This window comes from Zea mays, chromosome 3 (assembly GCF_902167145.1).
Source record: "Zea mays cultivar B73 chromosome 3, Zm-B73-REFERENCE-NAM-5.0, whole genome shotgun sequence".
Lineage (NCBI taxonomy): Eukaryota > Viridiplantae > Streptophyta > Magnoliopsida > Poales > Poaceae > Zea > Zea mays.
In genome coordinates, this window is record NC_050098.1 from 178032805 (window position 1) to 178104279 (window position 71475).

A 71475-nucleotide genomic window follows, 5' to 3' on the forward strand; every position below is an offset into this window, starting at 1 on the left:
CCTGGAGTTACTTCATATGGACCTCTTCGGACCCGTCACCTATCTAAGCATAGGAGGAAGTAAGTATGGTCTTGTTATAGTTGATGATTTTTCCCGCTTCACTTGGGTATTCTTTTTGCAGGATAAATCTGAAACCCAAGGGACCCTCAAGCGCTTCCTAAGGAGAGCCCAAAACGAGTTTGAGCTCAAGGTGAAGAAGATAAGGAGCGACAATGGGTCCGAGTTCAAGAACCTTCAAGTGGAGGAGTATCTTGAGGAGGAAGGAATCAAGCACGAGTTCTCCGCTCCCTACACAACATAGCAAAATGGTGTGGTAGAGAGGAAGAACAGGACGCTACTAGACATGGCAAGGACGATGCTTGGTGAATTCAAGACGCCTGAACGATTTTGGACGGAAGTCGTGAGCACGGCTTGCCACGCCATAAACCGGGTCTATCTTCATCACCTCCTCAAGAAGACTTCATATGAGCTTCTAACCGGTAACAAACCCAATGTGTCTTACTTTCGTGTATTTGGGAGCAAATGTTATATTCTAGTGAAGAAAGGTAGAAATTCTAAGTTTGCTCCCAAAGCTGTAGAAGGGTTTTTGTTAGGTTATGACTCAAATACAAAGGCGTATAGGGTCTTCAACAAATCATCGGGTTTGGTTGAAGTCTCTAGCGACGTTGTATTTGATGAGACTAATGGCTCTCCAAGAGAGCAAGTTGTTGATCTTGATGATGTAGATGAAGAAGACGTTCCAACGGCCGCAATGCGCACCATGGCGATTGGAGATGTGAGGCCAATGGAACAAAAGGAGCAAGATCAACCTTCTTCCTCAACAATGGTGCATCCCCCAACTCAAGATGATGAACAAGTTCATCAAGAAGAGGCGTGTGATCAAGGGGGAGCACAAGATGATCATGTAATGGAGGAAGAAACACAACCGACACCTCCAACCCAAGTTCGAGCGACGATTCAAAGGAATCATCCCGTTGACCAAATATTGGGTGACATAAGCAAGGGAGTAACTACTCGTTCTAGATTAGTTAATTTTTGTGAGCATTACTCCTTTGTCTCTCCTATTGAGACTTTCAGGGTAGAAGAGGCCTTGCTAGATCCGGACTGGGTGTTGGCCATGCAAGAGGAGCTCAACAACTTCAAAAGAAATGAAGTTTGGACACTGGTGCCTCGTCCCAAGCAAAACGTTGTGGGAACCAAGTGGGTGTTCCGCAACAAACAAGACGAGCACGGGGTGGTGACAAGGAACAAGGCACGACTTGTGGCAAAAGGTTATGCCCAAGTCGCAGGTTTGGACTTTGAGGAGACTTTTGCTCCTGTGGCTAGGCTAGAGTCAATTCGCATATTGTTGGCCTATGCTACTCACCATTCTTTCAGGTTGTTCCAAATGGATGTGAAGAGCGCTTTCCTCAACGGGCCAATGAAGGAGGAGGTGTACGTGGAGCAACCCCTGGCTTCGAGGATGAACGGTATCCCGACCACGTGTGTAAGCTCTCTAAGGCGCTCTATGGACTTAAGCAAGCCCCAAGAGCATGGTATGAATGCCTTAGAGACTTTTTAATTGCTAATGCTTTCAAGGTTGGGAAAGCCGATCCAACTCTTTTTACTAAGACTTGTGATGGTGATCTTTTTGTGTGCCAAATTTATGTCGATGACATAATATTTGGTTCTACTAACCAAAAGTCTTGTGAAGAGTTTAGCAGGGTGATGACTCAGAAATTCGAGATGTCGATGATGGGCAAGTTAAGCTATTTCCTTGGGTTCCAAGTGAAGCAACTCAAGGATGGGACCTTCATCTCCCAAACGAAGTACAAGCAAGACTTGATCAAGCGGTTTGGGATGAAGGACGCCAAGCCCGCAAAGACTCCAATGGGAACCGATGGACACACCGACCTCAACAAAGGAGGTCTATGATAGGGTCTTTACTTTATTTATGTGCTAGTAGACCGGATATTATGCTTAGTGTATGCATGTGTGCTAGATTCCAATCTGATCCAAGGGAGTGTCACTTAGTGGCAGTGAAGCGAATTCTTAGATATTTAGTCGCTACGCCTTGCTTCGGGATCTGGTATCCAAAGGGGTCTACCTTTGACTTAATTGGATATTCAGACTCCGACTATGCTGGATGTAAGGTCGATAGGAAGAGTACATCGAGGACGTGCCAATTCTTAGGAAGGTCCCTGGTGTCATCGAGCTCTAAGAAACAAACTTCTGTTGCCCTATCCACCGCTGAGGCCGAGTATGTTGCCGCAGGACAGTGTTGCGCGCAACTACTTTGGATGAGGCAAACCCTCCAGGACTTTGGCTACAATCTGAGCAAAGTCCCACTCCTATGTGATAATGAGAGTGCTATCCGCATGGCGGATAATCCTGTTGAACACAGCCGCACAAAGCACATAGACATCCGGCATCACTTTTTGAGAGACCACCAGCAAAAGGGAGATATCGAAGTGTTTTATGTTAGCACCGAGAACCAGCTAGCCGATATCTTTACCAAGCCTCTAGATGAGTCGACCTTTTGCAAGCTGCGTAGTGAGCTAAATGTCTTAGATTCGCGGAACCTGGATTGACTTATAACATACATGTGTTTTACGCCTTGATCATGTTCCTTAATGCATTTCGTTGTTTATTTATGGTGCTCAAGTTGTACAAGCACTCCCTGGACCTCACAAGTCCATTTGCAAGTGATGCACATATTTAGGGGGAGATGTGCTACAACTTGACCCTTTGAGACTAACTGTGTGCTTGAGTTTCCTTAATTTAGTCTCAAAGGAGGTTTGAAAGGGAAAAGGTGGACTTGGACCATGCAAGACTTCCACTGCACTCCGATGAGAGAGTAACTCACTCCAAGTTCATCTATGTACTCTTATTGCCTTTTTACTCTTAGTTGAAGATTTTGGTGAGGCAATGGGGTTAAAAGGCCAAAATTGATCCCGTTTTGGTGCTTGATGCCAAAGGGGGAGAAAATAGGGCCAAAGCAACAAATGGATCAGCTACCACTTGAGAAATTTGAAAATAGTAGAGTTAGGACTTTTTGATTTGTCAAACTTCTAAATGTCTCTTTTTGTCAAAAGTTGATCTCTTGTGGGAAGAATATTTGATTATGGGAAATAGGGGGAGTTTTTGAAATCTTTGAATCAATTTGTCTTTGAACAATTCTCTTTATGCCTCAACAAGTGTGTTTGACTTAGAGATAGGGAATTGAGTTTGATTTGCAAAAACAAAACCAAGTGGTGGCAAAGGATGATCCAAATATGCCAAATTTGAGACAAAACAAATTTGTGTTTTCATTTGCATTGATGTTGCACTTCTTTTAGTTGCTTTTTGTTGTGTTGGCATAAATCACCAAAAAGGGGGAGATTGAAAGGGAAACGTGCCCTTGGGCCATTTCTAAGTATTTTGGTGATCTAGTGTCCAACACAAGTGCTTAAGTGTTAAACTATACCAAATGGTGGGCAAAGTGCAAATCAAGTGTAAAGGTATGTTTCTAAGACTTAGTACATTGTTTTGGGACTAATGTATTGTGTCTAAGTGCTAGAAACAGGAAAAGACAAATTTGGAAAAGACTTGGCTAGGCAGCCAAGACTCTGCGCAGTCTGGGTGCACCGGACAGTGTCCGGTGTGCCAGGCCGACGACTGTCAACTGGCTGCTCTCGGGAAGCAATTAACGGCGTACGGCTATAAATCACCGGACTGTCCGGTGGTGCACCGGACTGTCCGGTGAACCAACAGTCAGCCGGGCCAACGGTCGGCCGCGGAATCCGCGCGCGACGCGTGGCAGAGCCAACGGTCAGAAGGGGGCACCGAACTGTCCGGTGTGCACCGGACAGTGTCCGGTGCGCCAACGGCTCCAAAGCGCCAATGGTCGGCTTCGCCAAAGAAGGAAAGAAATCCGCACCGGACAGTGTCCGGTGGTGCACCGGACTGTCCGGTGCGCCAGGCGACAGAAGGCAAGAATTACCTTCTTGAAATGCTCTCAACGGCTCCTAGCTGCCTTGGGGCTAAAAACAGACCCCTAGGCACATGGAGGAGCACACCAAGCATTCCTTGAGCATTGTTGATCACTCACACTTCATCCTTGCGCACTTGTTCGACATTCTTAGCGATTTGAGCTCTGTTCTAGTGAGAACCTTGAGATATTGTCTTGAGCTCAAGTATTGATCTTGTGTGTGCGTATTTGCTGTGGTTTTGAGTGTGTTGCTTCCCTCTCTTACTCTAGTGCTTTATTGAGATTCTTATTGTAAGGGCGAGAGACTCCAAGTTGTGGAGATTCCTCGCAAACGGGAAAAGAGTAAAGTAAAGAAGAACACCGTGGTATTCAAGTTGATCTTTGGATCACTTGATAGGAGTTGAGTGCAACTCTCGTCCGTTGGGACGCCACAACGTGGAGTAGGCAAGTTTTGTACTTGGCCGAACCACGGGATAAACCACTGTGCCATCTCTGTGTTGATCTTCTTGTGGTTATCGTGTCTTGCAAGAACTTCTCTCTAGCCACTTGGCTTTATTGTGCTAACTCCTAATCAAGTTTTGTGGCATTAAGTTTCAGTTTTTACAGGATCACCTATTCACCCCCCCTCTAGGTGCTCTCAGTTAGATGATGCCTCATTTTATCACTCCACATACAATAATCTTCACCGTCAAAAACCGGTGGTTTGCCTAATGGGACGGAAAGTAAAGAAGTGTGTTTGGAAATGCGGGGATAGCATAAGGGGATCTTACTAAACTTCTTGCGCTCACGGCGCTTAGAAGTGACGGACGGTGCGTCGGAGCCGGAGGTGGAGGGCGACGAAGAATCGGTCTCGTAGTAGACCACTTTCTTCATTTTCTTCTTCTTGTCGCCACTCCGGTGCGACTTGACGTGGGGAGGTGAGTCCTCCCTTCCTATGGCGCCGGACTCCCTTGATGGAGCATTCCCGCGGCTTGTGTCCGTTTCCATCTCCCTCTTGGCGGATCCTCCCGACATCACTTTGAGTGGTTAGACTCTAATGAAGTACCGGCCTCCGATACCAATTGAAAGTCACCTAGAGGGGGGGTGGATAGGCGAAAACTGAAATTTATAAACTTAAAGCACAACTACAAGCTGGGGTTAGCGTTAGAAATAAATCCGAGTCCGAAAGAGAGGGGAAAACAAATCAACCAAAGAAATATAGTGGATGACACGGTGATTTGTTTTACCGAGGTTTGGTTCCAAAGAACCTAATCCCCGTTGAGGTGGTCACAAAGACCGGGTCTCTTTCAACCCTTTCCCTCTCTCAAACGGTCACCTAGACCGAGTGAGCTTTCTCCTTAATCAAACGGGTCACTTAGACCCCACAAGGACCACCACACAATTGGTGTCTCTTGCTTCGATTACAAGTGCTTGAAGAACAAGAACGAGGAAGAAGAAAGCGATCCAAGAACAAGAGCTCAAAGAACACGGCAAAACTCTCTCTCTAGCCACTAGAAGTTTGGAGTGAATTGGGACTTGGAGAGGCTTTGATTCTTTTGAATTGTGTCTTGTATTGATTGCACTAGCTCTTGTATTGATTGGGATGTCTGAAAAACTTGGATGCTTGGGGTGGTGGTGGTTGGGGGGTATTTATAGCCCCAACCACCAAACCAACCGTTGGGGAGGTTGTCTGTCGATGGGCGCACCGGACAGTCCGGTGCGCCACCGGACACTGTTCGGTGTGCCAGCCACATCACCCAACCATTAGGGTTCTGACGATTTTGACTGTTGGAGCTCTGACAACTTGGGGCACCGGACAGTCACTGTCCAGTGCGCCTTCTGGCGCTGCTTTGACTCTGCGCGAACTGTCCGCACACTGTTCACGTTTGCAGGCGACCATTGGAGTTGACCATTGTGCTCGATAGTCGTTGCTCCGCTAGCACACCGGACAGTCCGGTGGCACACCGAACAGTCCAGTGAATTATAGCGGAGCGGCTCTCCAGAAACCTGAAGGTGAAGAGTTGGAGTCGATCGCCCCTGGTGCACCGGACACAGTCCGGTGGTGCATCGGACACTGTCTGGTGGCACACCGGACAGTCCGGTGCGCCAGACCAGGTTTCTCTTCGGTTTCTTTTGCTCCTTTCTTTTGAACCCTAACTCGGATCTTTTTATTGGTTTGTGTTGAACCTTTAGCACCTGTAGAATATATAATCTAGAGCAAACTAGTTAGTCCAATTATTTGTGTTGGGTATTTCAGCCACCAAAAACATTTAGGAAAAGGTTTGACCCTATTTCCCTTTCACCTTAGCTGTACCTTTGCCTTGAGCCTTTGCATTTTTCTTTTCCTCTTCCAATGTTGAGCAATTGTTCATCCTTTCTAGTCATCACCATTCTCCTCATGGTTTCCCACCTTGCTCAATCTTTAGATGTGGACTATAATCTATCTCACTCACAATACCTTGAGTAGAGGTTAGTCCACTAGTTCTCTCAATTACCAAAACCATAAATGGAGCTTTAACAAGGTACATAATATAAATGTACAAGCTTAAGTGTGGTAAAGAAACAAAGTCCCATTGGTTCTAGCTTGGCCACTGCCAAGGAGAGATATAACTATTGCACCCTTAATAGGCAACTCTATGTATCGATGTACCATTCAACAAATTCATAGTTAGACCATTGTGTCAAGGTTTGATGACTCTCAACGACTATAATATTAGTATTGTGTCGGCACTAGCTGTTGCCAACCACTGCGACCATTCATTGTGGCGTATATTCCAACGCCTACCATTGGTCTTGTCCAACACCCCATTTCCTTCTCTAGAACCTCTTTGTCCATCGTCATGTTCTATCACGATAGTCTAACTATATCTTGTAGGAATGGCTCAAAGGTCTTCCTAAGTGTGAATAGTGTAACTGTATGGTCTAACATTTTATCTAATATGAGTCTGACACCAATGTCTGATGCTCCTGCTCTTTTACCTGTAGGGTTAGCTACAGACGACTGACACTCCCCTAGGATGGTTTGATGCCCTAGTTTGATGCCTTATGAAACCCTTCTTATTTTTATTTGTTCACGCTATTTGTGTTTGGCTTGGTTCAATCCTGTGTCTTGGACTCTTGAATGTTATTTTAGATTCTTTAGTAGGTCTTCTAATATGTTGATTTCTTGAGGTGTTGATCATTTGGATCACCACTTTTCCTCTGTCCATGTCCAATTTGCATCCTTTGAACTATAACCAAAGACACTAGCAAATAATATTAGTCCAAATGGTTATTGTTGATCATCAAACACCAAAACCTTACTATAAATAGGCATTGATTCATTTTCCTTACATTATTGATAGAGATATTACATATTTCCAACTTGTCCCTAGGTAATTAGAGCCAAACAATTTAACCCCGCAGATGTTATGGTCTCACAACTTTGCTTTGCACCGATGCAAGCTTCATGATGATGCCACTGCCACCTACAGTTCTCGCTAGAACTCCACCCAAGTTTTGAGGTACAAAGCTAGATGTTGTCAACTCATGGTTTTGATGCTCAAACAATTAAATCAATCATGGGTAGGGTACTCCATATGCTCTCCCCACAATCTTGAAATGTGTCACCTCAAGTCCTTGACCGCCAAATCACTAAGTCCTCTAGCGCTTCAATTTTACTTGATCAACCGCCATCTTGATTCGATCAACATAATGTACTTCTCCATGTCCTCTTGCACTCATCGATGACCCTAGGTGTCAGCCACTCATGATTGGTCCTCTAGCTTTTCTGGACTCTTAGTTATAGCCTGATGTTCGTCCTTCACTACTCTGAGTCCACCGACACAAACTCGCATGACCTTCATCTTTGTCGTTGACCATCACCTATGTGCTCTACATATGCAGACCATAAGCCAAGATAAATGTTGCATAACACCACACTAAGGCCATAGTTAATCCACAAAGTAAACCAAAGTCGATCATCTTCATGACAATTACTCAGCATACTTAACATTGTGATCACATATCAAACATGTGTTTGTAAGAACTCACAAAAAATACTTGATTTAGACTTATCTAAAAGGAAAAGTCCAAATTACACCCCTCACCTATGGACAATGTTCACATAACCCCCTAAAGTATTTTTAGTTTATTTTCCCCTCCACTCCTTTGAGTTGGTTCAATTTATCCTTAACAAAATTTATCATGTTAATTTCTTTATGTGCAAATTGAGTTTTTAGTTCAAAATTTGTTGGTTAGTAGCTAGTAGCATAATTCAGCTTAGAAAAATATATTATGATTTTGTATGATTATTTTGATAGGTTAGGGATTAAATAAGATAAAAACTTTAATGGTACAAAACTAAATATGAAATAACAAATAACGATGAAAAATTCTTAAACTATTTTTTCTAACATAGATTATGATGTCTTTAGTCACTTCAAAAAATATGAACTTGAAATTTAACTTGTACATAGAGAAACGAAAAAGACAAAGCTTCTCCTAATAATATTTGTGTTTTTCATTTCTCCATGTACATGTTGAATTTCAAGTTCATATTTTTTGAGTTGATTGAGAACATCATAACTTACTATAGGAAAATATGTTATAATTTTTTGTCATTATTTTATATTTAGTTTTGTATCATTAAAGTTATTATCTTAGGTGATATCTAATCTATCAAAATAATTACAAAATCATAATATATTTTAGGCAAAGTTATACTATTATGTACTAACCAACAAAATTTGAATTAAATACTCATTTTGTACGTAAGGAAATAAAAAAAAGAGAAATTTTGTTATGGGGTAAATTGAATCAACTCAAAGGAGCGGAGGGTAAAATGAATCAAAAAAATTATTTTAGGGCATTATGTGAATATTATTCATAAGTGAGGGGAGTAACAATCAAGAGATAGTAATAAAAAACAAGAGACAATAAATACGACAATAGCTCCTTAGGACATGTATAGTGGAGAGATATCAAAATGGTTCTTTAATCATAAGAGACAACTAAGAGACCTATTACACAATGGAGAGTGACTATAAATGTAGTCTATTAATAAATGCATAAGACAATGCGCCTGTTGAGCATCAGATCAATATAACAGACTACATATTTGTACAAGGGAAGTGAAGACGTCTGTTACTATTTGGGTTACGAGCCAGAGACAACAATACAATTTTTTTTATAAATAGGAACAAATAAAGAGTCTATATATTAAGAGGACATATCCGGTGCACATGAAAGCTTTGTGCACATGGTGCACATATTAAATCATCACTATCTATTTTAGATCTAACGTCTCTGATTGATCATTGTAATTTACAAATAACACCTTCCACCACTACAGCCCACCACGTCAGAGGGTGTCTTTAGCAAATATACCAAACAACTACAGACGTTAGATCTAAGATGAGTGATGATGATTTAATATGTGCATCATGTGCCCTAAAATTCCATGTGCACTAGATATATTCTCATATATTAAACATCATTGTACATGTCTTAATAAGTCATGACCAAACTTTAGCCAATAGCTAGAGTAAAGGCGCATCGGGAGAAGATAGTTATTACTAATCAGACAAATGAAAATATTTGAAAAAAGATTGAATAAGAAAATATAAATACTATAATTAATAAACTAGTTATCCGTGTTATTTGCTTGGACTAGTTTGCTAGTTTTTTCAAGATAGCAGCGAGGTTTATTTTATTTATTCTTTAGAGGGTTTGATAGGACATATTATTTCATAATTTTTGAAGCGAAACATGTTATTTCATAATTGTCATATAAACACAAAAGATTAGTGAAGTTACACTGTTGTTAACACACATTGAATGAATAATCAATATTTATGACCCCCGAATAATATTTCTCCTATTTCTACAAGTTTTTGTGGGTACATTTAACGGCACAGCTAAATTTTGGACCTAGTTAGGGTCTGTTTGAATCCATGTGACAAACAATTTATCTGTTTATATTAGCACCTTGACCTCCAAACAAGTTGATTAATAAATTGGCTAATTGTTAGCTAGAGGGTTGGCAAACTGTTTGCCCATTAACTATTTAATCTTGCTAACATGTGCTAATAGACCGTATAGAGAGAAAAAAAGACATTTATTTAGCTAAGACTTCAAACATACTATAACTTGTGGCTAGCTAATTATCTGCTGGCTAATTATTAGCCACCGACGAACAATTAGCCATTAAAATCCAAACATGGCCTTAATAATTATGAACGATAGATATGGCCTAATTGTCTTAAGTTTCCTTTAGAAAAGGAGTGTTACCTGCTTTGGGCTTTTGGGCAGGCATAATTGCGGTTATAATTACAGCCATGACTCACTTGAGAGAGCAGCAGACTTTGTCGTTTCATCCATGTGGCTGCTAGCTGGGTGCAGGTGAGCAAATCTTAAGGCTCCACTCGGCATCGTGCACCTTCTCATAGCCAAAAAGAGAAACGGCGCATCATTTAGATGCATTGTATACACGCTGATCGTCTCATGCGTTTTATATTATATATTAATAAAAAAAGAAGCAGCAGTGGTTTTGCATCGGATACTGGCAACACACAGATGTCATCTTGGCTAGCAATTGAGCGCACAGCTGCCTCGTTACTCGTTGGAGTATCAAATGTAAAAAATTATAGAACAAATACAAACCGTATATTCTGCTGTTTGGATCACACTGGCACAGACAACTCAATCTCCCCTGATTTTAAAATGCAAGCTTCTAGAGTCTAGACACAAGACACTGATCGCATGTTAGCGTTGCCATAGTTTTCTATTAGATCACGGTTTATCAGGCCGTTTGCCCTATGAGCACATCTCCATCATTCAAAAAGGTGGTTTGTTTATGGGAGGAGCGTGCTTTTGTTTATTTCGCTGAACGCCAAGGAAGAAGAGCGTCACATTCCCGAGATCCCACAGGCAGATCATCCATAGCGCCCTAACTTCCACACCAAATGAAATCTCCTGCTTTGCCCAGATTTATCCACCATGTGGTGGCCTGGTGGGTGATTAGCAGATTACATGTGTCTGTCTGTTTGCTCGCTGATATGAATGATAAGGCCACCGTTCTTATTTGTTTAACAAACTAGCATATAGTCCGTACTAGCATACAGAACAAAACTCGACTCCAAAGGGAATATTGAAAGACATAAAGCACGACTTGTGGCAAAAGGCTTTACACAAAGAGAAGGGATTGATTACAATGAGACATTTTCTCCAGTCTCATGTAAGGACTCCTTCAGAATTATAATGGCATTAGTGGCACACTATGATTTAGAGTTACATCAGATGGATGTAAAGACAGCATTCCTCAATGGGGATTTGGAAGAAATTGTTTACATGGCACAACCGAAAGGTTTTGTTGTGAAAGAAAAAGAAGGCATGGGATGCCGCCTAAAGAAATCAATTTATGGTTTAAAACAAGCTTCAAGACAGTGGTACTTGAAGTTTGATAGAACAATAAAGGATTTTGGGTTTAAAGAGAATGTTGAGGACAACTGTGTATATGCAAAGTTTAAGAATGGAAAGTACATCTTCCTAATCCTATATGTGGATGATATCTTACTTGCTAGTAGTGATGTCAGTCTACTGCTGGAGACAAAGAAGTTTTTGTCCTCAAAATTTGACATGAAAGATCTTGGTGAAGCGTCTTTTGTTTTGGGCATAGAGATTCACCGAGATAGAACAAAAGGGGTATTGGGACTGTCCCAAAAGTTATACATAGAAAAGATTTTAAAGAGATTCAATATGCACAAATGTAGTGCATCACCTGCACCAATAGTCAAGGGCGACAAATATGGGGATTTTCAATGCCCTAGGAACCAGTACGAGCTCGACCAAATGAAAGTGGTTCCATATGCTTCTGCTGTCGGAAGCCTGCAGTATGCTCAAGTGTGTACGCGCCCTGACTTAGCTTTTGTTACCGGGTTGCTTGGCAGATTTCAATGTAATCCAGGGATTGAGCACTGGAAATTGGTAAAGAAAGTCTTGCGGTATTTGCAAGGCACGAAAGGCCTCATGATGACGTATAGAAGAACAGATTCACTCCAAATAGTGGGGTACACAGATTCTGATTATGCGGGAGATGATAGAAAATCCACATCGGGATATGTGTTCACTCTCGCAGGTGGAGCTATTTCATGGAAAAGCTCGAAACAAACCGTCACTACATCGTCCACAGAGTATGCCGAGTTTGTAGCGTGTTTTGAGGCTTCGGGGCAGGTGAACTGGTTAAAGAAGTTCATACCCGGTTTAAAGGTGGTCGACAGCATACATAAACCACTAAAGTTATACTGCGATAATGCTCCAGCAGTACAGTATGCTCACAACAATAGGTCAAGTGGTGCTGCCAAACACATTGACATAAAGTACTACGTTGTGAAGGATAAAGTCCGGGATCAAATAATAAGTCTTGAGCATATAAGAAGTGAAAAGATGCTCGCGGATCCGCTTACAAAAGGCTTACCACCCAAAGTGTTCAAAGAACATGTAGCCGGCATGGGTTTAAGGGAAAGCCTATGATTCCTGGACTATAAATAGGGCCTAAAGTTAAAGTAACTGTTTCAGATCAGAGATGTGTATTGTAGCTGTCAAATCTATCGACGATTGATCGTGACGATGAAACATGCTCTATGCACTTATCTGTGATGGAACGAGTAAAGTGAAAAGTGTTGAAGTTAAAGTTTAAAGTTTAAAGTGAACGATGAGATCAAGGGGGAGAATGTTGGATTGATCTCCACCAAGATGGGCCCAACGGACATCTTGGGCCTTTGATTGCGCCCTGATCGGGGGCGCCCAACCCGATATGGTTGGTGGGCCCCTGTCACACTGCGCTATAAATAAAAGGGTGGGGGCCGGCGGCTCGGATGACGTGTTTCACTAGAGCCGTACTCCCCACCGACAAAACCCTAACACCGATCTGAGAGGGTGCGCAGCCAGTGACGGGAAGACACCGCCGTTCATCGCCGTCGACAACCTCGCTGCATCAACCTTCATCAACGAACCTGATGGCGGACGGATCTACATCCTCCAACACGCCTGCACTTCCCAATGACGGTAACAATCTAACTACTGTTCTGTTCTACAAATTAGGAACCCGAAATTACTCAATAGAATATAGATTACCCCACTGATCTACTCCTAGAGATCCTGTAAATCTTAACATTGGTACCGGAGCCATAATCTAGGTGTTGATCTAGTTGGGAAAAGTTTTAATCGATGAAAATGAAAAGAGGTCGAATCTGTTTGGATTCATAGATAAAACAACAGAAAAGAAAGCCAAATGGCGACTGGATTTACCCCTGCAAAACGGAAAAAGAAACAGCCGTCACGTCAAATCAAAAAAAAAAAATAGCAATAGAAGCACTCACGTGCAGGTGCAGGGGCGAAGGCTCCTTTCTTTGCCGTTCGGCTGTCTGCTGGCCGCCGTTCGGCTGTCTGGTGGCCGTGCGCAGGCAGCGCCGCTGGGTGCAGACCGCCGCGTGATTTTTTGTTTCCTCCCAGCGCTGGACAGAGGATGGCGGCGCTCTTGGACCCGGCGTCCATGCGTCTGCTGTCGAGGGCGTGTGAGCTGGAGCTCCGGGCGCACAAGGCCATGGCGGCATGCGCGAAGATAGGGCCGAACGAGGCCTGCGTGTTCGGAGCCGCCAGCTGCGCCAAGAAAAACGCTAACAGAAAGAAGTGTGGCGGCTGGGAGAGGGAAAAGGAAGACAATACGTATATGTACTAGTGCAAACCCTAATCTGAGCGTGATGGCTTTATTGGGCCGATTTCAGCCCAATTAAAGGAAAGAAACAGTAAACGTTTTTTTTTCAGAAGCTATTATTTAATTATTGATGTTCTATCTCTATTTAAATTTGAACCAACGAGATAATTTGATTAGAGAATAGAAAAGAATTTATTTTATGCTTCTGAATAAAAGTGTTATTAATGTTTCCGCTGCGTATTTAAAGTTATTATTTTTATTATTAAATTCGAACCAACGGGAGAATTTAATTTTGAAAAATAGAAATGATTTTCATATTATTATAGTATTGTTATTATTCTGACCAACGTTGATTAATAGCAATATTATAATATTATAGTGCCTTTTGTTTTATATTAATTCTATTTCTGCCCAACGGTGATGTAGAATTGATATAAACTGGATAAATTGTATGCTTAAATTTTATTGGAACTGAAGCGTGCAATTAATGTAATTTGTTCTCACTTTACATGAATTGTAATTTCAGGAGGATACTCCTTGATGGGGTTTATTAAAGATATTCCACCCCTAAAAGGAGATAATTATACAGAATGGAAGAAAAAGATTGACCTAGCCTTCGTTTTGGCTGAGGTGGACTGGGTAGTCACCACACCGTGTCCCACTGAGCCTGTGGCACCAGTGAGAGAGACAGATGAGGCTGAGTCTGCTTGGCAGAACAGACAGAGGGACCATGCTCCCAAACAGATGGCTTATGACCTTGAACATAGAAAGTGGGTTATTGCCAACAAAAAGTGCATGGCAGTGCTAAAGAATACAGTTGAGCCTTCTATTGCGGGCTCAATTCCAGAGTGTGACACTGTCACAGAATACCTCGATAGAATAAAGGGTCAGTTCTATGGCTCTTCAAAGACATATGCAACTCAGCTGATAAAGCAGATGATGACAGAGAGGTATTCTGGAGGAGGCAATGGCACTGGCATAAGAGAGCACATACTAAAGATGAGTCATATGAACTCAAAGCTTAAACCAATGGATTTGCATGTTAAGGATGAATTCCTTGTCCATTTGATTTTTGCTTCACTGCCAAAAGAGTTCGACACCTTTGTTGTCAACTACAACATTCAACCCGAGAAGTGGGATCTTGATCGTTGTATGGCTATGTGTGTGCAAGAAGAGGAGAGAATAAAAGCCGCCAATGGTGGCACTCTCCACTATGTTAAAGATAATAAGAAAAGAAATTTTAATGCTAATGCCAACTCTCCCGCAAAAGCAAAGGGAAAGGCTCCTCAGCACCATCAGCCTCAACAGAAAAAGTTTATGGTAAACAAAGATCAATGTCTCCACTGTAAGAAGACAGGACATTACAAGAAAGACTGTCCTGAATTCTTAAAGTCTATCATGGCAAAGAATGGTGAGAACATTATTACGTTCATTAATGAATCCCTATATGTACAATATTCAAAATCTACTTGGTGGATTGACTCAGGGGCAACCATCCATGTTGCTAATTCTTTACAGGGATTCCGTTCGACGAGGACTATGCAAAGAAAAGAAAGACACATTAAAGTTGCAAATGGAGTGCAAGCAAATGTTGAAGCTGTTGGCGACCTTCCTCTAGAGCTTGCTAATGGCTTCATACTTGTACTTAGAGATGTTCTTTATGTTCCCTCTTTACAGAGGAATTTGATTAGTGTCTCATGTTTGGACAATAATGGTTTTGATTGTCATTTTGGAGATGGCAAATGTGAGATATTTCATAATAAAGAAAGTGTTGGTCTTGCTTTTCAAAAGGAAGATCTTTATTTGTTATCGCTTCGTGAAAATGTGAATTCCGTGAGCGATATGAATGCAAATGTATCCTCGTCACTGAATGAAAACAGAAAACGAAAGAGAACTCATGATGAATCATCGAAATTATGGCACTGTCGTTTAGGCCATATTTCGAGGGGGAGAATAGAGAGACTAGTTAAGAATGATATTCTTCCTCCATTAGAGTTCTCAGACTTAGAACAATGCAGAGAATGCATTAAAGGAAAGTATGCAAAGAAAATTAAAAAGAACGCCAAACGAAGCACAGGAATTCTACAGATAATCCACACAGATATATGTGGCCCATTTCCTATGAAAAGTGTGGATGGTTTTGACTCGTTCATAACATTCACAGATGATTACTCTCGTTTTGGCTACATTTATCCAATCAAAGAAAGAACAGAAGCGTTGGATAAATTTAAGATATTTAAGGCTGAAGTTGAAAATCAGCATAGTTCAAAGATTAAGGTAGTCCGGTCTGACCGTGGTGGAGAGTACTATGGTCGGCATACCCCATATGGCCAAGTTCCTGGACCTTTTGCAAGGTTCTTACAGGAAAATGGTATAGTAGCCCAGTACTCAACACCGGGCGAACCTCAGCAGAATGGAGTAGCTGAAAGGCGTAACCGTACATTGATGGATATGGTGCGTAGTATGATGAGTTACTCTACCTTGCCATTGAGTCTATGGATGGAGGCACTGAAAACCGCCATTCATATTCTCAATAGAGTACCAAGTAAGTCGGTGCCCAAAACACCGTATGAGTTGTGGACAGGAAAAGTACCCTCACTAAACCACTTACGTGTGTGGGGGAGTCCTGCTGAGGCTAAAGTGTTTAACCCAAACATTGGGAAACTAGATCCCAAAACAGTAAGTTGCCATTTCATTGGCTATCCAGAAAGATCAAAAGGGTTTCGTTTCTACTGTCCAGATAGATATACAAAGTTTGTAGAAACGAGACACGCTGTGTTCCTAGAGGATGAAATGATGAGGGGGAGCATGGTAAGTCGAAAAATTGATCTTGAGGAAAAGCGGGTATATGTGCCCACTCCAATGTTTCAGGAACCAATTTTTGAATTACCTGTTCCTGTTGCACGAACAGTGCAAGACACTGTAGTGACAACACCTGTTGTTAGTTCTCCTGTGGCGATAATGAATGGACATGAGGAACCTGTCCTTCAGGATCCTATAGAAAATGATGTCACAAGTGAGGGGGAGCAACAACAGCCCCAGATAGTAGATGTGCCAAATGTAGAGGCCCCAAGAAGGTCTCAAAGAATTAAAAGATCAGCTATTCCTGATGATTATGAGGTGTACAACACCGAAGGACTTCAAATGGAGGGTGATCCCACCTCATTTGAAGAAGCCATGAGAAGTGAGCACTCGTCAAAGTGGCTTAAAGCCATGGAAGATGAAATGGAATCAATGAATGCTAACAAAGTTTGGGATTTAGAGACAATTCCTAAAGGAGCCAAAACAGTAGGCTGTAAATGGGTCTACAGAACAAAACTCGACTCCAAAGGGAATATTGAAAGACATAAAGCACGACTTGTGGCAAAAGGCTTTACACAAAGAGAAGGGATTGATTACAATGAGACATTTTCTCCAGTCTCATGTAAGGACTCCTTCAGAATTATAATGGCATTAGTGGCACACTATGATTTAGAGTTACATCAGATGGATGTAAAGACAGCATTCCTCAATGGGGATTTGGAAGAAATTGTTTACATGGCACAACCGAAATGTTTTGTTGTGAAAGAAAAAGAAGGCATGGGATGCCGCCTAAAGAAATCAATTTATGGTTTAAAACAAGCTTCAAGACAGTGGTACTTGAAGTTTGATAGAACAATAAAGGATTTTGGGTTTAAAGAGAATGTTGAGGACAACTGTGTATATGCAAAGTTTAAGAATGGAAAGCACATCTTCCTAATCCTATATGTGGATGATATCTTACTTGCTAGTAGTGATGTCAGTCTACTGCTGGAGACAAAGAAGTTTTTGTCCTCAAAATTTGACATGAAAGATCTTGGTGAAGCGTCTTTTGTTTTGGGCATAGAGATTCACCGAGATAGAACAAAAGGGGTATTGGGACTGTCCCAAAAGTTATACATAGAAAAGATTTTAAAGAGATTCAATATGCACAAATGTAGTGCATCACCTGCACCAATAGTCAAGGGCGACAAATATGGGGATTTTCAATGCCCTAGGAACCAGTACGAGCTCGACCAAATGAAAGTGGTTCCATATGCTTCTGCTGTCGGAAGCCTGCAGTATGCTCAAGTGTGTACACGCCCTGACTTAGCTTTTGTTACCGGGTTGCTTGGCAGATTTCAATGTAATCCAGGGATTGAGCACTGGAAATTGGTAAAGAAAGTCTTGCGGTATTTGCAAGGCACGAAAGGCCTCATGATGACGTATAGAAGAACAGATTCACTCCAAATAGTGGGGTACACAGATTCTGATTATGCGGGAGATGATAGAAAATCCACATCGGGATATGTGTTCACTCTCGCAGGTGGAGCTATTTCATGGAAAAGCTCGAAACAAACCGTCACTACATCGTCCACAGAGTATGCCGAGTTTGTAGCGTGTTTTGAGGCTTCGGGGCAGGTGAACTGGTTAAAGAAGTTCATACCCGGTTTAAAGGTGGTCGACAGCATACATAAACCACTAAAGTTATACTGCGATAATGCTCCAGCAGTACAGTATGCTCACAACAATAGGTCAAGTGGTGCTGCCAAACACATTGACATAAAGTACTACGTTGTGAAGGATAAAGTCCGGGATCAAATAATAAGTCTTGAGCATATAAGAAGTGAAAAGATGCTCGCGGATCCGCTTACAAAAGGCTTACCACCCAAAGTGTTCAAAGAACATGTAGCCGGCATGGGTTTAAGGGAAAGCCTATGATTCCTGGACTATAAATAGGGCCTAAAGTTAAAGTAACTGTTTCAGATCAGAGATGTGTATTGTAGCTGTCAAATCTATCGACGATTGATCGTGACGATGAAACATGCTCTATGCACTTATCTGTGATGGAACGAGTAAAGTGAAAAGTGTTGAAGTTAAAGTTTAAAGTTTAAAGTGAACGATGAGATCAAGGGGGAGAATGTTGGATTGATCTCCACCAAGATGGGCCCAACGGACATCTTGGGCCTTTGATTGCGCCCTGATCGGGGGCGCCCAACCCGATATGGTTGGTGGGCCCCTGTCACACTGCGCTATAAATAAAAGGGTGGGGGCCGGCGGCTCGGATGACGTGTTTCACTAGAGCCGTACTCCCCACCGACAAAACCCTAACACCGATCTGAGAGGGTGCGCAGCCAGTGACGGGAAGACACCGCCGTTCATCGCCGTCGACAACCTCGCTGCATCAACCTTCATCAACGAACCTGATGGCGGACGGATCTACATCCTCCAACACGCCTGCACTTCCCAATGACGGTAACAATCTAACTACTGTTCTGTTCTACAAATTAGGAACCCGAAATTACTCAATAGAATATAGATTACTCCACTGATCTACTCCTAGAGATCCTGTAAATCTTAACAATTAGCAGATTACATGTGTCTGTCTGTTTGCTCGCTGATATGAATGATAAGGCCACCGTTCTTATTTGTTTAACAAACTAGCATATAGTCCGTACTAACGTTATGATCCTGCGAAGAAGTAGGGGTCCACGATGACACGAGAGGGGTTGGCGATGACTAAACCGTTAGTTTTGATGATGTGTTAAACCTATGTTTAATTTGTTTGGTGGATTTTATGTAGGTTATAAATGTGGGGTAATTTGGTTAAGTGGGTTTTATAAAGATTAAATTGATGGATCATATAGTGGTATAGATGACAAATGGAAGCGTTGATGAAATATAAAAGCAGAGCTATATATCAAGTGAAAAGATCGATTTGCTCCATGCCGCTCTAGTATTTATTATCGAAAAGCAAGTGAAAAGCGTGGATATAGGGGGCCTAGGCTTTGATACCTATTGACCATTACACCAATTTTTTATCCTTTAGTATTTATTATCAGAAAATAAGTGTGTTTAATCAAGATAATGTTGAAAAATTTAGAGCATTTGATTTTAATTTAATCCGAAAATAAAGCATGACTATGATGACAAACGTGTACGGAAAGATAATAGATCTAAATGTATGTATCATATGCCAGTTAAGATTAAAGTTTTATCTAACAAAACCATGTCTAAACATATTAGACAAAATAGTATGAAAGGCATGATGATAGGAAGATGGTTATACGTTTTTTTGCCAACGATGGGGTATAGCACACAACGTCGACGTTCAGCACCATCTTGTTGTTAATGACAACGTGAGACGTCCACACAACGCTTAGGCAGACGAGCCGTGGCGATCAGGTTGAAGACAACACGAAAGTGATCGAGTCGTGTAGAGCGTTTTCCAAAAACTTTATTCGCCCTCTCCCAATGCATAATCGTTGAGGGTGACTGTTCTGGAGACCTGCTCTCCCGATCGCCTATTCATGCCAAATGATAGGGACGAAGTAGCGTACGTGTCGGCACAACATACATGAAGAGACGAGGCTAGATACGTTGGTTGTTGGTACGTTTGATGGCAGCACATGTAGGTAGGTACTTATATAATAATACCACATTCGATTCAAAAAATCTGTAATTGATAGGGAACCATATCAGATAAGGATCGTACCAGATAATGATCAGTTGATCCGATCCACATCTGATAAGCCTTGTTAGGTAAGGATTTCGGAATAAACTTATCAAATAATGATTATGTAATAAGCGACAAAACGAAACCACAAAAGGATTCTGGAATAAGTGGCAAAACAAAATTGCAAAAGAAAGCCACATGTGTGTAAGGCTTGGATCTCGAAATTGACAGACCATTCATGCGCAAGTTGCATGCCCACGCCCTTGGCCCCCACCCTGTCCAGTGAGGCAAGCTAGCATGTGTGTTCTTCCTTCTATGTCTCATCCAACACAAGCAAGAACATGGTGAGGACTCAACTAGCAAGATGGGACTAATGTTTCCATACCCCTCTCAATATTGTCATACATCTCTTCATGAATGGGCCTTTGAATTTTTTTAGGAATTATTCAGAATTTTAAATGGGCTTGGTCCAATAATTCAACAGATAACATGTGAGCAGTGGAATATAAGTAGAGGGTCATAGGACATACTCCCACCGTGATCTGTCCACCTTAGGCACCCTTGTCGACATTGCTAAGGAGTTGCTTTGGTGCACTGTAAACATGTTCACCCTTGTCAACATTTTTCAAACAACATGTTAAAATAAACTAGAGTTTACCCTTGTCAACATGTTAAGTTACCAAAGGATAGCCTCAGTAGCATCGCATTAAAATACCGGATGCAAATGTTCCACCATGCTGACGTGTGTGGTGGGTGCAACACTATATGCAAATAAACTAGAGTATACTACGGTGCACATATCAAAGTCATCGCATACAGAAGGTTAGGAGGATCCACATCGATAGAACAGGATGACTTGGGGATCACGCATATAATAAAAGGTACGAGGAACATTAATGTGTAAAGATAGGATGGAGTAATTATATAAGAGCACGCCCCCTAAAAGACGGCATGCAGACGTGACACAAATAGTTGGATCTATGATAGGTCAGGACCATAGAAGCGTATGCATGTGACACTATCATCCCTTTGGACTATACAACGGGTGAGAACAATATTTAATTTCGATTTCACACAACCAACCACTAGACAAGGGACTTCAAGACTTATTTAAAAGCCAAGAGCAGGAGAGAGATAGACAACTTGCCTTAGTTTACCACTCAGAGGATAGATCTTCTTCCCCTCTAGGAGCCTTGCAATTTTGTACACTTCTTTCACATAGAGATCCACCACAGAAAAGATGGCATAGGGTCTTAAGCACTCAACGGTCTGAACCTCTATAAAACATTAGTGTTACTGTGTTTGTGATGCCATGACCCGGTAGGCATACTCTACAGCATTAGGACTCACTCCTCGCTCTTTGGTGCAATCCATTTCTAGTACCTTAGGGTACTATGGTGTCATCACTATGACATAGCTGATAAGGATAAACAAGTTGTACGACTATACCAACAAATAACTCATCTATCTCAAATCGTGTTACAACAAAAGCAAAACTAGATCTAATTTATTAGGCATAACACCTATATGAAAACCATCTAGATAAAAAATTGTGCATGAACGACTTTGGCACCACCGTTAGAAAATGGGTAAGTTGCACACTAATGTATCTAGCATGTTCAAGACATATTACATATGAGTAGGAGATCATAGATCGTTACCACTAGACGCGTAATGTAGCAAAAAAGAGTGTAACGATATAATGTAAGTAGTCGTACGTCCTCACGTACAAACAGCAATGATACATTCACTCTTGCTTCTCACACTCATTGTCGTTCAACACTACAATAACAGTAGCATTGTGTCTATAGTATCCACCGTACAAGGATGAAACACCAAAATATTGTCGTGTTAACATAGACTCGCATCGAGAGGAAAGACAATGGTGACTTGGGTGCTGGCAATCCTAAGTGAAAGGCAACGACTACTCGGTTGTGAGATGTCTCTTACCCTAAAGGTCTATTTGATAATGATTGTCTTTTGAACATATCATCAACTTATAATTCTATCTTTTATCTCTAAGAAAATCAAGTCATCCATTCTGCTGATGTGAGCAGCACAAGTTGTATATATAACCGGCATCCTGGACTACCGGTGCATAACTAAGGCCTCGTTGATGGACTAAAGATTAGTCTCTCCATTTTAGTCTCATTTATTCCCTAAATTGTCAAACAGTGGGACTAAAATGTTTTAGTCTCTAGTACCCAAGGGGTGACTAAAATGGACTAAACCATATTAATTCTATCTTTTGTCTTTTATTTATTTCAATTACACTGATGGCGGGAGAATAATAAGGGATATTTTGGTTCTCTTATGATTCATTTAATGTTTTTTGAATACTTTTAGTTGTTAGAACCAAACAGGATAAGGACTAAACTTTAGTCTTCTAACTAAACTTTAGTTTCTAGACTAAAGGACCAAAACGAGACCTAAATAGTTCACCTCTTCGGATGGATTAGGACTAAAGTTTTAGTGTAAGTTTAGACCTTATATCAAACGAACTTATATTATACTCTCTCTCTCCGTTTCAATACAGTTATCGTTACGGTATTTATAAACTGTCAAAAATTTTAAAGTTTAACTAAATTTATAAAAAAAATATGATCAATATTTGTACTTTTAGATAAGTTTGTTATTGATTTAAAGATCTATCTAATCAAATTACCATATGTGTGTGTCAGTGTGTGGTTAAAACTTAAAAGCGGTTGCCTCCGAAAATGAGGACGTCAACTATTGAGCAACAGAGCAAAGCAAGTACTCAGTGATCAAAGAAATTGACTGCAATGCAAACAAGGGCGGTGGTAATCGATTGCCTTGCCTCCGAGATACGGGAGCCGGGCACAGACAAGGCGTACGGTCCTGGACAAGGACAATAAAACCTGCCCGTCCGCGTCCGCGTCCGGTCCTCAAGCTCGGGAGCTCCGCTGCCGTTCCCTGCCTGCCTGCTGTTGCCATGGCGTGCGCCGTGATCATGCGTGTCCGCTGCTCCGGTCTAGGAGCACCTGCGACTGCGACTGCGAGTGCTTATGCCTCTCCCGGCAGGCGCGTGTGACGGGACTGACGGACGGGAACACGGAGCGCAGCTGCCGCATCACGAAAACTCTTGGCTGCTCACTCCCAGAGACCGAGACCAGAGAAGCATGCTAATCCCATGCATGTCGGGCGGGGCTACTGCTCCAACAGTCCGGGGGAGACAGACAGGGAGAGGTATAGTGCTCTGACCGCAACAAACACTGACGACCAAATCCCAGTGAATTCAATGGCACCTAACACTACTATGCCATCCATCTGCCAGTGAGCTTTACCACCCCCTCCTCTCTTTTTTTTTTTTGTACAAGACTGATCGATCATGTTTTGATATGGAGAAGAGAATCGGCTGTGAAAGGGCAGGTCCGAAGATAGTCTTCCAGACAAAAAGAAAAAAAAAAGAAAAAGAAAACTTCTACGGTAAGGTAAGCATGGTTTGGAGTAATCCGGTCGGCATCCCCGGCATTTCTGGAGGTCTCTACAAGTAGTATAGCTCCTTGCCAACAGGAGCCGGAATGAAATGTGGAGGAATTTCGGTGGTGGTGGTGGGCATTGACAGGATAAGATTTGCATCTCTGAGTTGGAAAGGGGTTAAGGGAATAAAGGGGCAGTGCTCCGTGTAAGATTAAGATAGAACCGAATAACGCAAGGTTTGGGGGGAACTGATTGGACCCGTGGTACTAAATATCGCATTGCTTAATGAGATACTCATAATTTATCTGATGTGATATAAACTAAACTTTAGTTAGTTGAATCGAACACCTTCTAACTCTTATGATAAACATAAACATGGCTTGTCCTCCTAAAACCAGGTTAAGAAAGTGAAATCCCTTCTTTCAAAAAAAAATACTATAGAAGAGAAAACCCCTGATAAATAAAAAGGTTCGAAAGATTCAGAGACAGCCAGACAGGAACCTGAATAAGCAGGCAAGAGGACAGGAAAAAATTCAACGAATGGTGCCAGCAGGAAACGTCCAAGGGGCCCACTTGGCTGACAAGGAGCCACACCGCTTTTTTGGTGGTAAACAGCTGCGGTGCTGTGTGCTGTCATCGGCCGATGACTGCGGTTAGAGGGGTTAAACACGTTAAGCTTGGGGAGCACGAGGCAGCAGCCAGCTGCCAGCCAACAAGACAAGAGCGGCAGTGTTCGGGTCGCGCTCTGCTGCCGCTGCTTCTGCCTCCGCCCTCCGCCCCTCCTCCTCCTTTTCATCACCCTTCCCCCTCCCGTCTAGACACGCATCATTGCGCTACTCCGCGCTGCACTCCCTCCTCCCGTGTCTGTCGCCTCGCCTTGCCCCTCTCGTGCTCCCTCCCCCCCTGCTGCTGCAGGTTAATGCTCCTCCGTCCGCGCCGGTGCACCACCGCGCTCTTGCTTAGCTAGCTAGCTATATATATAGCCAGCCGAGCAGGCTTCCTTTTCCCAGTTCAAACAGTGCAGCGTCGGCGGTGGCGGGGACGACGACGCGATGAACGCCTTCTTCACGTCCCTGGCGCGCGGGCTGGACGACCTGGGCCGTGCGGGCGGGCTGTCGTCGCTGTCGGCTCTGCTGCGGGCGGCCGCGCTGCTCAGGGGGCTGCACTCGCAGCTCACGCTCATGGTCGGCCAGCTCCACCTGCCGCCGGGCGGCCGCTGGCTCGACGAGTACATGGACGAGACGGCCCGCCTCTGGGACGCCTGCCTCGCCCTCAAGCTCGGCCTCGCCTCCGTCGAGCGGTATTGCGCGGCGGCCTCCTGCGCCGCCGCCGCGCTGGATGACTGGCTCCAGGATCCTTCTCCTCTGTCCACTCGCCAGGTTGGTTGGTTCTTCCTTCCTTCCTTTCTGTCGTTGAAACGTGCTGCGGTTGCGATCGATCGTTTCCATCATTCATGCCTTTGGCAGGCCTTTTTCTCTTCTCTGTTCCTTACTGTCTGAAAGACTGAAACGCTCGTGGCTCTGTTTGTGGTGCGCATCATCATCGGCTCATCGCAGGTGATGCGGGCGATCTCCGTGTCGAGGAGGGAGGCCATGGCCGCGGAGGAGGAGAACCGCGCGCTGGCGGACGCGAGGATCGCGCCGCTGTCGCTGCATCTCGACGAGCGTCTGCTGCTGCGCGCCACGGACGCGAGGCTCGCCGGCTTCAACGGCTTCCGGGGGCTCCTGTACGCGCTGCACAACGCGAGCTCGCTCCTCCTGCTCATCCTCGCCAGCGGCGCGGTCTCCTGCGCCGCGGCGGCCGGCGGCCCGTGCGCCGGCGCCGACGACGCCGGCTCGGACGGTTTCACTGCGTCCATCGCAATGCTGCAGCAGAGGCTGGCGGAGGAGGCCGAGTCCGACGGGCCCGGCGCCGCGCCGGGCATCAGGATGTGTGAGTTCCGGTGCGCGCGCGCCGCCGTGGAGGCGGCGCGGGAGGAGGTGGAGCGCGCCGCGGCGGCGGGACGCAAGTGCGAGGGCGGCGGCGGCGGAAGCGCTGTCAAGGACAAGGTGGAGGAGCTGAAGGCGTGGCTGGACGTGCTCCGGACCGGCACCGATAGCCTGGTGTGCCAGCTGGACGACTTCCTGGACGACATTGTCGAGGGCAGGAAGGAGCTCTCCGACCTGTGCAGCCATTGATGTGATGGATCGGTCACACCACACCTCGTGCCCGCCTTGAAGGAGAGCATCATCATCATCACAAATTCGCATGAACAAACGAACGTTGCTTGCTTGATTTGCATGGTAGTACAAGCAAAGTCAGATACGTACGTACTAGCACTAGCTGCAGTGTCCCTATGCTATTGCAATAGCATGTTGTTGCCTTGCCCCTCTTTCTAACCCCATCTCTCCGTCTCTGTCGAGGGGATGGAGAGAGCGATGGAGCATTCTGGTTGGCCATGATGCTGTTCCTGTCTCGCTGTTGCGTCTGCGTCTCTGCCATGAAAGGAGGAGGCATGATGGTGGTGGCCTGGTGGGGGTGAGAGAGAGGGGTGGGAGTCGGAAGAGGAGAGGCATAGGCAACTGATCGATCGCAACAAGATATCTTGGCTCAGGAATCGTCGCCACACTCGCAGCTGCTGCGTATCGAAAGGTTGCTTTTTGTTTGTTCGCCTGGGCGCGAAGAAAGCGGCCTATAAGGTTGGACCCTTGCCATCGCCGCGGAAAAAGTACTGGCAACTTTGGTTGCTTCTGTCGTGCGTGCACTTCACTCGCTTTCTCAAAGCTCTCTCTAGCTTCAACCTCAAGAGTCTTCCAGCCCAGCCGCACTGAGACCAGGTGCCAGCAACCAGAGGCACCCCTCTCATTCGTCTTGACAGAGCCTAACCCTCTCATTCGTCTTGACAGAGCCTAAGAACCCCATCGGCGACACGACATTATCCGTCGGCTCGCCACGCCGGCGAAAGACGAGCCATCATTCATGGCCTCCTTTCCCACGGCCAGGTGCCCTCGCGTCGACGTCGTGTGCATTATAGCGCCGTTCCATATCCACCGCTTCCGCTCCGGGCCAACCACCGTTTGCTTCTTCGTTTAGAAAGGAAAAAAAAACCTGAAAGCAATGTGGGAAACGCCGAGGATTTCGCCACTTGTTTACTCAACTCCTACTAGTGGCGACCTCACTCCCGTCTCTCGCCCATCATTACGGCCTCCACCATCGCAAGAATAGAGGAGGGGTCCAAAAGCCGGGCCGCGCTCCGTCAGGTCAGATTCCTTGTACCCCTGACTGTCTCCCCGTCCCTGGCCGAGGACGGCAACCGGCGGCCGCCTGCGTATCCGGAGATGGATGGATTGGATGGGCGGATGGGAAGGCAGCGCAACACGCGATCGGAGCGAAAACGCTGTGGCGGCCTTCCGTCCCGCTCCCGTGGCGCTTTGTCGGGGTTGGACCGGCGGTGTCCCCGGGCAGGGAAAGCTGCGGACGGCCGATCGCAATGATTAAAGCGTCCTCTGGAACGGCAGCGGGACTGACCCGGGGAGCAGCGCGGCTTTCTGCTGCGCATTCAAGAAAAGGACCCCTGGCCCTTTGCCGCCTGTGTCGCTCGTCCTCGTCCTCGTCCTCGCACCCGTCGGTGTGGTCGGTCGGTCCACGGACCCATGCCGGGCCATCATTTCCCTTGAGGAAGACGGAGCGAGAGCGGGCTGATGGGAGTGGAGGGTTGCCCATGGACCGATCGGCGGCGACTGGCCAACTGGGTCGGATCATGGCCAGAAGGAAAACGAGGGGGGGCTTGGTGTCGCGGTCAGGTCTTGGAAGAACAAACGAGGTGCGCGTCGGTCTGGGTTGAAACCGGAATTTGGCAGCTAGGCACCAAAGTTTCATCATGCCTTTCTTCCCTGGACAACGAGCCTCATGATGTCAGCGGCTAAAAGAACCCGGATACTGCCGTATAAGTCTGGATACGATCAGATTATATGGCCGTGTAAAACACTCATTATTTACAGAGTTGCGTGTGAAAAATAAGGATAAGATATGAGAGCTACTGAAAATAGCCTTAGATATCTTCAAACAAATGGTCATTGTTTTCAGGTAAAAAAAAAAACAGACCATAAGATTCATTGCATAACTGCTGGACAAAAAAAAACACCAATCCAGACATCCAGGGTTGCTCTATCCTTCCTTGGCAGTCTGAGCTGCCAAAGCTTTGCGTCTGAGACACACGCCACCAAAGTTTGACGTGGATGTAGAACCGAAAACCACCCCCATCGCTTCGCTTCCAGAGCTGCCAGCAGCAAAGTGCTGAAAAATGTCTCGAGGGGGGTTGGTGCCGGCCTTCCTAACGCAGTGCAGGTCGTTTGAGGTGGAGGCTGTCCAATGGCAGGTCCGTTGAATCCTAGTTTGGCCCAGACGACCCAGAGAGTCCTGGCAAAGGGGCGTCCTGAAACCATATGATCTGCGGTCTCTACATTTCGCTCACAGACTTCACATCAGGCTGTGTCAAAGATCTTCCGCATCAAGTTGGCCCGACGTTGAACTCGGCGAACCACGAGCAACCAAATAAAGAACTGAACCCGCTTTGGAGCGAAGCTATTCTACATAAATCCTGCGCCAAGGCGTCCTTAATTAGACTTTATCCTCATCAGTGACGGTTTATATCACCATCTATTTTAAGCTCCATTATATCTTAACAGTGTTTTACACATTCATAATCCTTAGAATATGTTGAAAATAAACCTCGAGTGCTAGTTCACTCATTCGTTTGATCGTAAGTGCTAAGTTTATTGTTTAGTTTGATATGTTACTCATCTTTTGAAATCAACTTTTGCGCATTTAGTTGTAGGACTAATTTATTTTTTTATGCAATAATCTATTTAAGCAAAAGAATAGATTCTAAAAAAAGCGGTGAAGCTTTGCGGCACTAAAGCAGGATCGTGTTCTTCTAATTCACGTGAGTTTTTGTATTCTATTGGCCGGGTGCTTGTGCTTGTTACGGCAAGGTTCTAAAGGGACCTAACTATTGATATTAAAACCATGTTGTTCAAGATGTCCGAGATAAGGTCTGATAAGAACATCTTTAAAGATGGTGTCGTGAGGTGGACGGCGGGGGTAGCTACCCTGTTGGCACCAAGGCAAATTACTAAGATTGGACGTTCCTGATGAAAGTGAAGTTGAAGATAAGAGGAAGGTCATTGAGAGGGTGGCAGTGGGTTTTCCTGGAGGAGAAGGTGGTCAATAAGATCATTAGCAGTGTGCAAAAGCATTTGAAGAAAATTATGGTAGTGATAAAGACCCTCCTTGACGTGTCACTCATCGTCGAAAGCCTTATCAGTCAACTCAAGGCGACGAAGGATGCAAACAAGGAACCACCAACTTCGCTGCAGCAAGATGAAATATTGTTCCTCACGGAGAAAGAGTGTGATGTGCGACGAATGAAGCATGAAGCATAAAACCACTCTAGTGGTGGCAATATGGAGGGTGTCCCTGTTCTAGTGGACAGCATCCAACAAGGCCATGAAAGCAAGAACAATAAAGCAGAAAGTCTAAACATTGTCGCATTTTAATAGTTGATTCTACTGGCCATGAGCACTCGAGTCTCGACGGGGTTGCAAACTGACGAAACTAGTTGCAAGCCCCAGTACAATTTACCAAATATCATCGTCTAATAATTAGCCAGAAACCATATGGTTAAAGCTTATTCAGCCTCGGCAACAAACAGGTGTCAAAAGGCAACAAAGGGTTCTGTTGTAGTGACAAGAAAATATCTCCTATAGGAACCCGTCATACCAAGGTTCACTGCATACATAATTCATCACAACTTGCTGTACATAATTGTTTGAATCAACCATCTAGACCGTCTACCATCAAATAAAAAAAAACTCCCTAATCATTGTGCAGTTGAAAGCAATAGTTGCTAGTATTGGAGTAACGGAAAGGATGGCAATGTTGCTGTGAATCTGATAATTGCTGACTACGTATATATGCACATTCATACATCAAAACCTGGCATCGCAAACTGTGACGCAAATGCCTCAACCTGATTTCGGAGTTCTATAACATCATTATTGTTCTGTAGGCCTCTTAGAAACTCCTTTTGCACTTTGCCATGTTCTTTCAGAACATTGTTAGCAATTTGAGTAGCCCTTATGAGGAAGTCTGCAATCACCTCGAAGTCCTCTTCTAAGCAACCTCTAGTAGTCATTGCAGGTGTTCCTGTAGCGACCAAGTTGATCAGTATAGCCAGCTATGACTTTATACAAGGAGAGAGGAACAAAAGGCTCAAAAATGGATATATCGAGTTGAAAGAACTAACCAATCCGCACACCACCTGGCGATATCGAGCCATTATCTCCATATATTGGTGTCTTGTTGACAGATATGTGGCATGCCTCGCAAACCTTCTCGAAGATCTTGCCTGTCCAAAATTAAAGAATAACATCATGAGCAATACACACCAGCACTTCACATATAATATACAAACTACAGTGCACAAGAAAGATAAAACGTAGAAACATTTGTACGGAAGTGGACATTTGAATGGACAGACACAAAGGAAGCAGAATTATACCAGTCAAGCCAAGAGTTCTGAGGTCCCAAAGTACTAAGTGATTATCTGTGCCACCTGTAACCAATCTGCATTTTCTTCTGATCAAAGCTGATGCCAAAGCCTGAGCATTTTTCTTGACTTGTTGAATGTATGCTTTATATTCAGAAGTTGCTACCTGCTTCAGAGTTATAGCCAAGCCAGCAATATGATTATTATGGGGCCCTCCTTGCATTGAAGGGAAAACACCAAAATTTATCCTATCCTCGAAGTCGTATTCATTCTCATCTCCTTGAGAAAAAGATCCAGCTCGTTTCCTTAAATTTTTCCCTTTCCTGAAGAATATTATACCACCTCTAGGGCCCCTAAGATTCTTGTGAGTAGTTGACGTAACAACATCACAGTAGTCGAAAGGGCTACGGCATTCCTACAAAGGCACAACAATCCAGTGTCAACAGGCAGTTATCCACAATGATCAATCTATGGGTCTCTAATACAACCGTACAAAAACAGCAAGGACAAACAATCTATATGCCATATGAATAACATTAAAACATTAAACTAGTACTCCATTCCAAATTAAAAGATGCTTTGGCTTTTCTAGATACATTGTTTTTACCATGTTCCTAGATATAGTATGTACATAATTGCATAGCAAACCTGTGTATGTAAGAAGCCTAAACATCTTACAATTTAAAATAGAGGGAGTAGGATATATCACCCAACCAAACATGGTGCGCAAGAGAAGGACCATAATACACAAGTTGAATTGTTTCTCCAATATGAACACGATTTACATAACATGGAACAAGTGAACAACCACAGATGCCATGCTACATCAACAAGGGAACACTTTTCACTTATGTACTTTCAGGCATATGTAGGTAGTGTGTGGGGGAATAATACAGATGTTAAATGTTTTCTTCAATACAAACATGATTTGCATAACATGGAACAACCATAAGTAGCATGCTACAGTGAACAAGGGAACACTTCAACACTTCCACTTATGCTTTTTTCAAAGAGGTTAAGTACTCAAGTGTGTGTTAAGATGAAGGAATTTGATTCAATTAGTTTCATTGGACAATGGTTCTTGCCACCTAATGAGATCATCAAGCTCCAGATATTTGAATAACCACATGGTATTTTTCAAACTTGTTTAGAGCTACAACAAGCGATAAGAATAATAGAAATATATATATTTATTTATATTTATTTTATAATCATAAACCCCACTAGCCTTCTATCTTAAAATGCAAGCCATCCACAGCAGGAGCCCACCAGTGCATGTAATTATGACATTTCATGCAATCTAACCATGTCAGCAAGCCACATCATCCACAAACCTGCATTTATTTGCCACATCAGCATACCACACCATCCACTAAAATCATTTTACAATAGTTTATCCCTTTAAGTCAAATGATTGTATTCGAAACCATCCACGATCCCTGCAGCAACACATGGGTATCCTTCTAGTACATATGCTAAAGCAAAACAAAATGCTTATTTCACCTGCCCTGCTACATTCTTAGTTATAAAAGGGATTGGGTTAGGTTTCTCATTGCACTGAGAAGTAACAAACATGTGAATCATGATTCATCACTATGGTAAGCAAATTCAAAAACACCTTAAATTATCATTTACAATAACAAGAAAGTTTCCATCATTGACAAAACACAACAATGGATACTATTCATATAAAGCATATTCATCGTACAGGTAAATTGAGAATTGGCCAAGCAGGCAAGCAAAGTCCTAATTCACATTCAGCTGACAGCAGATACTAAAACCAAACTCAGCACCGCCAAATTCAAATGGAAATGATACTTTATGCACTCAAACATCAAATCCATGCATTGAGTAGTTTAAAATTCCTGATGAACAAGGTAGCAAGAACCTTGGACAAGGGAAAAAATGGATGTCCTAGAATCAGTACTAACTTCCATGGACCAGAAAATGAATGATGTGCTGTGCAATCTTTGTCAAGCTTCAAGGTTTAAACAGTAGGATTTACTTCTAATCAAGTAATCAACACAACAAACTCTAGCTTTTTGACAAATCTTCTAGAGGGTAATAAAGTACTAGAATGTGAGGTGTCTCTAAGACACTACCATTCGACCAAATTGTTTAGCAAGATACAGTCAAATTAACTGCAAGAAATAGTAACCTAAATGGCAACAAAAACCTTCTAATTTTTGGAAACAAGAGCACAAGGGTAGCTGGCAACTGCAATCCTGACTCATACAAGTGTACAGCACTAAGGGCCTGTTTGATTGCTTGCATATGGCTTAGCCAGGCTCACGGATGCAACCTTCACGTGTTTGGTTGTCTGGCCAGCCTCTACAGTCTGGCTCTGCAGATGCAAAGATTCCCTCTGGGCCTGGCTCTCGAGATACGCAAAAAATGGGTGTTTCAACAAAGCCAGGTTGTGCGGGTGCAATCATTAGTCTTTCCTAATGATGGATTACCATGTAATTAATGTCTAATAAACAATTTTACTTCATTTAAAAGTGTATTAAGGTTTGGTATGGTAAATTATAGACTATTACAACATCATCCCACGAAAATATAATAAACTTCATAGCTTTAGAGCTCATGCACCAACTCACCAAGTATTCATGCAAGCAACTAAATAACACCTCTAATGGGTCAGGCTGAACACATGCAAGCAACCAACATAGGGACGTTGCATGCTCTTAGCCAGGCCAGCAAGAGCTGGGTTCCCTAGATACGAGCCAGGCTTGACCATGCAGGCAACTAATCAAACCCTAAGAGGTACAATTCCGTTCGTTGCTCAGTAGTATACAGTCATAGTAACTGTACCATCAAAAAATGAGGACCTAAGAGTAACTCCAATAGTTATGTAAAACACTCCCTAAACATTGATTTAAGGAGTTGTTAAGAAAAATGCTTCTCCAACAGTTATGTAAAAGTCATCCTAAATTATAAACACCCTAAATTTCTCTAAAACCTCCCTACATTTAGCAACCTTGTAAGGAGCTCCTAAATCCGCTACCAAGTACCACCAATTCCATCTGGAAAAATAATTGTGAGCCATCCTTGCCTAGCCGATACACACAATTAAACAATTGTGCCACCTAACAATTAAACAATTGTCAATGCAAATGAACGGCCGCACATGCACAACTAACGACTAAACAATTGCGGCAGCAAATCAAGAGACCATCACAGCTCACCAGGTTGAAAGTCATCGCTCACGAGGTCACAATTTTTAGATCGAATTGTGGATTGGAGATAAAACAGAAGGAGAAAAATAGAATGGTCCCACTCAAACCGGTAACATAGCAAGTTTTATTTAGGAAGTAATATATAGGGAATTGTTGAAGGAGAGGAGTTTTTTGCTTCCTATATTGTTTGAGGACTTGCTAAATCTAGAATTTAGGGAGTATAATTATACATAACTATTGGAGCTGCTCGAGGTTCTCCTATTACTAGTGCGCACATTGTTAAGCAGGATACAATAAACTAACTGTAAGATAAAAATAAATGTTTCAACATAACTATGTACCTTTGCTGCGACAAGCCCACTGATATGTGCCATGTCGCAAAGAAGCACCGCACCACACTTATCAGCAATCAATCTCATCCGTGCAAAGTCCCACTCTCTGGGGTAAGAGCTCCCACCACAGATGAGAATTTTAGGGTGGAAATCCATTGCTCTTTCTTCAAGCTTGTCGTAATCAATATACCCAGTCTGTGGGTTCACCTTGTACGACATGCTCTCGAAGAAAATAGAGGCACCTGACACCTTCTTGCCACTGGGCGTGTAGTAACCATGGCTAACATGGCCGCCCGACGGTGGCTCCAGCCCCATGATGCGGTCCTTGGGTTGAAGGAGCCCAGTGTAGACAGCCAAGTTGGCAGACGTGCACGAGTAGGGCTGCACGTTGACGCCCCAGCAGGCAGGGTCGAGACCGAAGGCGGTGAGAGCGCGCTCATGGCAGAGCCGTTCGATGGCGTCGATGTGCTGATTCCCGCCGTAGTAGCGAGCACCCGGGGCCCCCTCGGAGTACTTGTTAGTGAGGTGGCTGCCGAGTGCATCGAGCACCGCGCGGCAGACGAAGTTTTCCGACGCTATGAGCTCGATGCCTCGCACCTGGCGGTCCAACTCCTGCTCCATCAGCGAGTGCACGTCCGGGTCGGCCTCCGCCAGCGACTGATTGCCCCAGGCGCGGACCGCGGCGCGGCGGGTCTCCAGATCTGCGCCGCTGCCCTCCCCCGTCGCCTGTCGCTTGGCAGGGCGAAGCGCCGCGGACGTGGACGAGCAGGATGACGTCTCTCCGCCCCCGCCGCCGTTGCCGGCGCGGCGCGGGCGCTTGACGCAGAGGGAGTGCCCGAGGAGGGAGAAGTGCTGGTCGCCCCCGTCCTCGTCATCCCTCTCCGCGTCGGCCTCTCCGGCCCCGACGCGCTCCGGCTTCGGCTCCTCCGCGTCGTCGAACAGGCGCAGCGGCGCGGCTACCGCGTGCCTGCGAGCGTGGGCGTGGGCGTGACCGTGAGAGTGGAGCCCGAGCGAGAGGTCCGACGATGTGGGCCGCGAGAGATCCATAGCTTACCAATTCTCGAACCGATCGGCGAGAAATCGCGAACCCTAAAGAGCTACGCGTCTTCAACAACGGCAGCAACTAACGCGACAGCAGCAGCGGAGGTGGGCGACGCAGGAGGAAGCAGAGTCAGCAGCGGTGGCTACTAGAGGCGACGCGGCGGCGGAGAAAACCATGGGCCTTAGGGATCGATCGGGGTATGGGGTCCGGATGCAGAGACGACGCGGTGGAATTGGAGATCTCGTGGAATTGGGGAGCCGGAGGCAAGCAGCGGAGCAGAGGGGAATGAACGGGCGCCGTGCTCCAATTGATGAAGGGGAGGGCTGGTGGTGGTGTCGTGTGACGTGGTCAGATACTCAGATGCGGTTCGATGGGAACCCGGGATAATGGGACGATCGGGAGAAAGAACCTGGACGATACGGTGTCCACGATCGGGAGGAAGAACCTGGACGATACGGTGTGCGATGGGCCGGTGGGTGCCTCATGTTGGACCTGGCCCCTGTGCTGTCGTGGTTGGTCTCACAAGCTTGGGGCCTCGTGGGTGACTTGGAAGTCTGGAACTGAAAGTGGAATCGACCGGTCAGTCACTGAGATTTTTTTTACTCCCTCGAATAAATTATACTCCATCCATTCCAAATTAAAGTTTATTTTATTTTTTACTGAATTTATATAACTTCCATTCCAAATTAAATTTTATTTTATTTTTTACTGAATTTATATAACTTAATGTTTTCTGAAAAAATGGCTTAATATTTAATCGAATGAGTGTTGATTGGAATGACTTAACGTGACTAGAAAACGAGCCGCGCGGGGCTGAGTCGTGCGGGCGTGAGCAACGGGGGTGGAGCTGTGCGGGCCGAAGTTGCATGGGCACGGTCGGTGCAGGCGGGCGCACGCGCAAGAAGGTCCGGGTGTCAATCACCCTAGATGATGAATAGTGTTTATATTTATATATATTAATTATATTTATTTAGACAAATTCTTGTAAGTATATAATTCATACAAGTAGTAATTCACGTAAACAACTCCACCACATATTTATTTAAGAGATTGTAATTTCTTATGTAAAATCTAGATAGTTTAAGTTAATTGTTTCTAGAGAATGAATCTTGAATATATAGTTTTAAGAAAGGGTAACTTATAAGAATCTTTTATGTAGTCTCTTGTTTGAAACCAAATTTATTTAGGTCACGAAATAAGTTTTTCTAGTTTATCCAAAATAGGATATTGGAGTGTTACAATTCCATGATTTGAGAGCTATGAACTCATGGATCTTCTATTTCCATGACTGTTTAGAACTTTAGGTTGCATTTGTGAATGGCCGACACAAATAACGGAGTATTTGCTCGCAATTGTTGCATCGGAAAGGAGAGAGTTGTGCGTGGTATGTATGTTGATGACGTAGGACCAGGAGAGAGGAGCTGGCCAGTAGATGAGTTAGACATGAGTACATTTAGAGATTCTATTGTTGCAGCGCTAATTTTGTACGGTGTACATGCAGCGTTACTTTTGTTGTGATGGACACGTACGAGAAACTTTTGTACGCATTTATTGTTTTTTAAAAAAATGAATTGTCAGAATCTGTCATTTGAAAAACTGGCCACCCAAACTACTAGATTATAACCAGTAGCTTCTCTTCACAGCCAAGTTGCCAAACACTTAAATTATCATCTAGATTATTACCAATAGCTTCTCTCCACAGGCCTGTTTGGATCAGCTTTTTTCTGATGAGCTTTTATGAGATGCTGGCTGGATGAATTATGCATAAACTATCATGGTTTTTAAAGATCTGAAAGGAGTGTTATAATCAATTGGAAATAGAAGATCCAAAATGATTGAACATCCTATCGTCTGTTTCGCTTCAAAATGATTGAACATCAAACCACATGCAAAACACTCATGAAAAGTAAAAAAACAATCATTTTGATGAGGCAAAAGATATGCATGCACATCCCACACTCTTAATGCATGAAGATCCCGAACAGATACCCTTATAATTGACATACATTCGCCTGACGAAGTAGCATTCGACGATATTGTATCTATGTTGGACAATGATATTGTGTCTATGTCTGCCATGCCACAAGTAATGTTCGTCACACAAATGCTGCTATGATAAACCTTTGCTAGTAATTTGATTAAAGTAAAAAAGCTGAATCTTTAATCTAACTTTAAACTTCAGGAATATATTCCGATAAACACAAACCGGAGTACATTACATGCTCCTCTACCCCTACAGACCTTGATCTCCACCCTTTTTTTGGAAAGATCTCCACCCTAATTAACTCAATAAAAAACAATGACTAGGCTATTTGTGCGTCCATCACCGTTCGTTTGCTTAAAATTTGCACTTCCCAGGTGTCCTAGCTGCTACTATGTACACAACTGCTGAGAAGGAAAATGGACAAGGATAGACACACACAACAATGAAACTATGGGAAAATTTCAATGCTCAAAACATGATGCCAATATGCCGTACTGCTCACTGGATAGGGAAATAACCATCGGCAACATGATCTCCGAAGTCCTAACTCAAGATATGTTCGGTCACCAATACCAGAAAATGATTGGGCCTCAAGACTCAAGCATCTGGAACTGATAGAAAGTATTGTGACATAAAGGCCCTGAATCTCATTTTGTACTCCCTAGGTAAAATTACAGTTGGGGATAGATTCTTTGGAACAACAAGAGATGTCTTCACCCAAGATTCCAGCTGTTTGTCCCAGGTATATTGTCTCAAATAATCTATAATTCCAAATACAAGCTCTTTCTTCTCTTTGTCAACTCCAACAAGCAAGGAGTAATCCATGACATTCATGTTCTGTAAGCACAATGAAATACAAAATATAAGACTGTAAGGCAAAATTATAGAAGTATATAAACTCACATGAGAATTATTTGCTGGCAATGGGCACACATACACTTAGGAAAGATGTGTCGTTCCAAATAGCGCGTTCCATGAGGTTTTTAGTTTTTCCTTGAATGTAGATTGGCATGGTACGCATGTCTTCAATAAAATTTTGATCCAACAGTACCTTTTCAGAATTTTCTGAATCAGGAATATATCGTGAGAAAAGAGCACCCTTCAGATCATATCTGCGTAGTATATTATGTCCAAACAGAAGATTTTCCATAACCATGAAGTTAACCCTTGTCTCCTTGCCATTCCTAGTTTCCTTAACCTTAAATAGTATCATAAAGAAATACATCATAATATGCCAGGAGCAGTTTGTGCCACGTAGTTTCATGGAAGATTCGACGTACCTGATATATTCCTAGAATTTTCGCAAGACAAGTAGGGTTGCTTGAAACCTGAGATGCACCAAAATGCTTAAAGTACTCAAGACCAAACTTTAAGAACGAGTCAAATTCAGTCTTCTTGATTTGTTTTATGATAAATCTGTCATCCATTGATTTCGCAAAGAAAACCTTACTCTTTCCACCCTGTGCATTCCAGTTTTTGCAGCGGCTTATTGACGAAATATATGCAAGTTCTGATGGGCAGCACATCTTCCGAAGATCATGGAATTGTTTTGCATATATACAAATGACAGTATATTTGCTTCTCAGAGCTATCTTTTCATTGTTCAGATCGATTTCGTGGTGCAGATCTTTTAAAGCTGACAGAAATGAATCATAAAACCCTGATGTTAATTCCTCAGTTGGTGCAAACCTTGAAAATTTATGGTTGTTTTCGAAAGACTCATTTGGAGACGACATGGATGGCAGCATAGAAGCATTTTTATCCAAGTTACTAGATGCAGCTTCATAATAGAACCCTTGTTGTTCAGATATAATTAGAGCATAAGCAATAATGCTAGAAGCCTCTTCCTCAGAAATTGAAAAGATATTACCACCATGGCCAGCTATAAAATGCCCCAAGTCCATTTGATGTTTTAATTGTGCCAATGGTGAAGAGCATGGGGTGTATTTGTTGATGAGGTAAAATTTATACAAAGAACCACCTTCAAGTTCTTTCTTGTATTCCATTTCCAATTGATTAAATTGATTCCAGAACCATTTTCCTTCATCGTCACTTGGAATGACAACATGATGCAATACATTGGATGCTGCAGGTTGTTCATCATTCATAAATGGTATAGTGTTTAATTTCTCTGAACAATTAACATTAGCAATCGTTTCAAACTGATCAGCAGCTTCGCCTAGAGAGGAAAGAGCTGATTTTACATCATGGTCTTGATAATTGAGCAAATCGTGCTCTTTCTCTTTGGTTATTAATTTAGCAGTAAGGTGAACCTTATCCAACATTGTATCACCAAATGGATCATCAAAGTTGCCAGAAGAATTTATAGTTGCTTCCTTTCTTTCTGTTCCAATTTCCTTTAGTGATGGTGTGTCCTGGATTGCAATACTTGCTGAACTCTTCGGTTCATTCTTTGCTGTGCTTTCATGAATGGAATTGTCTGAAGATGCAGTATTAACTTTAGTGTACTGCAGAATATGAAGCAACCGAAGATCCCAAATGTAGAACCCAAGAAGAAGTTGCTGGTACAACCAGTTCAAACCAAGGATCCCATGTGCAAAACTCTCAGGTATGGCAATTCGGCTAAACTCCCTCAGAGAAACCTTGTATGCAGAGGAAATGTTAACATACCAAAAAATAATCTTAAACCTTTTGCATAAGGAAATCAGCTAATACATAGAAGAATAGAATTGATGCAGGACGATTACCTCAACTTTATTTTTCTCTTGTGTAAGCATCCTGGACACCTCCAAAAGTAACCCCTCATCCTCATCTACTGAAACGTTGGTGTCTTCCCCCATGGCTTGACTAGAGTATCTTGATCTCAAGTCTTGTATTACATTTTCAATTGTTGTAAATAACTGCTTCCATTTAAGAAGGACCTTAAAGAATAGAATGATGTTAGCATGCAAGTATGCAATTGGCTAAAGGAAAATAAACAGTAGCAACAACAAATATGTTGCAGAAGCATACATTCTTCACTTCAATGTCAAGCCAATCATTTTTGTTTCGGTTATTGAACTCCAAACTCAATGGAGGCTTACAAGCAGAATATATTTCTACAGATGAGTATATGAACATAGCAACTCTGGATCCAAATCTGCAAGGCATAAAATGACAAAGAATATCAGTGAAATCATGAAAAAAAATCCATGTTTCATTGCAAAAAAAAATCCATGCTCATGTATAGGAGCATAGGAGACATTTACCCAAAGAAACGTAGGCAGTCTCTATGAAGCAAATGCCCACATGTTGGTAGCTTCTTGGTAGCAGAGTGGGTTGAGAAGCTGAGTTCCAAGAACTTTCCAAACGACAGATTACGTGCAGAGGAAGATATTATAACCCTATGGGTCGGCTTAGCATTGCATCTCAAACATCTGGTCCACATCCAAATTCTTCCTTGAGTCTCACCAGAAAGTGTCAACTCCAAGGGAAGTCTTTTCACAAGAACAGTTAGAGTACCATTATGGTGGGTATAAGAGTACATGTGAGATTCTGGAGATTCACCACATGATAGGCAGCTGTGTTTCTGTAAACAGTTTAATCATTATTGAAAACAACAGAAAGTAAAATGAATGATATCCTAAATTAGCAAATAGTTAAGATGTATGACCTCATTAAGTAAAGTATCTTGCAAATATCGTCCAAGGGATGTATCAAAATACCCATAATAAGTTATCCGCGACAGGTGACTCTGCTCACAAACAGCTTGGTTCCTGATATGTTGGCTAGACATTGATACCAAGATATCCTGAGTGTTCAAAGCAGCTCCACTCTCAGCACAAATTACATCAAAAGTTCCCTGAAAATTGTCACTAGACAATTCCTTCTTCTGCACCTCTTTGGAAGTATCAGTGAATGTTGAGCCATCAAAACCACCAGATATTTTTGACTCAGCACAATCTGGTGATGGCATGTCCTGCATAAAATTTGTCGAGGGATCTGAAACAGGCAGGGATGAATATGACTGAATGCCTTTGCTGTCAATATGCTCTTCACCAGCAGAATCTTCAGATGCCATAGTTTTGGAATCATGAAGATGCAATGGTACAGATTTTTCAGTATGAATAAGCTTTTCCTGATTAGGATACTGATCATCACAAGTTGGTGTGTTATTCATGGTGTCACTGTTTTTTGAATTATCATAACAGGAACCAAGCAGCTGTTGATTAGTTTTAAAGCACTTCTCTTTCCCTGTGGTAGTTTTGTCTGTCGTAAACAATTTTTGATCGGCAAAGAATGAAGTTTCAAGGATCAAATGGTAAGCTGCAAAGACAGTGAAATGAAGCACACGCTTAATCTTCTTAAGTTCTTCCCTTGTTGCTCCTTTCAGCAGTATCTACAGAACAATGTCAAACTAATTAGAACTAGCAAAACAGAAGGACCACATTAAACAGGATAAGTCATGAGCAAAAAACACACACACACACACACACAATGGACAACAGATGATATGATTTGCACTAGACAAAGTATGACGGAAACTTGTTAGATGAACCCTGATCCTATCTATTAGCTAGTTAGGTAGTTGTTGCATGCATCAGTTAGTTACTTAGTCAGCAGCATCGCTCGAGCTACCGGTTCTGGTTGGCGTCATGCGCGTAGGGGAGGCAGTGAGACTCGCTCACTCGCATGGGCGCCGGACGAATCGCGTGTATGTGCGGTGTGGGGATGGACGCGCTCAAACACACGACCAAGAATCGCTCGGGGCCTTTTACGATTTCTTGCATGCACTCTGCACCCAAATAAAAGGAGCAATAGAACACATAAAATGTTGTCGCTTCACACCAAATAGCCTGAGTCTGAAATTGTCCTAGTGCGTGTTTAAGTTCGTCTGTATCAGAGAGGGTGAGCTGAGTGCTTCTTCTCTGGCTCAAGAGATCGTCGGCTCAGGTCTAACACAGGCAATTGAACAGTATTAGACAACACAACTCATACCTAACAGTGAGATTATTTTCTCCATATTCTACTCCAGCACAGCTTCTTCTAGCTATAACTCACACAGTAATTTAGTTTGTCCCATCTCATAAGTCATAGAACAACAATAAATGTCAAGGTAAGAAGGGCCTTCTAAATGAGTTGGTTAGATGATCTGAGTAGAACTCCTCGGGTCCTGAGTTCAACTCTCCCCGTGAGAGTGAATTTCAGGCTGAGATTAAAAAATCCCCTCATATGTCCCATGTCAAAGCACGGGTCTAAGACCCGACCCCGTGTTATATATGGGTGGGGCAGGGGTTCGGGGGTTTTCTAGATCTTTTTTTCTTGAAAAGCACAGGAGAATTGTGCCCCGTTATATTAAGCAAAGAAGGTTACAAGGGGCAAGAAAGAACCTAGGGTACAAGCCCTCCTTACGGGGGCCAAGAAACAGGCATACACAAAAAGATCCATAAGGGACCACAAGAGAAACTACCCCCCGCAGACCCTAACCAGTACGGCTAGAAGCAGCCAAAAAGGATAATCCCTTGGCTCCTGTAGCTTGCCATTTCTCTCTTTTTTCATTTGTTGGCTCCTGGAGAAGAGAGAGATTGGACGAAGCACCATCAAACACCACTCTGTTTCTATGCTTCCAGATCATCCATGCTCTCAGAATAATGATATAGTCCAAGCCTTTCCTCACCAGACCACCAGAGACAATAGCTGAAGCTCCTTTCCACCATTGCAGAAACAAGTCTCCATGTTGAGGGGCTAGACTGTGGAGTGTGGAGGCCAAACCTTCTAAGAGTAGAGTACCAATAAACCCTAGAGAAGACACATGAGACCAGCAGGTGATTACTGGTTTCAGGTTCTTGGTCACAGAGGGAGCATCTGACTGGATGACTCATGCCTCTACTTGCAAGTCTATCTGCAGTCCAGCACCTGTTCATGGCCACCAACCATAAAAAGAACCTGTATTTAGGAGGGACCCAAACCTTCCAGATCTGTCTGTAGTGGCCAAAGGAGCATGATCCAATAAAAAGACCCATGTAGGCAATCCTTGCAGAGTAATGACCATCAGGAGCAATAGAAAATATGTGCTTGCCCTCCATGTTAGGATACAAAACCACCCCTGCGAGAGAATTCCATAAGAGAATATAATCTGTCAGAACTCTCAAGGTCAAGGCTCCCCTAATGTCTACAATCCTATTCAGTAAGGCGTCTTGCGCTGTTCTTTTGCCAGCTATTCTTTTTGGGATTGTGCTGAACAATCTTGGAGCTATATCAACAATCGTCCTTCCATTAATCCATTTGTCTGTCCATAATAGAGTATTGGCACCATTGTCAACCTCTAAAATAAGCACAGAGTACAAGGTCGAGTGGGGTCAGTTTTTTTTAGCCATAGCCATATCATGCAAAGAGCCCAGCAAAGTTCTGAGAAGCTAGAGATTCCCAGCCCTCCCAAATCCAGGGGCCTACCGCCTACATACCTTTCCCCAAGCTACCAAACAATGCCCACCTTTTGCCTCCTTTCTTCCCCTCCATAAGAAGCATTTTCTTATTTTGTCAATGTCGGGGGTAATAGTTAGGGATACCCGAATTATCCCCCGAAAAACGCACTCAGAGAGGTAAGGACGAAACCCTCGAGGGGAAACAGCCGAGGTACCTATTAAACCGAAGCCTCTCCTCGAGAGTCTCCCGCCTCGGGTAGAACTCCGTCCGTCTCACCTGAGCCAATCTCAGGTCGATAAGACAAGAGCGCCCGAAAACAGGAAGAGAACATGCGCATTTAATGCGCATACCTACCTCGCGCCGCGGCAGCAGAGCACAGTGGCCGACAAGACAGCAATCACATCTGGGCACAACAGCATCGTTACGTCTCCACTATAGTGCGCGCACACCGCCTGCCACCCCTGATGGGACATCTAATACGACAGGCAGAGAAGACCGGCCCTCGGGCGGAATTCTTCACCTCGCCTGACGCCGAGTCTAGCCCTCGGGCGGTTTCTCTGCCTCGCCCGACGGCGAGTTCGGCCCTCGGATGAATTCTCCGCCTCGCCCGAGCTCGGCCTCGACCACCCACTCCGCTGTGAATCCCGCGGGAGGCCACTCCGCTGGCTGTGGCACATGTCACGGGAGGGCTCGTCTGACGCCTCGTGAAAACTTCCGCCTCGCCCGAGCGGAGCTCCAACCTCGATAAGCGCAACAGGGAATCTCGACGTCATCCTGCACAGGAACGCCGACGCATCCCGTAAGCAGGCTTTAGCCCATACTCCGGCGCTGTTACAACAACTACGGTATGGGCTACCCCTCCACTAAGGGCTCGGGCGTACGGCCACCCCCTCGGCCTCTGTCTCGGCTCTCAGCGGAAAACCAGCGGGCAAAGTCAACAATGCAGTGCACCGTCACGTTGACTTGTAGCGCGCCAAGACATCTCTCCTTTGAATACGACGACACCGGCTTCACTGCAGACATCCCCTTCGTGTATAAATAGGGCAGTAGAGTTCATCTAGCAGGGGGACGACCAAGAGAAAAAGGAGAACACGCAGACGAATACTCACTTCTCCACTCAGCCATAGATATTGGCACTTGCCTCAATCAGTTCAAGGGACTTGGGGACTTCCCCTCTCCCGCCGTGATTGTAACCCCTACTACAGGCACCTCAGTGCGAGTAATATAAGCCTCATCCCCTCTGCTGGAAGTAGGGTCTTGTGTTGCCCGAACCAGGACAAATCGTTTGTGTCAACTCGCACACCATCTAGAGTCTGGCCACACGGCATTATTTACTAGTTGGTTAGTATTGGAAACCCTAACCCTAACAGGGGTTGGGCAATCTATTAAATAGACTGGAGTAACTGGGCCAGGCCCATTACAGAGGGGCGAGACAGTAATTACACGGGGAGAACCCCAAACCCTAATCGGGTATTCTAACACCCCCCGCAGTCACAACTCTATCCTGTACAGATGTTGAGACTGGATCGGAAGTCTAAAAATACACTCGACGGTAACCCCTTGGTGAAGATGTCAGCGAACTGCAGCGTGGTGGGGACGCTGAGAACCCGAACGTCACCGGCAGCGACACGCTCGCGGACGAAGTGCAGGTCGATCTCCACGTGCTTCGTGCGCTGATGCTGCACGGGATTGGTGGAGAGGTAGACCACGCTGACGTTGTCGCAGTAGACGAGGGTGGCGCGCTGAAGGGGACTGTGGAGCTCGTGGAGGAGCTGTCACAGCCAGGAGGCCTCTGCCACGCCGTTGGCCACGACGTGGTACTCGGCTTCAGCGCTGGAGCGAGAGACGGCGGGCTACCGTTTGGCGGCCCAAGAGACGAGGTTGGCGCCCAGGAACACGGCGTAACCGGAGGTGGACCGGCGCGTGTCGGGACAGCCAGCCCAGTCAGCGTCGGTGTAGACCACGAGCTCCGACGTCGGGGGTGGTCGAAGTAGGAGGCCGTAGTCGAGGGAGCCGCGGAGGTAGCGCAGTATCCGCTTGAGAGCGGTGAGGTGGGGCTCCCGCGGAGTGTGCATATGTAGGCACACCTGCTGGACGGCGTAGGCGATGTCGGGCCTGGAGAAGGTGAGGTACTGGAGCGCGCCGGTCAGGCTCCGGTAGGACGTCGCGTCGGCGACCAGAGGCCCGTCGTCCTCAGAGAGCTTTGCCTGAGTGTCGACAGGCGTGGAGCAGGGCTTGCAGTCAGACATGCCAGCCCGCTCCAGGATGTCGATGGCGTACTGGCGCTGGTGGAGGAAGAGACCCTGAGACCGGCGCTCGGCGGTGATGCCGAGGAAGTGGTGTAGGGGCCCCAGGTCCTTCATCGCGAACTCCCGCTTAAGGGCGACGATCGTGCGCTGTAGAAGGTCGGCGGTGGATGCCGTGAGTACAATGTCGTCGACATAGAGCAGGAGGTAGACGGTGTCGTCGCCACGCCGATAGATGAACAGGGACGTGTCTGACTTGGCCTCGACGAAGCCAATAGAGGCCAAGTAGGAGGCGAAGCGACTGTACCATGCCCGCGGCGCCTGCTTGAGGCCGTACATGGATCGGTTCAGCCGGCAGACCAAATCCGGACGATCGGCGTCGACGAAGCCGGTGGGCTGGCTGCAGTAAACAGTCTCCGTCAGAGTGCCATGGAGGAAGGCATTCTTGACGTCGAGCTGATGGATCGCCCAGTCGCGGGAGAGGGCGAGGGAGAGAGCGGCGCGGACAGTGGCGAATTTGACGACGGGGCTGAAGGTCTCGTCGTAGTCTACTCCGGGGCGCTGGGTGAAGCCCCGAAGGACCCAACGGGCCTTGTAGCGGTCGAGGGAGCCGTCCGAGGTCAACTTGTGGCGAAATAGCCACTTGCCGGTGACCACATTGGTTCCTGGTGGACACGGCACCAGGTCCCAGGTGTGGTTGGCCAAGAGGGTTGCGTACTCCTCCTCCATAGCACGACGCCAATGTGGGTCGGCGAGGGCAGTGCGAACGGAGGAGGGCACCGGGGATGCGTCCGGTGGAGTGCAGGTCGTATCAGCTGCCGGGATCAGCCGGTCGACGGGGCGAAGAACGCCAGCGGCGCGCCGAGTCACCATCGGGTGGACGTGCCCGGGGTCGCGATGGATGGCGACCGGGTGGTACACTGGCGGCTCGGAGCGGGCCGCCGGAACGTCGGGAGCGGCGGGTATGGCCAGCTCGCGGCGGTGATAGACGACGGCGGGGTCGGCAAAGCGGGCCGCGCTCGTCGACGGGCCCGAGTCGGCAGGCGCCGAGGTAGCGACGTGGCCGCGACGGTGGTAGACGAGCGCGGGGCCGACGGGGCCGCGCGTGGCGCAGGCAGGGGCGACGGGGCCACGTGTGGCGCAGGCGTGATCGACGGGGCCGCGCGTGACGCAGGCATGATCGACGGGGCCGCACGTGGCGCAGGCATGATCGACGGGGCCGCGCGTGGCGCAGGCGTGATCGATGGGGCCGCGCGTGGCGCAGGCGGGGTCATCGGGGCCGCGCGTGACGCAGGCATGATCGACGGGGCCGCGCGTGGCGTCGTGGCCGCACAAGGTACAGGTAACGACGCAAGGCGGGGCTCCGGGGGTGGGGGGGAACCGGATTGGACTCGAGGAGTGAGTCGAGATCGGTGGGTGGGGTGGAGCCTGCAAGGGGAAACACATCTTCGTCGAAGACGACGTGACGAGAGATGATGATGCGGTGGGAGGTGAGGTCCAGACACCTATACCCCTTGTGGTCAGGGGAGTAGTCGAGGAAGAGGCAGCGAGTGGAGCGAGGAGAAAGCTTGTTAGGGGCGGTAGCGAAAGTGTTAGGGTAGTAGGCACAGCCGAACACGCGCAGGTGGTCGTAGGAAGGGGTTGTGCCGTACAGGGCGAAGTGAGGTGTAGGGTGGCTCACCGCCTTCGAGGGAAGACGGTTGAGGAGATGCATGGCGGTATGAAGGGCCTCTGCCCAGTAGGTGGCAGGGAGAGACGCCTGAAAGAGAAGGCAGCGGATCATGTTGGTGTGGTGCGAATCATGCGCTCGGCCCGGCCGTTCTGAGCAGAGGTGTAGGGACACGAGAGACGCAACTAGACGCCGTGAGTGAGGAAGAAAGAACGGGAGGCGTTGTTGTCGAACTCGCGGCCATTGTCGCACTGCAGGGCATGGACCGAGCGCTGGAACTGGGTGGATACCCAGGCGAAGAAGTGAGTGAGGGTGGTAAACGTGTCGGACTTCAGCCGAAGGGGGAAAGTCCAAAGGAAATGGTAGTAGTCGTCCAGAATGACCAGGTAGTATTTGTAGCCGGAGAGGCTAAGGACAGGAGACGTCCAGAGATCACAGTGGACAAGATCAAAGGCCTGAGCAGCCCTGGATGTGGAAGTGGAAAAAGGAAGACGGGAGTGACGGCCGAGTTGACAAGCATGACAGAGGCGCTCAGAAGAGCCCCGAGTATAGGATATATCTGAGTGGCCGGAAAGCTGGGACATGACGTCAGGTCCAGGGTGCCCGAGGCGATGGTGCCAAATGGTGGAGGAGGTGGTGGTAGTAGCAAGTGCAGGAGATGAGGCTACTCTGGTGTGGGGAGTGGAGGGCAAGTGAAGAGAATAGAGGGGACCGGAGCTGTCACAGCGAGCGAGCACAGCATGTGTGGGAAGGTGGCGTATGGTGAGACCCCAGGGGTCGAACTCCATAGAGCACTAGTTGTCACTAGTGAAGCGACGAACCGAGAGGAGGGGATGAGTCAGTCCAGGAGCAACAAGGACGTCGTTAAGGCAGAATGGTCCTGGAAGAAACGATGTACCTACTGAGGTGACCGAGAGGGTGGAACCGTTGCCGACGACGATGGAGGAAGGATGTGAGGGGTGGGGTGGATGGGAGTGGAGTAACGAACTAGTTGTGGGAGTAGTGTGGAAGGAGGCCCCGGAGTCAACCACCCAATCGGTGGTGGTTGGGGGAGGTGGTGGTGGCGAAGGTACGGTGTGAGCGGAGAGGGCCAAAGAAGGTGCCCCGATAGAGGCACTAGGAAGGGAGGGGGATGACACGGGCTCAACCGCTAGGGAGGCGATCGCAGCACGTGGGAAGACAAGCGGTCCAGGCACGTGATGGCCCGCCTGAGGGTGGACCTCGACGCGGTCCCGAATAATAGGGTTCCAGACTGGATCGAAGGACACGAACATGCCCCGGATGAGCTGGCCGTCGTGGAGGAGGACACGCACAGTCACAAGAAAGGCGGGCGAGGTAAAGCTCATGTATGGCGGGGGTGACGCCATGGAACCGGTGTGGGAGGAGACAACACTGGTAGGAGTAGCGCAGCTGCGCGAGAAGTGAGGAGGGTCGTCAAGAAGGGCGCGCGCAGCCGCTAGGATCGGGTCGGGCGGCGAGGCTGGGAGCAGAGGCCGACAGCGCCCGACGGCAAGGGAAGAGGAGGCCGCGGCGGGGAGCGCTTGCGGCAGGGAGGGCGCGCGGCGGGATCCTGGGAGGCGGAGAAGGACGCGACGGCCGACTGCGCAGGGCCGCGATGGAGGCGGCCGGCGGCGCAAGGGCGCGGCCCGCGGCGGCTGAGTGGGGAGGGAGCCGGCGGCGCAGGGAAGGCAGCCGGCGGCGCGACGGCTTGGGGCGAAGGGTGGCGCGGCCGGCGGCCGGCGGCGGCGGCAAGAAGAAGGGCTCTGTCACCTTCACGATCGACTGCTGCGGCTCAGGGAAGGGAGGAGGGAGGAGAAGGCAGGGGCGGCGGCGGCTGTTGCCAGGGAGCAGATGGGGGGGCGCCGGCGGCGCAGGGGAGGGAAGCACCGGCGGCTGGGCAGGGGAGGTGGCGGCTGGGAGAGAAAAAAATTGGCTCTATACCATATTGGAAACCCTAACCCTAACAGGGGTTGGGCAATCTATTAAATAGACTGGAGTAACTGGGCCAGGCCCATTACAGAGGGGCGAGACAGTAATTACACGGGGAGAACCCCAAACCCTAATCGGGTATTCTAACAGTTAGGACCCCCAAGTCCAAACACCAACAATCAATTTTGTCAATGACCCCTTTAGGGATATCAATTGCCATTGCAGTATATACTGACATCCCAGTGAGAACATGCTGCACCAAAACTATTCTGCCTGCTCTATTCATCAAATCAGCCTTCGAATTTGGGAGTTGATCAGCTATTTTATCCACCAGGGGCAATAACTGTTGCTTGGTTAATTTGTGCAAAGAGAGAGGAAGTCCTAGATATTTGCAAGGGAAGAAGGCAATATCACAAGGTAGTCTGCTCTAAATGTCCTGTTTGATTTCCTCAGAACATCTGATTGGGAAAATGTTGGACTTCTGTGCATTGTTATTAAGGCCAAAGGCATCTCCAAATAGCTTAAGGATATCAAGGGTGATAGAAATATTAGCCTGATTAGGGTGCAGAAATAAGGCCACATCATCCGCATAAATAGAAATTTTGTGGAGCTTTCTTCTCCTGCATAGTTGTTGCAGCAACCCTGCTTTCTCAGCCTTGGAGAAGAGCAGACCCAGAACATCCATGGCGAGGATAAACACGTCGTTCTTGGCCACCGTAAGGTGTGCTCGTCTTTGTACTGGTCCGTTTGGACCTTTTCTCTTCTTAATATAATGATGCGCAGTTCTCTTGCGCGTTCGAGGAAAAAAGGATAAACAACATTAGAGACAAGGGGTCTCCCTGCATGAGACCTCTTCGATGTTGAATCTTTGTACCTGGGCATCCATTGAGGAGAACATGGGTAGTAGAAGACCCCAGAAGCCCACAGATGATATCTCTCCATCTTTTTCCAAAACTCATATGTTGCATAACTTCAATCAAGAGTTGTCTTACCCCCACAAATCGAGTTTTTTAGAATCACGCGCCCCTATTTGCCACATGTATAGATGGTAGCACAAAAATAAAATATCATCTGGCTTTTTTCCTATTAATTTTGTGATCAAGATGAAACAATATCACCTCTTCTTTGAATGTCCAGAAACAAAGATGGTGCGGAGTGATGTTGGACATTGTTTTGGTGCTAATGACATACCAAGGGATCTTGCGCAATGCTGGGTACGGGTTAAGAATTAGTTACCTAATAGGGGCAAGGTACACACATTTGGGATAGCGCTAATTTGCTGAGGTATCTGGAAAACATGAAACAAAAATTGTTTCGATGGAAAACTTTATTCCCCAGCTGAAATCATCTTCTATGTTTGCACTAATGCATGAGGATGATTATATCAAACGGAGGCTGATGACTACAACTAGCTCCTTTCATTATCACCAAACACGCAAAGAAGGAGCATGCAAACAAGTTTTCAGAAAATATCCCAAGCAAACCAGTGAACTTTCTTTTTAAAAAAAAGAGTCCAGCCCATGCAGTGTGAAAAAAAACAATATGTACACCAAATGTAGCCCAAGGCGGGCATTAAAAGATATGTCTAGCCTGGGCACTTGAGCAGTAAAAAGAACCAGACTACATAAATAGAAAATATTACATAAAAATAAGAAATAGAAAACATACCGTGCATCCCAGAGGTCTTGGAAAACCCTCTAGAAATAAAAATGTTTTGCATGATTTTTTTCCATCTTCTCCAGTAATATTATGCTCTTCAACAAACTTTTCAAAATGGAGAGATTCACACTGCTTAATAAGACTGGGTTTCATAAGAACACTCTGCAAAGATAGAATTGGAGAGCCAATGCAGCGAGCAATTCTTTCCAACCGATGGGTATTCATGTCACTTACTACCGTAACTCCTTGTTTCTGAATATATTCGTTTACATTACGGGAAACTGCTTTCTCGACCAATATAACATCAAGCTGGCATTTGACTATCACTTCATAAAGAGTTCTCTCCAGCTGATCGTTTTCCTGGTCAATGAGGACGAAGAGGAATTTTGTAAAACTCACCTACTATGTGGTGTTTTACCTATGCAATATAAAAAAGCTTTGACCAAGGACCTAAGAGTACGAATGCAGACCTGTTTCATCGAATTTATTGATGATAGCCCCGTTGACGAATGGCCAAGGGCGCCCTGAAGAAGTAGCAGTTTTGGATGTTTTACATTGGCACGCATCTGTTTATGTGCAGCACTCTTCTTAAAAACAAGACCATTGATCACTTCACTATCAAAGGAACAAAGAAAGGGAACCAAATTGAGAGACAATGTAAGGATAAGGAAAGAACACTACAATATTAGTTTGTTACCTCTGCTGGTAAGATCCTGAAGCTAAACATTTCACCTTCACATACGAACCAGGATCCATTGCATTTCCGGAATTGGCTTCAGGTTTTACACGTAGTGCAGCATCCCATGACAATGATGCAACAATATCAAGCCAGTTTTTATCTGTGCCTCCATCAGATAAAGAGAGCCCTTCAGCAGCCAAGAATCGACTTACTAGGATCTTGAATTGTCCATTCATTACTTCTGACATTACTTTCTGCAATTGGTCGTCGCGGCTTTCCTTGTTTCTCTCTGCTAAGTTAACCTTGAAACTTGACCTACCCCACCCAGTGCTGTTATTGCCACTCTCGTCGTCATCATTAGAAACAGTATCAAAGTCATCTTCATTATTTTCTGGCTCCGGTGGTAACCAAATGAGAGGATCTGCTTCAAAACTAGGCAAAGCTAGTGGGTACAGGCATTCATTTTCATTTTCAAAGTGAGTACCATGTTTCATTTCAGGTTCGGTATTCAATATATTGTTATATACTATTGTATTTTCCAAGGTACTGCTGAGTCCATCCATAACTTGTTCATTCAATGGGAAAATATCACCACCTGGCATGGGAAGGCTAGTGATCTGTTCAACAACTATAGCACCTGATTCTTTATGATCAATATCTTCCACTGGTACAGCACATTTCGTTCTTACATGTTTATCATCGGACAGGATGTCTTTTCTCTGTTCATAAGATATATCTGAATCCAATGAAATATTAATGGTATCAAAATTTCCCTTGTTGGAGTCTTCATGTCTCTCCAGCTGTTGCTCAGCAGATGAAATATATTGGTTTATTGGAATGGAAAAAATAGCACAGTCATCAGCAATATCCTTAAATTGACATTCTTCCACTCGCACAAAACTCTCTTCTTGCTCCATAAAATCTTTAATTAATATGGTATCATGATAAAATTGACCAGTATCTTGGAGCTCAATCTCCTCTTCAGAATCAGAATCTGTTAGAGAGTCACCTGATGAAATAAATGCCATAGAGAAATTAAATTATGGTTGTGTAAGGAAATGATGTTAAATGATACAAAATAATCACATCACTTATTTACGAGAGGGGTGCTCCAACACTCACCAAGGCTTGAAAAGCAACTGGCAAAGCTTGAGAAAGAATTTTCTCGGGAAAAAACAGGGGTGCCGTAAGGAGTGCTGTAAGGGCTCGAGTCCATGGCCAGCCAGTTGATCTCGCTGGTAACAATTGATGATCCCTCACCATAATCACACATCTTGCAGCAAGACGTACTGCAGGCCAGGTCGATATTAGCTTCATTCATGGTTGTCTCCTCTGATGCACATGCGTGACACATTTTACTCATGACACAACTTCACTGCATTATTGTGCTAGCATGCCACCTGCACATACAAAAACAACATTGGAGCCAGCCATCCACTCAGGTAAACCATGACCAGGGTTCCAGAAGCGGCACTAAGCGCACGCTTCGGCGCGCTGAAGCGCTAAGAGGACGGGTAACGCTTCGCTTTGGGGCATAAGCGCTCCCAAAGCGGTGCGACCGCCTTGGTGGAGCAGCGCCAGCGGCTGCTGGCTACCAGGCCGCGCGCGGAGGCAGCCGCCGGAGCCGGGCGCCGCTGACGATCCACCGGAGGTGGGAGGACAGAGAAGCACGCACGCAGGATCACCGAGTCGGGTGCGGAGGGCCGGAGGCAAAGCATCAAAACTTACTTGTGCGCGCCGAGAAGGCACGATTCCAAATCCACCGGAGCGAATACGCCCACCGAAAGCCTCGATAGACACACGCACACCCGTTCACCGGTTCACATATGGCGGAGAACAAGAGGGGAGGGAAGGGATGAATCCAAGAGCCGCGGGATTCGATGGCTTGATGTGTGGGATTTTGCTGTTTAAATTGGACGCGATTTTGAAACGGGAAGAAGAGAGGAGGAATGGGGACGGAAACAGCTAAATATAGGGGTACTGGGGTAGTGGCTTGGATGAGCTGTTGTAGACTGCATATATACGCGCTCCAGCTAATGCTTGCGTAACATGGGAGGTGCGGACCAATGTTTGTCGTGTGAGTCAGTGTGGGTCATGGTCACGGAAACGGTCCGCTGGGAAAGGTGGGAGTTTCTAGTGTAGCGGGGTGATATGTTTGCTTCAGATACAAGCTGCCTAGTGTCTAGAATGGTTTACAAAACCGACCGGTTTTTCGTTAAACCTAGAGATGGACAAATTTTTACCATAAACTAAAACCGAATCGAACCGTACTGAACCGAAATTTCAGTTTTTTCGGTAGTTCGGTTCGGTTTTTGTATCTCAGAAATTCGGTTTTCGGTATCGTAATCGGTTTTTACCGTATACCGAACCGAAATACTAAAAAAACCGAAAACCAAACTTTATCAATTCTAAATTTTGACTATTTGATTATGTAAACTAAATGTGTGAAGCAATTAAATTGTTATTCACTTATTTATATGTGATGTATGATGTATCTCTAAATATTTATACCTATAGATTTTTTTCTTTTTTAAAAGATGTGTAATCTATCATGTAAACTTGTTGTATGTGTTGTCTTGAGTATAAGTTTGGTATTCGGTTTTTACCGAAAACCAAAGTAAAAAACCGAAACCGAACTTCTTGGTTTTCATTTTCGAGAAAACCGATCGTTTCTAATGTCTAAAAAACCGAAGTTTTTTAAAACCGAAGTTTCAAAAAAACGAATGCTTGGCCCTAGTTAAACAGGTACAAAGGTTTTCTTTCAAAATTTGTCCTAAATTTAAATTTTAAAAATATCATAAAAACGAAAATCATTGTAAACCGTTTTTTGATCGATAAATCGTTATTTTGGATGGCTAAATCGCCTTTTTCGGTAAACCGAATTTGATGCCAAGGTTTTGGTGGTCATTTTAGGCATATTAGTCTTGTTTACTGTTATATGCTATATGTGAAGATGTTATATGCTATATGTGAAGATGATTTACTATTAGATGATATTTTTTGCCCAGTTTAACTGCTAGTTGTGACACCGTAAAATTCTAACCCTGAGGATTAGGAAGGATACTCCCAAGTATTAGATAAACAATGTTTTCTTATAATAAATTAGAAACAAGATTCTCCTATAAATGTATTCTTGGTTAAATTTTATATTTAGAAATATGCTTTAAAAATGAAAACTAAACAAAAGGTTATATAGTTGTGTGGCTGTTTACATAAACGAATAATAAATGAATGAATAAAATATGTATATATATATACACAAATATAATGACATCTCATGCTGGTTCTTATGATTGTGCACTTAATTGAATTTGAAATCCAAAACTAAATTTGAAAGTGGATTTGAAAATTAAAAATGAGAAATGGAAATGAACAAAAGAAAGAAAAAGAAAACAATTTTTCTCCTGTTGGGCCGGCTACCTCACTTTTGGCCCAGTTCCCTGCAACCGGCCCAGATTCACCACGCTGCCCTGGGTGCGGGTCTCTGACCGGTGGGCCGCATTGGCATCCACTCAAAGCCACTGACGTGTGGGCCTTATCCGACAGCTCCATCTTCTACCGTGACCGAGCTCGGATCGGGGCTGTTGCAACTGAATCTGCCGAACTCGCCGGGCGTGCCCCCTGCTCGGATCCCCCTCGTCGCGGACTCACTAGCTATAAAGCGACCGTGCCGCCTCGCATCCCTAATCGCTAGAACAAAGGCCAACTAACCAGCCGAGTTCGGGAGCGCCATTACCGTGAGGAACAGGAGAGAGAGAGCAGCCACGACCTTGCCTCTGCCGTGCAATTCGCCTCGACCTCTGCTGCTTGGGCTTCGATGGGTGATCACGGAGAATCACTGGTGTCTGGGGATCGTGTGGGCATGGCGGGCCACTCGTATGACCGCTCGAGAGGGGCGAATGGAGCTAAGGATGGCGCCTCCGCAGGGGGGAAACCATTATACCTGGCGTTGGGTGATCGGAATCGACCGGGGGCAATCGCTGGTCCTCTCTGATGCTTGTCGCGGCTTCTCCTGGGCGGAATCGCACTCTGGACCACCGGAATGCCTCGCCGGAGTGGGAACTCCGCCATGCTGTCGCGCGTATCGTGGGCAGTAGTCGTCGCGACACCAATCGATGGTGAGTCTTCAACCTTCGCATTTGCCTCAGCCTCCTCTGCGCTTAGAACGGATTCGGGGTGGTATATGGTCACTAGGGGGGCGATTGGCGTTCACTCCGACGGACCTCCGCCGTGATCCGGGGCGCCACCGCGGGCACCATTGTGTCCAGTGGTATCGATGGGGGGAGGCGGGGTATCGTACGATCGTTGATCAACGGGTGGGATTAGAAAGAGCGTACCCTTTCGCCTGAGTGATCACCGACCGTCGATGTCGTATCGGGTGGCTATGGATGGATCTCGGTCACTTAACAATCCATACCATTGGATTGAGATCTGTGGGTTCTCGCGAAGTTACCAGTACAGTAAGGCGAATGATCTAATCCAGACCGTCCAAACCCGATCTAACGGCTCATACGTGGAGATGCCCCTTCGGCCTGTGCAAATTAATAAAAGAACCCCTGACCTTTACCTATATCAGCCCGCAGTCTAGGTTAGGTTTAAGATCATCACATAAGGGCCCTGGATCTATATAAACTAGCCCCTGCACTCTGTAGAATTTGTACCAGCAGTCCTTAGCTCTTGTTTCCAGTAAATAGAATTTTAGAAAGTGATTTATAATATAGAATAATCATAGAAAATGCATAACTTTCTCATTTTAATTCCAAATTGATTCATTTCAGTTGCATTAATTTTGTTCTAATATTGTTTATCACCTAGTACCTCTGTTTATCCATGAAACTTGAATTAAAATTGTTCAATTGAATTAAACTATTCTAGGTGCTAGATAATTGTAGAAATTCATAACTCAATAACTGTAACTTCGTTTTGATCCATTATAGTTGCATTCGTCTCACAATAATATTTATTATTATCTGGTAACTTTGTTTTGTCATGAAATATAGGTTAAAATGTTGCACTTAGTCTATGATATATTTAACCACGTGGATCTTCGGAAAACCATAACTTCATAACCGTAACTCCGAATTTAGCGGTTCTCGATCCCATGATCTCGTAGCTTCACGTAGATTATTATTATGCAGTTTATTCTTATGTTTGGTGTGATGTTAATTTTGCCTATACATGTGTGTCTGTATTGCTACGTTTAGAGTGAGAACACGTGTCACCTGAAGATCATCCTAGTACCTAGAATCTCAAGTCCCAGGCAAGTTGTGCCCTTGATCACTTCTTTTTACCCACTCATGTTCTAATTAATCATAATGATCTACACAGGTTAATTTTGATGGGACCCAATAGGTTACCCTAGTTTGATTATCTTTATACCTTGTTTACCACTGAACTTTTTGGGTAGTACTTGCTAGTGCTTTATGTGGTTTTGGGTATGAAGATACATTATTCATGATCACACTTTTATTATCTATTTATTATTATTGTTCATGATAAGATCATTATGTTAATTGGAACATGGAGCGACCACCCGGGAAAACAGTGCTACCACAAGGGTTTATGGACACCCTTGGCTGATTAATTAGGAAAGCTAATGGAAGACTACCTTACCCGAAAGGGGCAAGGGCAGTAGGGGAGTGGTCAGTGTAGGGAGGTTCTTGGGATGATTTTGCTGCGATGGCGGTCATGCGAGGAGTCCCTGCATTGGAGCTTCCTATAAACTGTAGCGGGTTTTCTGAAGCTAGTGGAACTTTGTAAAGGCCTCGTAGTGTTACCATGCCTCGCCTCCTCGGTAGAGGTGTATGGAAAGTCGCGATCCCTTGGCAGATGAGTAACATGACTTGTGGGTAAAGATGCGCAACCTCTGCAGAGTGTAAAACTGGTATACTAGCCGTGCTCACGGTCATGAGCAGCTCGGACCCTCACATGATTAATTTATGGAACTAAATTCAATTTGTCATATGCATTGCATTGCAGGTGATGTTGTTACTTTTGTTCTACTACTTAATTGGGTTTGGTATTTACTTATACTTAGTAATTGCTAATAAAATTTTGACCAACTTTAAAAGCAATGCTCAGCTCTAACCATCCTCTTTGGTAAGCCTTACACTTCACATGAACTCCCACCTTTGGCGAGTTCATTCACATTATTCCCCACAACTTGTTGAGCGATGAACGTATGTGAGCTCACTCTTGCTGTCTCACACCCCCCACGGGTCAAGAATAGGTACCGCAGGTGAGGCGCATGGAGGATGCTGAGGCGAGTTCGTGAGAGGTCTAGGTCGTCGTCTCCCAGTCAACTTTGGGTCGCTGGACCGTTGTCTCCTTATAATGTAATTATTTATTTATTTTGTATAGGACTCATATTATATAGTAAAGTTGTGACATTCGATCATGTGCCATGATTCATCATATGTGTGAGACTTGGTCCCAGCACACCTGGTGATTATGTTTGCGCCCGGGTCTTGGTGCCCCGAAACCCGGGTGTGACACTAGTTTAGTTTCAATACACCTTCAACATTTGGCGAAGACTCACCTAACAGTGACACTCATCTTCCTAACACGTTGTTTACATCACTTGTACACGAACAAGGAGACACAGAGGAAGTGCAAGAATAGGCCGATGAAACAGTTGGTGACACCCACCTTAGGAAACAGAAGACAAGACTTGGTCCATCATAAAGGAAAGAAAAAAGGGTCAAATACATCGATCAAATCGAAGAAGAAGAAGAGGATGAAGACAGTGATGATAACACAATTGACCCTAGTGCATGTCATCATGGAGATGATGACAGCCATGGTGATGGGGGAGGTGATGTCGGATCATATGTTGCAGGGGGAGTGGTGCGCGGGGGGAGGGGGTGAGGGACCATATCACGATCCTTCCAACATACTTGAGTACTATCTGAAAGGGAATTAGGCTTACACCTATTTCCTAAATGATTTTGGTGGTTGAATTGCCCAACACAAATAAATTGGACTAACTAGTTTGCTCTAGTGTATAAGTTATACAGGTGCCAAAGGTTCACACTTAGCCAATAAAAAGACCAAGAATTGGGTTCAACAAAGAGAGCAAGGGATAACCGAAGTGTGCCCTGGTCTGGCGCACCGGACTGTCCGGTGCACCACCGGACAGTGTCCGGTGCACCAGGGGACTTCACGCTGAACTCTTCACCTTCGGGAAAATCCAGAGGCGCTCCGCTATAATTCACCGGACTGTCCGGTGTACACCGGACAGTGTCCGGTGCCCCAGAGGAGAGCAACTCTGGAACTCGCCAGCTTCGGGAATTCGCTCCGCTATAATTCACCAGACATGTCCGGTGTACACCGGACTGTCCGGTGAGCCAGCGGAGCAAAGGCTACTTCGCGCCAACGGTCACCTGCAGAAGCATTAAATGCGTGCCAGAGCGCGAAGAAGCCAGGCACGCGCGATGTGGCGCACCGGACACTCTACAGTGCATGTCCGGTGTGCCACCGGACATCCAGGCAGGCCTAGCAATCAGCGCTTCAACGGTCGGAACCCAATGGCCTGGTGACGTGGCTGGCGCACCGAACACTGTCCGGTGTGCACCGGACTGTCCGGTGCACCATACGACAGACAACCTCCACCAAACGACTAGTTTGGTGGTTGGGGTTATAAATACCCCCAACCACCCCACATTCAAGTCATCCAAGTTTTCCACCTTCCAACCACTTACAAGAGCTAGGCATTCAACACAAGACACACCCAAGTGATCAAATCCTCTCCCAATTCCACAAAAGCATTAGTGACTAGTGAGAGTGATTTGTCGTGTTCTTTTGAGCTCTTGCGCTTGGATCGCTTTCTTCTTTCTCATTCTTTCTTGAGATCAATACTCACTTGTAACCGAGGCAAGAGACACCAATTGTGTGGTGGTCCTTGCGGGGAAGTTTTGTTCCCGGTTGATTTGAGAAGAGAAAGCTCACTCGGTCCGAGTGACCGTTTGAGAGAGGGAAAGGGTTGAAAGAGACCCGGTCTTTGTGACCACCTCAACGGGGAGTAGGTTTGCAAGAACCGAACCTCGGTAAAACAAATCCTTGTGTCTCACTTCTTTATTCGCTTACGATTTGTTTTTGCACCCTCTCTCGCGGACTCAATTATATTTCTAACGCTAACCCGGCTTGTAGTTGTGATTAACTTTGTAAATTTCAGTTTCGCCCTATTCACCCCCCCTCTAGGCGACTTTTAATTGGTATCAAAGCCCGGTGCTTCATTAGAGCCTAACCGCTCGAAGTGATGTCGGGAGATCACGCCAAGAAGGAGATGGAGACCGGCGAAAAGCCCACTACAAGCCACGGGAAGGCTTCATCGGAAGAGTCCCACAAAAAGGGAAAGGGGAAGGAGAAGAAAGCTTCTTCCCGCAAGTCGCATCGGAGTGGTGACAAAATAAAGAAGATGAGGAAGGTGGTCTACTATGAGACCGACACTTCATCACCTTCCACCTCCGGCTCCGACACGCCCTCCGTAACTTCTAAGCGTCATGAGCGCAAGAAGTTTAGTAAGATCCCCTTACATTACCCTCGCACTTTTAGACATACTCCATTACTTTCCGTTCCATTAGGCAAACCGCCAACCTTTGACGGTGAAGATTATGCTAGGTGGAGTGATTTAATGAAATTTCATCTAACCTCACTCCACAAAAGTATATGGAATGTTGTTGAGTTTGGAGCACAGGTACCATCCGTAGGGGATGAGGATTATGATGAGGACGAGGTGGCCCAAATCGAGCACTTCAACTCCCAAGCCACAACCATACTCCTCGCCTCTCTAAGTAGGGAGGAGTACAACAAGGTGCAAGGATTGAAGAGCGCCAAGGAAGTTTGGGACGTGCTCAAGACCGCGCACGAGGGTGATGAACTCACCAAGATCACCAAGCGGGAAACGATCGAAGGGGAGCTCGGTCGCTTCCGTCTTCGCCAAGGGGAGGAGCCACAAGACATGTACAACCGGCTCAAAACCTTGGTGAATCAAGTGCGCAACCTCGGGAGCAAGAAGTGGGATGACCACGAGGTGGTTAAGGTTATTCTAAGATCACTCATTTTCCTTAACCCTACTCAAGTACAATTAATTCGTGGCAATCCTAGATACACACTAATGACTCCCGAGGAAGTGATCGGGAATTTTATGAGCTTTGAGTTTATGATCAAAGGCTCAAGGAAGATCAACCGGTCGCATTTAAGGCGACAGAGGAGAAGAAGGAGGAGTCTACACCAAGTAGAACACCCATCGACGCCTCCAAGCTCGACAACGAGGAAATGTCCCTTGTCATCAAGAGCTTTCGCCAAATCCTCAAGCAAAGGAGGGGAAAAGATTACAAGCCCCGCTCCAAGAAGGTTTGCTACAAGTGTGGTAAGCCCAGTCACTTTATAGCAAAATGTCCTATTTCTAGTGACAGTGACAGGGGCGACGACAAGAGGGGGAGAAGAAAGGAGAAGAAGAGGTACTACAAGAAGAAGGGCGGCGATGCCCATGTTTGTCGCGAGTGGGACTCCGACGAAAGCTCTAGCGACTCCTCCGACGACGAGGATGCCGCCAACATCGCCGTCACCAAGGGACTTCTCTTCCCCAACGTCGGCCACAAGTGCCTCATGACAAAGGACGACAAAAAGAAAAAAGGTTAAATCTAAATCCTCCACTAGATATGAATCCTCTAGCGATGATAATGCTAGTGATGAGGAAGATAATTTGCGTACTCTTTTTGCCAACTTAAACATGCAACAAAAAGAGAAATTGAATGAATTAATTAGTGTCATCCATGAGAAGGATGATCTCTTGGACTCCCAAGAGGACTTCCTAATCAAGGAAAACAAAAAGCATGTTAAAGTTAAAAATGCTTATGCTCTAGAAGTTGAAAAATGTGAAAAATTATCTAGTGAGCTAAGCACTTGCCATGAGACTATAGACAACCTTAGAAATGAGAATGCTAATTTGTTAGCTAAGGTTGATTCCATTGCTTGTAATGTTTCAATTCCCAATCTTAGAAATAATAATGATGATTTGCTTGCTAAGATTGAAGAATTGAACATTTCTCTTGCTAGCCTTAGAGATGAAAATGAAAAATTGCTTGCTAAGGCTAATGATCTTAATGTTTGCAATGCTACTATTTCCGACCTTAGAAGTAAAAATGATATATTACATGCTAAGGTTGTAGAATTAAAATCTTGCAAACCCTCTACATCTACCATTGAACATACTTCTATTTGCACTAGATGTAGAGATGTTGATATTAATGCTATACATGATCACATGGCTCTAATTAAACAACAAAATGATCATATAGCAAAATTAGATGCTAAAATTGCCGAGCATGAACTTGAAAATGAAAAATTTAAATTTGCTCGTAGGATGCTCTATAGTGGGAGATGCCCTGGCATTAAGGATGGCATTGGCTTCCAAAAGGGGGACAATGTCAAACTTAATGCCCCTCCTAAGAAATTATCTAACTTTGTTAAGGGCAAGGCTCCCATGCCTCAAGATAATGAGGGGTACATTTTGTACCCTGCCGGTTATCCTGAGAGCAAAATTAGGAGAATTCATTCTAGGAAGTCTCACTCTGGCCCTAACCATGCTTTTATGTATAAGGGTGAGACATCTAGTTCTAGGCAACCAACCCGTGCTAAGTTGCCTAAGAAGAAAACTCCTAATGCATCAAATGATCATGACATTTCATTTAAAACTTTTGATGCATCATATGTTTTAACTAACAAATCCGGCAAGGTAGTTGCCAAGTATGTTGGGGGCAAGCACAAGGGGTCAAAGACTTGTGTTTGGGTACCCAAAGTTCTTATATCTAATGCCAAAGGACCCAAAACCATTTGGGTACCTAAAGTGAAGAACTAAACTTGTTTTGTAGGTTTATGCATCCGGGGGCTCAAGCTGGGTAATCGACAGCGGGTGCACAAACCACATGACAGGGGAGAAGAAGATGTTCTCCTCCTACGAGAAAAACCAAGATCCCCAACGAGCTATCACATTCGGGGATGGAAATCAAGGTTTGGTCAAAGGATTGGGTAAAATTGCTATATCTCCTAACCATTCTATTTCCAATGTCTTTCTTGTAGATTCTTTAGATTACAATTTGCTTTCTGTATCTCAATTATGCAAAATGGGCTACAACTGTCTATTCACTGATGTAGGTGTCACTGTCTTTAGAAGAAGTGATGATTCAATAGCATTTAAGGGAGTGTTAGAGGGTCAGCTATACTTAGTGAATTTTGATAGAGTTGAACTCGACACTTGCTTAATTGCTAAGACTAACATGGGCTGGCTCTAGCATCGCCGACTAGCACATGTTGGGATGAAGAATCTTCATAAGCTTCTAAAGGGAGTGCACATTTTAGGATTAACAAATGTTCATTTTGAGAAAGACAGGATTTGTAGCGCATGCCAAGCAGGAAAGCAAGTTGGTGCTCACCATCCACACAAGAACATCATGACGACCGACAGGCCACTGGAGCTCCTACACATGGATCTATTCGGCCCGATTGCTTACATAAGCATCGACGGGAGTAAGTACTGTCTAGTTATTGTGGATGATTATTCTCGCTTCACTTGGGTATTCTTTTTGCAGGAAAAATCTCATACCCAAGAGACCCTCAAGGGATTCTTGGGACGGGCTCAAAATGAGTTCGGCTTGAGGATCAAGAAAATTAGAAGCGACAACGGGACGGAGTTCAAGAACTCACAAATAGAAGGCTTCCTTGAGGAGGAGGGCATCAAGCATGAGTTCTCGTCTCCCTACACGCCACAACAAAATGGTGTAGTGGAGAGGAAGAATAGAACTCTATTGGACATGGCAAGAACCATGCTTGATGAGTACAAGACTTTGGATCGGTTTTGGGCCGAGGCGGTCAACACCGCCTGCTATGCCATCAACCGGTTATATCTTCACCGAATCCTCAAGAAGACATCGTATGAACTCCTAACCGGTAAAAAGCCCAATATTTCATATTTTAGTCTTTGGTAGCAAATGCTTTATACTTGTGAAAAGAGGTAGAAAATCTAAATTTGCTCCTAAAACTGTAGAAGGCTTTTTACTAGGATATGATTCAAACACAAGGGCATATAGAGTCTTTAACAAGTCCTCTAGGCAAGTTGAAGTTTCTTGTGACGTTGTGTTTGATGAGACTAACGGCTCTCAAGTAGAGCAAGTTGATCTTGATGAGATAGGTGATGAAGAGGCTCCGTGCATCGCGCTAAGGAACATGTCCATTGGGGATGTGTGTCCTAAGGAATCCGAAGAGCCTCCAAATGCACAAGATCAACCATCCTCCTCCACGCAAGCATCTCCATCAACTCAAAATGAGGATGAGGCTCAAGTTGATGAAGGAGAAGATCAAGCAAATGAGCTACCTCAAGATGACGGCAATGATCAAGGGGGAGATGCAAATGACCAAGACAAGGAGGATGAAGAACCAAGGCCGCCACACCCAAGAGTCCACCAAGCAATTCAACGAGATCACCCCGTCGACACCATCCTTGGCGACATTCATAAGGGGGTAACCACTAGATCTCGTGTTGCACATTTTTGTGAGCATTACTCTTTTGTTTCCTCTATTGAGCCACACAGGGTAGAGGAAGCACTACAAGATTCGGATTGGGTGGTGGCAATGCAAGAGGAGCTCAACAACTTCACTAGGAATGAGGTATGGCATTTGGTTCCACGTCCTAATCAAAATGTTGTAGGAACCAAGTGGGTTTTCCACAACAAGCAAGATGAGCATGGTGTGGTGACAAGGAACAAAGCCCGACTTGTGGCCAAGGGATACTCCCAAGTCGAAGGTTTGGATTTCGGTGAAACCTATGCACCCGTAGCTAGGCTTGAGTCAATTCGTATATTATTGGCCTATGCTACTTACCATGGATTCAAGCTTTATCAAATGGACGTGAAGAGTGCCTTCCTCAATGGACCAATCAAGGAAGAGGTCTATGTTGAGCAACCTCCCGACTTTGAAGATAGTGAGTACCCTAATCATGTGTATAAACTCTCTAAGGCGCTTTATGGGCTCAAGCAAGCCCCAAGAGCATGGTATGAATGCCTTAGAGATTTCCTTATCACTAATATCTTCAAAGTTGGAAAGGCCGATCCTACGTTCTTTACCAAAACACTTGAAAACGATTTGTTTGTATGCCAAATTTATGTTGATGATATTATATTTGGGTCTACTAACGAATCTACATGTGAAGAGTTTAGTAGGATCATGACACAAAAGTTCGAGATGTCTATGATGGGGGAGTTGAAGTATTTCTTAGGATTTCAAGTGAAGCAACTCCAAGAGGGCACCTTCCTAAGCCAAACGAAGTATACTCAAGATATTCTAAGCAAGTTTGGGATGAAGGATGCCAAACCCATCAAGACACCCATGGGAACCAATGGGCATCTCGACCTCGACACGGAAGGTAAGTCCGTGGATCAAAAGGTATACCGGTCGATGATAGGCTCTTTGCTATATTTATGTGCATCTCGATCGGATATTATGCTTTCAGTATGCATGTGTGCAAGATTCCAAGCCGACCCTAAGGAAGCTCACCTTACGGCCGTAAAACGAATCTTGAGATATTTAGTTTATACTCCTAAGTTTGGGCTTTGGTATCCTAGGGGATCCACTTTTGATTTGATTGGTTATTCGGATGCCGATTGGGCGGGGTGTAAAATTAATAGAAAGAGCACATCGGGGACTTGCCAGTTCTTGGGAAGATCCTTGGTGTCTTGGGCTTCAAAGAAGCAAAATTCGGTCGCTCTTTCTACCGCCGAAGCCGAGTACATTGCCGCAGGCCATTGTTGCGCGCAACTACTTTGGATGAGGCAAACCCTTAGGGACTACGGTTACAAATTAACCAAAGTTCCTCTTCTATGTGATAATGAGAGTGCAATCCACATGGCGGATAATCCCGTTGAGCATAGCCGCACTAAACACATAGCCATTCGGTATCACTTTTTGAGGGATCACCAACAAAAGGGAGATATCGAGATTGCGTACATTAATACTAAAGATCAATTAGCCAATATCTTTACCAAGCCTCTTGATGAACAAACTTAGGCATGAGCTAAATATCCTTGATTCTAGGAATTTCTTTTGTTGATTTGCACACATAGTTCATTCATATACCTTTGATCATATCTCTTTCATGTGCTATGACTAATGTGTTTTCAAGTGAATTTCAAATCAAGTCATAGGTATATTGAAAGGGAATTGGAGTCTTCGGCGAAGACAAAGGCTTCCACTCCGTAACTCATCCTTCGCCGTCGCTCCGACCCACTCTCCATCTTTGGGGAGAGAACATGAGTCCAAAGCAAAAGGACTCCGTCTTTGGTATAATCCTCACTCATTTATTTATGACCAAAGGGGGAGAAAGTAATTCTAAGGGCTCTAATGACTCCGTTTTTGGCGATTTATGCCAAAGGGGGAGAGAGCATGAGCCCAAAGCAAAAGGACCGCACCACCACCTAATTTTAAAAATAAGGTTTTTTAATTGGTAAATTTCAATTTGATATCTCATTGTGTTCAAAAAGGGGAGAAAGTAATATCTTCAAAATCAATATCTTAAAACCCTCTTGAACACTAAGAGGAAGATTTCATCTAGGGGGAGTTTTGTTTAGTCAAAGGAAAAGCATTTGAAACAGGGGGAGAAAAATTTCAAATCTTGAAAATGCTTCGCAAAATCTTATTCATTTACCTTTGACTATTTGCAAAAGGACTTTGAAAAGAATTTACAAAACAATTTGCAAAAACAAAACATGTGGTGCAAGCGTGGTCCAAAATGTCAAAAATTAAAGAAACAATCCATGCATATCTTATAAGTATTTATATTGGCTCAATGCCAAGCAACCTTTGCACTTACAATCTTGCAACTAGTTCAATTTATGTATTTCATACTTGCTTTGGTTTGTGTTGGCATCAATCACCAAAAAGGGGGAGATTGAAAGGGAATTAGGCTTACACCTATTTCCTAAATGATTTTGGTGGCTGAATTGCCCAACACAAATAAATTGGACTAACTAGTTTGCTCTAGTGTATAAGTTATACAGGTGCCAAAGGTTCACACTTAGCCAATAAAAAGACCAAGAATTGGGTTCAACAAAGAGAGCAAGGGATAACCGAAGTGTGCCCTGGTCTGGCGCACCGGACTGTCCGGTGTGCCACCGGACAGTGTCCGGTGCACCAGGGGACTTCACGTTGAACTCTTCACCTTCGGGAAAATCCAGAGGCGCTCCGCTATAATTCACCGGACTGTCCGGTGTACACCGGACAGTGTCCGGTGCCCCAGAGGAGAGCAACTCTGGAACTCGCCAGCTTCGGGAATTCGCTCCGCTATAATTCACCGGACATGTCCGGTGTACACCGGACTGTCCGGTGAGCCTGCGAAGCAACGACTACTTCGCGCCAACGGTCACCTGCAGAAGCATTAAATGCGCGCCAGAGCGCACAGAAGTCAGGCACGCGCGATGTGGCGCACCGTACACTCTACAGTGCATGTCCGGTGTGCCACCGGACATCCAGGCGGGCCCAGCAGTCAGCGCTCCAACGGTCGGAACCCAACGGCCTGGTGACGTGGCTGGCGCACCGGACACTGTCCGGTGTGCACCGGACTGTCTGGTGCACCATACGACAGACAGCCTCCACCAAACGGCTAGTTTGGTGGTCGGGGTTATAAATACCCCCAACCACCCCACATTCAAGTCATCCAAGTTTTCCACCTTCCAACCACTTACAAGAGCTAGGCATTCAATGATTCAATACAAGACACACCCAAGTGATCAAATCCTCTCCCAATTCCACAAAAGCATTAGTGACTAGTGAGATTGATTTGTCGTGTTCTTTTGAGCTCTTGCGCTTGGATCGCTTTCTTCTTTTTCATTCTTTCTTGAGATCAATACTCACTTGTAACCGAGGCAAGAGACACCAATTGTGTGGTGGTCCTTGTGGGGAAGTTTTGTTCCCGGTTGATTTGAGAAGAGAAAGCTCACTCGGTCCGAGGGACCGTTTGAGAGAGGGAAAGGGTTGAAAGAGACCCGGTCTTTGTGACCACCTCAACGGGGAGTAGGTTTGCAAGAACCGAACCTCGGTAAAACAAATCCTTATGTCTCACTTCTTTATTCGCTTACGATTTGTTTTGCACCCTCTCTCGCGGACTCAATTATATTTCTAACGCTAACCCGGCTTGTAGTTGTGATTAACTTTGTAAATTTCAGTTTCGCCCTATTCACCCCCCTCTAGGCGACTTTCACTATCACTATGACTCAAGCTGAATACGTGAGTATTGTGAAGTTCGTTGGTTGTTTGTTGCATGAGAACCGTAGTTTGCGGTTTCATATGTATGTTATATGTCATTTTGTCGAACACATGTGTGGACCAATTATTATTTAATGTGCAACATGAATTGAGCAAATTATAAATAAACCATACCACGATCCTTCCAACATGTCTGGATACTATAACTATGACTCGAACTGAATATATGAGTATTGCGAAACAAGTCGACCTATGTGTCGTTGGAGAGCTGTAAAAGAACTTGTATTTGAGTATTGCATAGTTCGTTAGTTGTTTGTCGCATGAGAACTGAAGTTTGTGGTTGCGTATGTATGTTGTATATTATTTTGGTCAACATATGTCGTGTGGATCAATTAATATTTACTCTGCAATGTGAATTGAGCAAATTACAAATAAATCATGTCAAATTTTTCCATTTTTCTATAAAAAACAATGAAAAACAGTTCATTTTCGTGAAAAACTTGCGGTTTAGGGTGGTTTACTGTTGGTTTTTTCGTCGATAAATCGGTACAAATTTAAATTTGGTTTGGATTGTACAAATTGGTCGGTTTTACCGGTTTTCACCAATTTTACCGGCGGTAAACCGTTACCGATGGGTAACATATTTTTTTCTCCTAAAACGGTTTTGTAAACTGTGGTGTCTAGTGCCTACATGGGTATGACTGATTGGAGTTCCATTCTTACAATTCGTCTTTGTTCCACCCTAGTAAAGTTTAGCCTCCATTATATCGAATGTTTAAATAATAATTACATATTTTATGTATAGACTAATTATAAAACTAATTACACAGATTAAGACTAATAGACAAGACGATTTTATTAAATCTAATTAATTATATATTTAATATTCATAATTATTCAAACTTGATGTGACTCGTATCTCTCGTTTATCGATTGTTCGTACAACCTCGAGAAACTTTAGGGTATATATCCTCGGCAGCCACGTCTGTCGGTGTTTTGGGTCCGACTGCGCACCCGGAGTTACCCCTCAAGGTGCTTTTAGGAGTTGGACGGTGTTACCGACTGTAGCTCGATGGTTCGTGCTGGGCGCACGAGAAATAGTGGACAATGATGTACAAGTTCGGGCCGCTTTGAGATGTGTAACACCCTACGTCCTGGCGAGAGTGCTTTATGTGATGGGTTACAAGGGAGTTCTCTAGTGCTGGAAAACATAGAGAACGGGGTGGATGGCTAAGTAATGAGTGATCGTTCTGAAGGGGTGCCCCCTAGGCCTTATATACTCGACCGTGGGGCATTACATGCAGATATGATAACAACGCGTGCCTAAGAAATAGTGAACCATCTGAGTCTATCCTCCTATAATTCAGCCGACCCATCCTCGCTTGGTTCCGTTGTACGGGGCTCCTGCGCGGGAAGGTCGGGTCACTGTTGTGATTACTACTCGAATTTGTTGGGCCGTCTGGGCTTGCGCCGACCCGGCCTTGCATTAATCCGTTCCACTGGTCGTTCCTCCTGGGCCCACGAGGGGATGACCTTACGAATTATGGGGCCCTTGGGCCTTTCGTGAGGTCTTTTATCCTTCTAGTGGACCCGGGGGATATCTGTCCCCCACAAGCTCCCGATCTTTGGGTTGATTTTGAAATAAACGGCCCAAAGATCCTAGGTCCATCTTGCAGTCTTTGATTTTAACAGGGAATACTTTGGAAATAAGTCTGTCGGGCCACTGCTTCTGAATTCTGAGTGATCCGGTTAAAACGATTTTTTTACTGTCTTCTTGTGCCATTATTCCTCGAAATTTGTGTTCTGTCTCAGGTTCATGCTTCGGAGGTCAGCATTTTGTACTGTTGGACTTCGAACTTCATTGGGTGCACCGAAGGTGCACCCAATGGGTGTAGCCCCCGAGCTTCGAGTGGATTTTTGCAAACAATCCACTCGAAGGTCTTCACTTCAAGTATTATCAGAAATCACTTTTATCTTCCACTTGTGCTTTTTCAGAGGTCTGCCTTGTCTTAATTTTGCCTTATGCTTTAGAGGTCAGCATTTTGCTTCTTCGGGGATGATGATTCATTGGGTGCACCGGGTGTAGCCCCCGAGCTTCGAGTGGATTTTTGAAAATAATCCACTCGAAGGTCTTCATTTCATGCCTTTTTCTGGGAATCATCCTTTCCTTTTGTCGAATGCCTTTAGAGATCAACATTATATTATTAACACTATGCTTTAGAGGTCAGCACACATTTTTGTCTTTGAGGCTGAGTACGCGATCTGCCCATATCTTGCTAGGTCCTGCAATTTATTTGATCTGCGACTGATTGAACGTTCGATAGATGGCCCTTGACTAGTCTTCATGTCACTTCGTGCTTTGATGCTTCTGTCGATTAGACTTGTACCTTATTGGCTATATTTGGCTTTCCTTTGATCCTTGCTGATATCTCTCTTCTGTCTTGTAGTATTCATTGCATATACTGTACGGATGTGACAGTTTTGGAAAATATACTGATAATTCCTGGGCATCCCCCCCAATGGGTGTAGGCAAGGGACGGCTTGGTACGCTGAGCGTTTAGCAAACTGCTTCTGAGTAGTAACTTGATGTGACCGCGGGTGTAATCATATCGCCCGTACAGTTGACTGGAGTCCCAATGGGTGTCATGTTACGTGAAACGGCGTCAACCGCCTGGCGTGTCTTCAGACGGTTTGAATTGCATATTGAATTTTTGCGACTGTTCGGTGGCCGTGGTAGGAGGTGAGCGGTTGCCTTCTTCTTCTTCTATAAATAGTGTTCTTGCTTCTCCGGCATTTTCACATTTCTTGCTGCTGCTTGCTATTTGATCTCATCTTCTTCCTTCCACTCCACCATGGGCAAGAGCAAGAAAGGTGGTGGTTCTTCGCATCATTCTGACGACAAGCGCAAGCGCGAGCCGACTCCCCCCTCGGAGGACTTCGGCGACTCGGAGTACTCGGAGGAGGAGTTTCTCCTCCGAGTCCGAGGGCTCTCCGGCTCCTGCCTCTCCCCCGGCGTCGTCTGATGATTCAGACGACTCCCATGGGATCGCCGCGGAGGTATGGACTTACATCCGGGCCGTCGAGCGCGCCGGGCTCGAGGGCTCAGATGAGTCGGAGTACTCCTTGGTCGAGGAGAATTCCTCCGACCCGTCCGAGGAGGGCAGCGGCGGCGACAACGGTGATGGTGACGACGACGGAGGCGACGGTGACGTCGGAGGCGACAGCGGCAAGGGAGGTGACGGCAGCGGCAAGGGTGGCAGCGGCGACGGCGGCGGCGGCAGCAAGGGCAGCAATAAGGCCAGTGGCTAGACACCACTGGTTTTAGATGTTAGTGTAGATTAGTAGAAATAGTATTAGCGAAATAATGTAGTAGTAGCTAGTAGTATAGTTAGTGAAATGTAATGTAGTAGTAGGGAAGGCATCAACTCATAATGAGTTGATTTGTAAGTTCAGTAACGCTTCCCTTATGAAGAATGATTTCGCCCCACTTCTGTGTGCATTATTTTGCCTTCTGGTCAGTCGTCGATCGTTTTAATATTTACCGCCAATGATGTTTTCTGTTTGCAATGCTTGAGTAGCAACTTGGGGTCATCGGATCACGCTTCAGACTGCTTTATTTGCGACGTCAGTGCTTTGGTGGTAGCGGCCGAGTTATTATTGGCGATGTTGGCGCTTTTTGAAGTAATGGCTGAGTGATAGCGGGTCACGTCGGTGTTTTAGAAGTAACGACCGAGCGGTTACTGGTGATGTCGGCGTTTTAGAGGTAACAACCGAATCCTTTAGAGCCACGTCACTGTTTTAGGAATAACAACTGAGTGACTGATGGCGACATCGGCGTTTTAGAGGTAACAACCGAGTGATCGATGGCGAAGTTGGCGTTTTAGAGGTAACAACCGAGTGATAACGGGCCACGCCGGCCGCTTTGGAAACAATGGCCGGATGAAGTCTGGTAACGTCAGTGTTTTTAGAAATAACCGCTGAGTTAAAATGGGCAGCGTCGGCCGTTTTGGAAATAACGGCCGAGTGATGATGTGGCATGCCCGCGTTTTAGAAATAACGGCCGGGTGATGACATGGCGTGCCCGCGTTTT

At 45.2% G+C, this 71475-nt stretch overlaps 3 protein-coding genes and 1 long non-coding RNA gene across 6 annotated transcripts; 1 reads left to right on the plus strand and 3 right to left on the minus strand.

Moving 5' to 3' along the window:
• Window positions 1–7227: 7227 nt before the first annotated feature.
• LOC118476725 (uncharacterized) lies at window positions 7228–13638 on the minus strand. Of its 2 annotated transcripts, none has more exons than XR_004857280.1 (3): window positions 13288–13638; window positions 10255–13218; window positions 7228–7801 (listed from the first exon to the last, which is right to left on the minus strand). It is a non-coding gene; the product is annotated as an uncharacterized lncRNA (long non-coding RNA). The 2 variants fall into 2 exon arrangements; XR_004857279.1 differs by having other exon boundaries at window positions 10199–13218.
• A 10440-nt stretch (window positions 13639–24078) lies between these two features.
• On the plus strand, window positions 24079–25973 carry LOC103650942 (uncharacterized). Its single transcript, XM_008676546.4, has 2 exons — window positions 24079–24896; window positions 25074–25973. The coding sequence occupies exons 1-2, from the start codon at window positions 24570–24572 to the stop codon at window positions 25692–25694; spliced, it is 948 nt and encodes a 315-aa protein (XP_008674768.1). The 5' UTR covers window positions 24079–24569; the 3' UTR covers window positions 25695–25973.
• Window positions 25974–29272: 3299 nt separating this feature from the next.
• On the minus strand, window positions 29273–34842 carry LOC100191532 (serine hydroxymethyltransferase). The gene is made up of 4 exons (NM_001136963.1): window positions 33567–34842; window positions 30059–30461; window positions 29804–29905; window positions 29273–29703 (listed from the first exon to the last, which is right to left on the minus strand). The coding sequence occupies exons 1-4, from the start codon at window positions 34602–34604 to the stop codon at window positions 29480–29482; spliced, it is 1767 nt and encodes a 588-aa protein (NP_001130435.1). The 5' UTR covers window positions 34605–34842; the 3' UTR covers window positions 29273–29479.
• Window positions 34843–36712: 1870 nt separating this feature from the next.
• LOC103650943 (putative 1-phosphatidylinositol-3-phosphate 5-kinase FAB1D) lies at window positions 36713–53248 on the minus strand. Of its 2 annotated transcripts, XR_004857281.1 has the most exons (13): window positions 52860–53248; window positions 52254–52531; window positions 51150–52140; window positions 50923–51067; window positions 50462–50812; window positions 40197–40922; window positions 39793–40112; window positions 39557–39683; window positions 39292–39465; window positions 38034–39186; window positions 37864–37911; window positions 37521–37781; window positions 36713–37420 (listed from the first exon to the last, which is right to left on the minus strand). XR_004857281.1 is itself a non-coding variant. In XM_008676547.4 (12 exons), exons 2-12 carry the CDS (start codon window positions 52492–52494, stop codon window positions 37181–37183), a joined length of 4899 nt encoding a protein of 1632 aa, XP_008674769.1. In that variant the 5' UTR covers window positions 52495–52531; window positions 52860–53248; the 3' UTR covers window positions 36713–37180. The 2 variants fall into 2 exon arrangements, 1 of the variants encoding a protein (XP_008674769.1); XM_008676547.4 differs by having other exon boundaries at window positions 37864–39186.
• Window positions 53249–71475: the final 18227 nt, after the last annotated feature.

What these genes read in the sequence shown, in the direction of transcription:
- LOC103650943 (XM_008676547.4), bottom strand. Translation starts at nt 52,494, where the DNA reads ATGAGTAAAATGTGTCACGCATGTGCATCAGAGGAGACAACCATGAAT. An exon ending in TCAGGATCTTACCAGCAGAG is followed by an intron (nt 51,068 to 51,149) that starts GTAACAAACTAA and finishes TTCCTTTGATAG; the next exon opens with TGAAGTGATCAATGGTCTTG. An exon ending in CAAGACCTCTGGGATGCACG is followed by an intron (nt 40,923 to 50,461) that starts GTATGTTTTCTA and finishes ATTGTTCTGTAG; the next exon opens with ATACTGCTGAAAGGAGCAAC.
- LOC103650942 (XM_008676546.4), top strand. Translation starts at nt 24,570, where the DNA reads ATGAACGCCTTCTTCACGTCCCTGGCGCGCGGGCTGGACGACCTGGGC. An exon ending in CTCCTCTGTCCACTCGCCAG is followed by an intron (nt 24,897 to 25,073) that starts GTTGGTTGGTTC and finishes GGCTCATCGCAG; the next exon opens with GTGATGCGGGCGATCTCCGT.
- LOC100191532 (NM_001136963.1), bottom strand. Translation starts at nt 34,604, where the DNA reads ATGGATCTCTCGCGGCCCACATCGTCGGACCTCTCGCTCGGGCTCCAC. An exon ending in GTGGGCTTGTCGCAGCAAAG is followed by an intron (nt 30,462 to 33,566) that starts GTACATAGTTAT and finishes GTGCCTTTGTAG; the next exon opens with GAATGCCGTAGCCCTTTCGA. An exon ending in CAGAACTCTTGGCTTGACTG is followed by an intron (nt 29,906 to 30,058) that starts GTATAATTCTGC and finishes AATTTTGGACAG; the next exon opens with GCAAGATCTTCGAGAAGGTT.